The sequence below is a fragment of the Hyperolius riggenbachi genome, chromosome 2 (assembly GCF_040937935.1).
Source record: "Hyperolius riggenbachi isolate aHypRig1 chromosome 2, aHypRig1.pri, whole genome shotgun sequence".
In the NCBI taxonomy this organism is placed as follows: domain Eukaryota; kingdom Metazoa; phylum Chordata; class Amphibia; order Anura; family Hyperoliidae; genus Hyperolius; species Hyperolius riggenbachi.
Genome location: NC_090647.1, coordinates 29845356 through 29917444, shown reverse-complemented (window position 1 = coordinate 29917444; position 72089 = coordinate 29845356). Strand labels below are relative to the sequence as shown.

Sequence of the window (72089 nt, the reverse complement as noted above, 5' to 3'; positions counted from 1 at the left end):
AGCTGTAATCCTCCTGGCTGGTAGCACAGCGCTGGGGAGCGCACACAGGTGTAATTCTCCTGGCTGGTAGCGCGGCGCTGGGGAGCGCACACAGGTGTAATCCTCCTGGCTGGGGAGCGCACGCAGGTGTAATCCTCCTGGCTGGTAGTGCGGCGCTGGGGAGCGCACGCAGGTGTAATCCTCCTGGCTGGTAGTGCGGCGCTGGGGAGCGCACGCAGGTGTAATCCTCCTGGCTGGTAGTGCGGCGCTGGGGAGCGCACACAGGTGTAATCCTCCTGGCTGGTAGCGCGGCGCTGGGGAGCGCACACAGGTGTAATCCTCCTGGCTGGTAGCGCGGCGCTGGGGAGCGCACACAGGTGTAATCCTCCTGGCTGGTAGCGCGGTGCTGGGGAGCGCACACAGGTGTAATCCTCCTGGCTGGTAGCGCGGCGCTGGGGAGCGCACACAGGTGTAATCCTCCTGGCTGGTAGCGCGGCGCTGGGGAGCGCACGCAGGTGTAATCCTCCTCGCTGGTAGTGCGGCGCTGGGGAGCGCACACAGGTGTAATCCTCCTGGCTGGTAGTGCGGCGCTGGGGAGCGCACGCAGGTGTAATCCTCCTGGCTGGTAGCGCGGCGCTGGGGAGCGCACACAGGTGTAATCCTCCTGGCTGGTAGCGCGGCGCTGGGGAGCGCACACAGGTGTAATCCTCCTGGCTGGTAGTGCGGCGCTGGGGAGCGCACACAGGTGTAATCCTCCTGGCTGGTAGCGCGGCGCTGGGGAGCGCACGCAGGTGTAATCCTCCTGGCTGGTAGCGCGGCGCTGGGGAGCGCACGCAGGTGTAATCCTCCTGGCTGGTAGCGCGGCGCTGGGGAGCGCACGCAGGTGTAATCCTCCTGGCTGGTAGCGCGGCGCTGGGGAGCGCACGCAGGTGTAATCCTCCTGGCTGGTAGTGTTCCCGAGACTCGGCAATCCTCTGAGGTGCAGCGGCTAATGATGCTCTGCTTCCTCTCTACAGGATGTGCTGCAGGCCCAGGGGAGAGGCGGCACCGCGCGCCAAAGCCGGCATTATCCAGAGGCCTGGCAGGAGCCGGTGCAGTAAGTGGATTACAGAGCAGCGCACAAATCATCGCCTCTTCTATGACACAGCCGCTGCGTACGCCTAGCCTGCCTCCACGTCCATTAAACAGCAAGGATACCGCATATTGCAGCGATCCATTGCAGCCAATTTATTTAGAGGCTTTCAATTGCTTCAAGCCAATTGGTTTTAGCACTTTTTGTTTCTTACTTGTTATATTTCCTTGCTTCTGATTAGTACTGCTGTAGGGTGTATTTGTGGGCACTTGTCACCAGGGCCGGGCCGAGGCAGAGGCTGGAGAGGCTCCAGCCTCAGGGCGCAGTGTAGGAGGGGGCGCACAATTCATTCAGTTGTCATTCCCAATTGTGTTTGAAGCAGAAATAAATAGGAAAAGGGGATACATGGCAGTGACTGCAAGTCAGATAACTAGAGATTAAGGTATTAGGGAGGTTGGGGGCCCTGGGGCGCCTCTTAGTCTAGTAGCAATCAGTGTGTGACGGCTGGGGGGGAGGGATGGAGGGGCGCACTTTGGTGTCTCAGCCTTGGGTGCTGAAGGACCTTGTCCCAGCTCTGCTTGTCACTAGGGAGCAGTGTGGGACAATAATAGAGAGTACACCACTTTGGCTGTCGGGGGGAGGGAGGGAGGGCTGGTAACAAAACAAACAATAAAAATAGCTATGTATATTAAAAAAAAACAACAACAATTAAATTTCTATAAAAAGAATAAATAAACACAGGATCAGCAATCACAGCTCACCAACAGAAGTCTTTTGGTGGGCAGAAAACGGGGATCATTGACTGAGTTGTGCGACTCTGCAGCAAGCCCTTAACCACTTCGGTACCAGCACCCTCTGCCCCCTTAAGGACCAGAAGCTGCTGGTACCCTAAAACGTTGCATACCGACGAATCGCCGCAATAATCTGTCGCTCCGGCTGGACACGCTGCTCTGTCCCCGCCGCAGGCTGCTCTCTCTGCCGTCGCTATGACAGCAGAGCGCTGTGCGCCGGTCAGGAGCCGCTTTCATGGCTCCTGACCCTGTCACTCAATGTAAGCCAATGGGATTGGCTTATAGTAATGACAGGGCCAGGAGCCAATGAAAACTGCTCCTGCCCGGCTCACAGTGCTCTGCCGTCATAGAGACGGCAGGGCAGCACATTGCGGCGAGGGCAGAGCGGCGGGTAGAAAGCGGCAGGGAAGCGCGGGGAATGGGACGTACAGTTTACGTCAGGTCAGAACTGCAGCGCCACCCGTAGATTTGTACTGCGTCAGTCCGTAAGCTGCAGTGACCTAATTGGTAAAAAAATAGCCTGGTCACTAGGAGGGTAAATTTGTGGTCCTCCAGTGGTTAAAGTGAACCTGAACCGAGTTAAGTTATTCAAAAAATAAACACATGATGTACCTGCAAATCAGTGGCGGACACAGCCAGCAGTGGGCCCCTGTGCAAAATTGTAATTGTGGGTCCCCTACGACCTGCGGCGCGCGTAGCACGCCGCGGCAAAAAATAGGTGTGGATAGAACCTGCGGCAAAAAATGGGCGTGGCAATGACCGGATGAGGGCGGAGCTAACTGTAACTTAAAGCGAACCCGGGGTGAGGGTTTATTTCCTTTTAAACAATACTAGTTGCCTGGCGGCCCTGCTGATCTATTTGGCTGCAGTAATAAACCCGCAACAAGCATGCAGCTAATCTTCTCAGTTCTGACAATATTGTCAGAAACCCCTGACCTGCTGCATGCTTGTTCAGGGTCTATGGTTGAAAGAATAAGAGGCAGAGGACCAGCACGGCAGCCAGGCAACTGGTATTGCTTAAAAGGAGAGAAATATGGCAGCCTCAATATTATTCTCACCTCAGGTTCCCTTGAAAAGTGCAACGCAAAGACAGTGGGCCCAAGTTTTGGTGACTCTTTCCCCAGAAAATTCACATAATTGTGCAGGTTTTCTCAAGAAAATACACATCATGTCGGCAGATATGCCCAGAAAATACGTGCAATCATGTCGGCAGATATGCCCAGAAAATACGTGCAATCATTTCGGCAGATATGCCCAGAAAATACGTGCAATCAAGTTGGCAGATATGCCCAGAAAATACGTGCAATCATGTGTCGGCAGATATGCCCAGAAAATACGTGCAATCATGTCGGCAGATATGCCCAGAAAATACGCGCAATCAAGTCGGCAGATATGCCCAGAAAATACGTGCAATCAAGTCGGCAGATATGCCCAGAAAATACGTGCAATCAAGTCGGCAGATATGCCCAGAAAATACGTGCAATCATGTTGGCAGATATGCCCAGAAAATACGTGCAATCAAGTCGGCAGATATGCCCAGAAAATACGTGCAATCATTTCGGCAGATATGCCCAGAAAATACGTGCAATCAAGTCGGCAGATATGCCCAGAAAATACGTGCAATCACGTCGGCAGATATGCCCAGAAAATATGTGCAATCATGTCGGCAGATATGCCCAGAAAATACGTGCAATCATGTCGGCAGATATGCCCAGAAAATATGTGCAATCATGTCGGCAGATATGCCCAGAAAATACGTGCAATCATGTCGGCAGATATGCCCAGAAAATACGTGCAATCAAGTCGGCAGATATGCCTAGAAAATACGTGCAATCAAGTCGGCAGATATGCTCAGAAAATACGTGCAATCATGTCGGCAGATATGCCCAGAAAATACGTGTAATCACGTCGGCAGATATGCCCAGAAAATACGTGCAATCATGTCGGCAGATATGCCCAGAAAATACGTGCAATCATGTCGGCAGATATGCCCAGAAAATATGTGCAATCATGTCGGCAGATATGCCCAGAAAATACGTGCAATCATGTCGGCAGATATGCCCAGAAAATACGTGCAATCAAGTCGGCAGATATGCCCAGAAAATACATGCAATCAAGTCGGCAGATATGCCCAGAAAATACATGCAATCATGTCGGCAGATTTGCGCAGAAAATACATGCAATCATGTGGCAGACCTGCCCAGAACATACACCTGCTAATATAAATAAAAAAACAAAAACATTTACTCACCTGCAGCAGCCGACCTCCTGTCCCAGCCTCCATCCAGCGCGCAGCTCCCATGGGTGGTTGGGTGGATAGGTAGCCTGGTTTGGGTTGGTAGCCTGGTGGGTGGGTAGGTAGCCTGGTGGGTAGGTAGCCTGGTGGGTTGGTAACTAGCCCGGTAGGTAGGTAGGTAGCCTGGTGGGTGGGTAGGTAGGTAGCCTGGTGGGTGGGTGGGTAGGTAGGTAGCCTGGTGGGTGGGTAGCCGGGTGGGTGGGTAGGTAGCCTGGTGGGTGGGTTGGTAACTAGCCCGGTAGGTAGCCGGGTGGGTGGTTAGGTAGGTAGGTAGGAAGCCTGGTGGGTGGGTAGGTAGCCGGGTGGGTAGGTAGGAAGCCTGGTGGGTGGGTAGGTAGCCGGGTGGGTAGGTGGTTAGGTAGCCGGGTGGGTAGGTAGGTAGGAAGCCTGGTGGGTGGTTAGGTAGTCGGGTGGGTAGGTAGGTAGGAAGCCTGGTGGGTGGGTAGGTAGCCTGGTGGGTGGGTAGGTAGCCGGGTGGGTAGGTGGTTAGGTAGCCGGGTGGGTAGGTAGGTAGGAAGCCAGGTGGGTGGTTAGGTAGTCGGGTGGGTAGGTAGGTAGGAAGCCTGGTGGGTGGGTAGGTAGTCGGGTGGGTAGGTAGGTAGGAAGCCTGGTGGGTGGGTAGGTAGCCTGGTGGGTGGGTAGGTAGCCGGGTGGGTAGGTAGGTAGGAAGCCAGGTGGGTGGTTAGGTAGTCGGGTGGGTAGGTAGGTAGGAAGCCTGGTGGGTGGGTAGGTAGCCGGGTGGGTAGGTAGGTAGGAAGCCTGGTGGGTGGGTAGGTAGCCGGGTGGGTAGGTAGGTAGGAAGCCAGGTGGGTGGTTAGGTAGTCGGGTGGGTAGGTAGGTAGGAAGCCTGGTGGGTGGGTAGGTAGCCGGGTGGGTAGGTGGTTAGGTAGCCGGGTGGGTAGGCAGGTAGCCCTTTGAGTAGCTATTCAGGTGGGGGGCCCGACTCCTATCCTCCCTCCCTCCCTTCCTTCCTCACCTCAGGGGGCCCCCCTCCCGATATGCGCGGCGGGAGAGCGAGCGGCAAATACAGGAAGTCTTCAGGGCTCTCCAGGCAGACGCTAGAGGGCTCCGCCGCTTGGTCTCCAATATGTCTCCAACTCTGTCAACATATTGGAGACCAAGCGGCTGAGCCCTCTAGCGCATGCCTGGAGTGGAGACCCGGATTTGCCGCTCTCCCGCCGCGCATACCGGGAGGGGGGCCCCCCGAGGTGAGGGAGGGAGGGAGGATAGGAGTCGGGGCCCCCCGGGGGAAAAAAATAATAAAAAATATATATATATAAAAAAAAAAAATACTTATTGGGCCCCTGAAGAAAACGGAACTTCAGGGGCCCTCGTGCAGCGGCACGGCCTTCACGGCCGTATGTCCGCCACTGCTGCAAATGAATATTAATACTTACCTTGCCATCAGTTCCTCTCAGAAGTTTACCATTTTCTTCTTACAATTCCTTCCAGTTCTGACAAGATGATGTCAGAACTGAAATATGCCAATTGCTGTTGGTTATGAATCAGTTGCTGTCAGCTATAACTGAAAGAACAAGTGATGAGCAAGGTAATGTCCATGTTTACCAAGAAGCTGTTATGGGGTAACGATCATTTTCAAAATGGAGGACACAGGACAGAGAATTATATCAATCACAGTGGACAAACAGGAAGCAGGAGAGGAGAAAGATTGATGAGCAGACTGCGCAGGAGGTAAGTATGACCTGTGTATGGTTATTTTTACTTTTAATTTTCAGCTCAGGTTTGCTTGGAAATAAAATACAATTAGCAAAGAGGTAGTTATTCTGTGGAGCTCTGTACAGCCACAAATACGCATGTAAGCTCCAATTACAGATAGTTATTGTAATCACCTATAAGTGGGATGCTTAGAGGCTTTGTAGTGGACATCTAGTGACATAGGATGGCTGAGGGATCACTGGTGATTGTGTCCTGTTATTGGGGTTGATCTTATCTCTGCATAGATGTCACTGCAGCTGTGTACACTATGGTACCTCCTCTCTGGTCACCGGTCATCTGAGGATCTAACCTGGTTTGGGGCCCAGTGCACAGGGGGCATACATTGCTCCATGATCTGGGGCTATTCTCTAGCTGCCCCAAGTCCCAGTGACACTCACCCACCACCCACTGGTGGTGGGGTGCATGGAGTGGAATGACAGCATGGAGAGAGGAAAAGGAAGGTACTGTGGAATTTCAGACCTCTCTCTCTTCTAAGGAATGTATCTATCATTTTTTTATTTGTATTTTTTTTACATCGTTACAGGTTAGTTCATCTTCAAGGAAATACTTATCAGATGGAGAGATTTGTCACTTGTTATCAACATCCAAGAAAATCTCCAAAAATCAGTACAAAGATGGCAGAAAATCCTTAAAGAGACCCTGTAACATCAAAAACATCCCCTGGGGGGTACTCACCTCGGGTGGGGGAAGCCTCCGGATCCTAATGAGACTTCCCACGCCGTCCTCTGTCCCATGGGGGTCTCGCTGCAGCCCTCCGAACAGCCGGCGACAGACCCGACTGTCAGTTCAATATTTACCTTTGCTGGCTCCAGCGGGGGCGCTGTGGCGGCTTTCGGCTCCGAAACTACACGGAAATACCCGATCTCAGTTGGGTCCGCTCTACTGCGCAGGCGCCGGAAACTTGCACCTGCGCAGTAGAGCAGACCCGACGGCGATCGGGTATTTTCGCCTACTTCGGAGCCGATAGCCGTCAGAGCGCCTGCGCAGGAGCCGGGAAGGTAAATATTGACGTCATCTTTCACGGAGGGCTGCAGCGAGAGCCCTGAGGGATGTAGGACGGCGTGGGAAGCCTCATTAGGATCCGGAGGCTTCCCCCACCCAAGGTGAGTACCCCCCAGGGGATGTTTTGATGTTACAGATCCTCTTTAAAGAGAATCCATAACCAAGAATTGAACTTCATCCCAATCAGTAGCTAATACCCCCTTTTACATTTTCTCAAACGAATCATCAGGTGGTTCTGTATGGCTGATATTGTGGTGAAACCCCTCCCACAGTGTGATGTCAAGACCATGGTTCTGACATCATACTGTGGGAGCATTGTTGCATTGTGGGAAATAACAGCTGTTTACAACTGCCAAAAAAGCAAGCAGCAGTTTTGACAACTTGATAAAGAGCCCCATGGCTCGAAACAGCGGTCTGTCGTTGTTATATCACTGCTGATTTTAATCGATGTGATCAATAAAGAGATGATTATTTTCATCGTTGGTGCCTGCTCCATGTGGATTTACTGAACTAACGTCTCCAGTGGTGTGGAACGCCATAAGCTTGGGCACACGCTTCTCCCTACGTTTGATGGGTGCTGATCCAAACCTTTCCTGTGTTTACATAATTATTGTAAAAATGAAGAACTTTTTTATTACATTATTTTCACTGTAAATCCTCTTTAAAGAATGTTGTAATACTTTTCCACATTATCATTTTTTTTCCTCCTCTGGAGTTGGGGGTCTAAAGGTAGCCAATAGCCATATGTCAGGCGATGATGGGCAGATTCGATTGATTGAATCTGATTAAAGAGAGATCTGTTGGCTGCCCATACACCTCAGACTGATTTCTGATCAATTTCATACAGAAATTGATCAGAAATCGGCCTTGGGACACCGTCCGCCGCCTCGCTGCCCCAACGCTGCCCTCCTAATGTTAAATGTCTCCCTGCTGTCCGTGTCCACCGCTGGCTCTGGGCTTTGTCCTCCATCTCCACATGGTTGCCAGAGTAACACGGGCGCGGGCAGCCACGTGTGGCGTGTGTACGGGTGGAGCCAGTGGTGGGCATGAACAAGTAATCTACAGTGTATTGGGCACCGGGGAAGCACATTGAACATTGGGGGGGGGGGGGGTAGCGTCAGGGGTCTTGTTGCATTCAGTCACACGTCCCGATATTGCTCTTCGTCCTCCGCGTACCCGTCTGACCACGACAGCCCGACATCTCTCAGCACGTCTGATCGACATGCTCATCCTGAAATTGGTCGCATTGTTGATTGAGCATGCACTTGGCGGCACCAATTTTCATCTGATTCGATGATAATTATCAAATCAGATGGTCAATCGACCACCAAGTCGGCAGATGTATGGTTACCCCCTGCAGCAGCAACCCCGACTCCTCAAAACCGTTTCCTCACCTGTATTCTTTATTATTTACAATGTACCTGTGTTTACTACAGCACACCGTATTTAGTAAGCTGGCACTATAGAGGGAAGTTATTTATAGGTTATTAAGGGTTGTCATGGCATCCTGATTCATAGTTTCCGTTCCCTGCTGTTCTGCTGTCTTTATGTGTCTGTTTCTGATACCTACTTTCATTTTCCCTGTTACCCGTGGAAAGCGAGGTAGTAAATATGGAAACAGGTAGAATGTCGGCCTCCACTGTTGTGTCATTGATCCAGGGGCTAGAAACGGCCGTAGATAAAGCGGGGCCCTGGGTGAAAATGAGCATGGTGGTCCCCCACCCCCAGATAGTAGTATTCGTTGGCCTCTGCCTACCCCCCCCCCCCCCCCCAACCTCATAGCAGTAGTGGGCAAAGCAGGCGGTTTCAGCCGCATAGCACCTGAGTTGGCCGCCACTATAACACTAGTGGTATGGTACACGGCTCACGCAACAGTAATTCTGGTGCTGGTGATCGCTGGACAGAAAAAAACATATGAGAATCCAATCCTCACCTGCAGTCAGTCTAACCAGCTAAACTGCCTCTTCATAGTAAATAACCTGCATCCAGCATGTGGACGTAACCCAAAAAGTATAATTAAAATACAAATATTATTATTATTATGTTACAGTTAGCTCGGCCCACATCCTGTCATGGCCACATCCATATTTTGCCGCAGCGCACACTCCTGTTCTGCTCCGCCCCCCACCCGGTCAAACATGAGAACCCGATGTGGCCCCCAAGTCAAAAAGTTGTGTGGATAGTGACATTTCTTCATACTCTTATATTAGCATAAATTATGTATATTCAATATGGTATTTACAAAACTCCGGTCTAACTCCCCGGCTTTTTGTTTTTTTTTAATAGTTTTTAGTATTGTGATATTCAATAAATATTTTTATGACATTTGCAAGAGTTGGCATTTATTTTTTTTCTTAAAGAGAATCTGTACTGTCCGATTTGTACAATAAAAAACATACCAATCGAGTCACTGTGATCTCCTGGATCCCTTTTTGCCGTTCATGCCGCTTCCCGCCGCGATCCTGGATTTTAATCGCCAGTTTTACAAACAAAAAAACATGCCCGCTAACCGGAAAGTGATGTTTATATATATATATATATATATATATATATATATATATATATATATATATATATATATATATATATATATAATGTTACAGCATACTACAATTTTTATTACATAGTGGATTATCTGCACTCCAGTCTGGGATTCTCACAGTTTCTCAGCATGTGACAGGCAGCTCCCTCCCCCCTCAGCCTCAAGCTGAGACTGAGAGCAGAGAGTGAGGAGTAAACAAAGCACACAGAGCCTGCAGGGGGCGTGCATAACTTGTATTCATTACAACAGAGGCAGCCCATTCCTCTCTGTAATATAGTATACAGAGGCAAAGGCGCCACACTCGTCTACACAAGGACTCTGTTGCTCCTGCCTGCAATTTTTTTTTGCCTGAGGAAGCGGGCTTGGGACCCGCGAAACGCGTTGCAAATTATTTTTATTGGGAGTATTATTAAATTTACATTTTTGTATCATACTTGAATCAGTTCTTGTGTTTGTTGTTGGGTGGGTAAGCCCACCCTTACCACCCACACCTTTTATTGATTTTAATTGGTACTACTTTTACTCTATTGGCGCCTCTGTATACTATATTACAATTCGATCCACCTGGTGGATGGGTGTTGACACCTTCTTTTTTTTATCTACGGAGAGCGACTTTTTAACCTGAGCGAGGATAGGTCTAATCTCCTCGACTGCGATTGAAGTGGTTGCCTTGATTCGGCAACCCAGACTTGTGAGTATAATTCTAATTGACCATTCATTTATGTCAATTATACAACCATAATACACTATCGGGGGCTCTCTTTTCTTGTTCCATTCCTCTAAGGGTCGACAAAGCTTGACAAAGAAAAGAAGATTCGATATATTACAGAGACAGTGCAACTAGAAAAGGCTGCAGTAATCCAGACCACATTAGAACAGGTATAGGAACTTATAGGATAGAAGAACTAAGTCTGAATTTTTTTTTACAGAGTCTCTTTAAAGGGAGTCTGAAGTGAAAATGAAAAAAAAAGAAATAAAAAAATCAGATACTCACCAAAGGAGAGGGAAGGCTCTGGGTCCTGTAGAGAATTCCGGCTCCTCTCCCGGTTCCCTCGTTCTCCCCGCAGGCTCCGCCGTTCAAACCTCTTGCCACGAGAGGCTTCAGAAGTACTGTGACTGCGCAGTACAGAGCCACCTGGGCTCCCAAAGATTTCTGAAACCTCTGTTCAGAAGATTTAAACAGGGGACACAGTGCTGGAATGCAGGGACCGTGAGAGGAGAACAGGAAGGCTCTATAGGAGCCAGAGTGGGAACCTCCCCTTAACTGAGTATCTGGTTTTTTTCAGCTTCGCTTCAGATTCTCCTTAAAGAAAATCTGTAATGAGAAAAACCTCCCCTGGGGGGTACTCACCTGGGGGTGGGGGAAGTCTCCGGATCCTATTGAGGCTTCCCCCGTCCTCCTCGGTCCCACGGCGGCGGATATAAAGCTCCCCGAACAGCGGGGATATAAATATTTCCCTTCCCGGCTCCAGCGCAGGCGCAGTATTGGCTCTCCGCTCGGAGATAGGCGGAAATAGCCGATCGCTGTCGGTCCGCTCTACTGCACAGGCGCCAGTCTCCTGCGCCTGCGTAGTAAACTGGACCCGACAGAGATCGGCTATTTTCTCCTATCTCCGTGCTGAGAGCCGCAACAGCGCCCCCCGCTGGAGCCAGGAAAGGTAAATAAATGTAGCTTGTCAGGCTCGTCGAGCGAGGATTCCGGGACACTTCGGGGGAGCCAGCGCTGGACTACCTGCAGCTACAGGGATGGGGGAAGCCTCATTGGGACCCGGAGGCTTCCCCCTCCCAAGGCGAGTACCCCCCAGGGAACGTTTTTTTTTTGTTACAGGTTCTCTTTAATGGATGGCTTTCCTTTTTCTCAATCTGCTCGGTTCGAACATGAATGCTTCTGGAGGAGAATTTACATGGAACATATTTATCATTTCTACAAAAATTGGTCGATTTGAGGTACTCTCGAGTGTCCGTCTGTCTCAGGGGACTCAGAGCAAGGACAGTGGTATGGGGCCCTGGGGTCCCCGTACCATGCATGAGGTCATGTTGTGTAGCCAGCTCAGATAGCAGCAGCCTCTGTTGTTTGGTGAAGCTTTAGAAATGGCAGTTCATTCAGTGAATGCAGATTACCGCCTAATCTTCCTAATAATTCTGCTCAGAGAGATGAGACATAAGTCCGCTCCCTAATGACCAGATCCTGGACGTCTTCTGCCTGTTTTCCCTCTGTCTGGTAATAACTTGTCATCCTCTAATTATCACACAGCCCAACATCGCCGCTGAGCACATCGAAAGAGACTAATAGTCATTTTACAGCCCAACTGCAGACTCAAAATTCAACAACTGATTACTTAAAGAGGAACTGTAGTGAATGTTAAAAATCAGAATAAACATACACACGTCATACTTACCTTCCATGCAGCCTACTCATCAATGTCTTTCTCCTCTCCCGAGTCCTGTTTGTCCGCTGTGATCAATGGAATTCACCGTCTTCCATTTTAAAAATAGCCATTACCCCATAGCAGCTTCCTGGTTAGCACACTGTTAAACTGTAATATTGCCCATGTGAGCCATTGAGAAAGAAAGATGGACATTATTACCTTGCTCATCAGTTGTCCTTTCAGGTATAACTGACAGCAACAGATATACAGTGGGATGCGAAAGCTTGGGCAACCTTGTTAATCCAATAAACTTAATTTCACTTATCAAATAACACTGTGTGCAGGGCCGGGCCGAGGCAGAGACAAGGAGGGGGGAGGGGGGGCACAACTCACTCAGACATCATTCCCCTATTGTGTTTGAAGCAGAGAGAAATAAGAAAAGGGGATACATAGCAGTGACTGCAAGCCAGATAACTAGATATTAAGGTGTTGGGGAGGTTGTGGGCCCTGTGGCCCTCTTAGTCTAATAGCAATCAGTGTGTGACGGCTGGGGTGGGAGGGATGGAGGGGCGCACTTTGGTGTCTCAGCCTTGGGTGCTGGAGGACCTTGTTCCGGCTCTGACTGTGTGTGTCTCCTATCCTATACAATAAAATGCAAGTGTCTCTGCATCATCAACTGAATGGTTGTGTGTCCCTGGCTTTTTTGTACTGAGCATGTGCGCAGCCAGGGCAGTTAGGACACAGGGCCGGATCTGACAGTTTGCTGTGTGTGGTTCACAGAGGTTCTCATTGCATTGTGGGAAATAACAGCTTTTTCCAACTGCCAAGCAAGCAGCTCCCTGTGTGCATATACTTCAGACAGTGGTGGGGAACGAGCAAGCGGAACGCTTATGTGCGCACATTGCGGGGGATAGCAGCTGTGACCTAGCGCCCGCTTTTAAACGGGCGGGCCGTTTTACTAGTATGATATATTTAACTGACATTTTTTATCGTAACAACCAACGATTTATACAGGAAAATCATGACGATTAACAAGGTTGCCCAAACTTTTGCATCGTATTTCAGTTCTGACAAAAATTTCCAGAAATGAAAGGAATCATTGTAAGAAGAAAATTGTGAGCTTCTGAGAGGAACTGACTGCGAGGTAACTATGTGATATTCATTTGCAAGTACATCATGGGTTTATTTTAAATAATTCTATTTGGTTCAGGTTCACTTCAAGGATGCCTGAATTGGAAAAAAAACAAAGAAAACGTTAGATACTTACCTCAGTAGTGGGAAGCCTCTGATGGTCCAGAGACTTTTCCCGATCCTCCTGCAGCCCCACCCCTCCAGCGCAGGGTTCTCAGCACTGACCAGGGCCGGTTCTAGACTTTTCCCCGCCTGAAGCAAAACACTGTGAGCGCCTAACTACCCCCCCCCCCCCCCCCCCCAACCCCCGATGTGTGTGCAAAGTTGGACTGGGGAGGAAAGACACATCGAGCAGTGCATTGCAGGCACTACACTTACCTCCCTCTGCTTTCTCCAAGACAATATCTCCTCCCTGCTGGCCCGCAGCATGTGACCCCCAGGATGCCGGGTATGCGCTGCACCTCCTCCCATAGCATCTCCTCCCTGCTGTCCCGCAGCATCTTATCCCCAGGATGCCAGGTATGTGCTGCACCTCCTCCCATAGCATCTCCTCCCTGCTGGCCTGCAGCATCTGATCCCCAGGATGCCGGGTATGCGCTGCACCTCCTCCCATAGCATCTCCTCCCTGCTGTCCCGCAGCATCTTATCCCCAGGATGCCAGGTATGTGCTGCACCTCCTCCCATAGCATCTCCTCCCTGCTGGCCTGCAGCATCTGATCCCCAGGATGCCGGGTATGTGCTGCACCTCCTCCCATAGCATCTCCTCCCTGCTGGCCCGCAGCATCTGACCCCCAGGATGCCGGTTATGTGCTGCACCTCCTCCCATAGCATCTCCTCCCTGCTGGCCCGCAGCATCTGATCCCCAGGATGCCGGGCACGTGCTGCACCTCCTCCCATAGCATCTCCTCCCTGATGGCCCCCAGCATCTGATCCCCAGGATGCCAGGTATGTGCTGCACCTCCTCCCATAGCATCTCCTCCCTGCTGGCCCGCAGCATCTGATCCCCAGGATGCCGGGTATGTGCTGCACCTCCTCCCATAGCATCTCCTCTCTGCTGGCCCACAGCATCTGATCCCCAGGATGCCGGGTATGTGCTGCACCTCCTCCCATAGCATCTCCTCCCTGCTGGCCCGCAGCATCTGATCCCCAGTATGCCGGGTATGTGCTGCACCTCCTCCCATAGCATCTCCTCCCTGCTGGCTCACAGCATCTGATCCCCAGGATGCCTGGTATGTGCTGCACCTCCTCCCATAGCATCTCCTCCCTGCTGGCCCGCAGCATCTTATCCCCAGGATGCTGGGTATGTGCTGCATCTCCCCCCATAGCATCTCCTTCCTGCTGGCCGACAGCATCTGATCCCCAGGATGCCGGGTATGTGCTGCACCTCCTCCCATAGCATCTCCTCTCTGCTGGCCCACAGCATCTGATCCCCAGGATGCCGGGTATGTGCTGCACTTCCTTCCATAGCATCTCCTCCCTGCTGGCCTGCAGCATCTGATCCCCAGGATGCCAGATATGTGCTGCACTTCCTCCCATAGCATCTCCTCCCTGCTGGCCTGCAGCATCTGATCCCCAGGATGCTGGGTATGTGCTGCACCTCCTCCCATAGCATCTCCTCCCTGCTGGCCCACAGCATCTGATCCCCAGGATGCCGGGTATGTGCTGCACCTCCTCCCATAGCATCTCCTCCCTGCTGGCCTGCAGCATCTGATCCCCAGGATGCCGGGTATGTGCTGCACCTCCTCCCATAGCATCTCCTCCCTGCTGGCCTGCAGCATCTGATCCCCAGGATGCCAGGTATGTGCTGCACCTCCTCCCATAGCATCTCCTCCCTGCTGGCCCGCAGCATCTGATCCGGGTATGTGCCGGGTATGTGCTGCACCTCCTCCCATAGCATCTGATCCGGGTATGTGCCGGGTATGTGCTGCACCTCCTCCCATAGCATCTGATCCGGGTATGTGCCGGGTATGTGCTGCACCTCCTCCCATAGCATCTCCTCCCTGCTGGCCCGCAGCATCTGATCCCCAGGATGCCGGGTATGTGCTGCACCTCCTCCCATAGCATCTCCCCCCTGCTGGCCCGCAGCATCTGATCCCCAGGATGCCGGGTATGTGCTGCACCTCCTCTCATAGCATCTCCTCCCTGCTGGCCCGCAGCATCTGATCCCCAGGATGCCGGGTATGTGCTGCACCTCCTCCCATAGCATCTCCTCCATGCTGGCCCGCAGCATCTGATCCCCAGGATGCCGGGTATGTGCTGCACCTCCTCCCATAGCATCTCCTCCCTGCTGGCCCGCAGCATCTGATCCCCAGGATGCCGGGTATGTGCTGCACCTCCTCCCATAGCATCTCCTCCCTGCTGGCCCGCAACATCTGATCCCCAGGATGCCGGGTATGTGCTGCACCTCCTCCCATTGCATCTCCTCCCTGCTGGCCTGCAGCATCTGATCCCCAGGATGCTGGGTATGTGCTGCACCTCCTCCCATAGCATCTCCTCCCTGCTGGCCCACAGCATCTGATCCCCAGGATGCCGGGTATGTGCTGCACCTCCTCCCATAGCATCTCCTCCCTGCTGGCCCGCAGCATCTGATCCCCAGGATGCCGGGTATGTGCTGCAACTCCTCCCATAGCATCTCCTCCCTGCTAGCCTGTAGCATCTGATCCCCAGGATGCCGGGTTTGTGCTGCACCTCCTCCCATATCATCTCCTCCCTGCTGGCCCTCAGCATCTGATCCCCAGGATGCTGGGTATGTGCTGCACCTCCTCCCATATCATCTCCTCCCTGCTGGCCCACAGCATCTGATCCCCAGGATGCCGGGTATGTGCTGCACCTCCTCCCATATCATCTCCTCCCTGCTGGCCCACAGCATCTGATCCCCAGGATGCCGGGTATGTGCTGCACCTCCTCCCATAGCATCTCCTCCCTGCTGGCCCGCGGCATCTGATCCCCAGGATGCCGGGTATGTGCTGCAACTCCTCCCATAGCATCTCCTCCCTGCTAGCCTGTAGCATCTGATCCCCAGGATGCCGGGTTTGTGCTGCACCTCCTCCCATATCATCTCCTCCCTGCTGGCCCTCAGCATCTGATCCCCAGGATGCTGGGTATGTGCTGCACCTCCTCCCATATCATCTCCTCCCTGCTGGCCCACAGCATCTGATCCCCAGGATGCCGGGTATGTGCTGCACCTCCTCCCATATCATCTCCTCCCTGCTGGCCCACAGCATCTGATCCCCAGGATGCCGGGTATGTGCTGCACCTCCTCCCATAGCATCTCCTCCCTGCTGGCCCGCGGCATCTGATCCCCAGGATGCCAGGTAAATGCTGCACCTCCTCCCATAGCATCTCCTCCCTGCTGTCCCGCAGCATCTTATCCCCAGGATGCCAGGTATGTGCTGCACCTCCTCCCATAGCATCTCCTCCCTGCTGGCCCGCAGCATCTGATCCCCAGGATCCCGGTTATGTGCTGCACCTCCTCCCATAGCATTTCCTCCCTGCTGGCCCGCAGCATGTGATCCCCAGGATGCCGGGTATGTGCTGCACCTCCTCCCATAGCATCTCCTCCCTGCTGGCCCGCAGCATCTGATCCCCAGGATGCCGGGTATGTGCTGCACCTCCTCCCATAGCATCTCCTCCCTGCTGGCCCGCAGCATGTGATCCCCAGGATGCCGGGTATGTGCTGCACCTCCTCCCATAGCATCTCCTCCCTGCTGACCCGCAGCATATGATCCCCAGGATGCCGGGTATGTGCTGCACCTCCTCCCATAGCATCTCCTCCCTGCTGGCCCGCAGCATCTGATCCCAAGGATGCCGGGTATGTGCTGCACCTCCTCTCTGGCAGCCCTGCTGGCCCGCAGCATCTGATCCCCAGGATGCCGGGTATGTGCTGCACCTCCTCCCATAGCATCTCCTCCCTGCTGGCGCGCAGCATCTGATACCCAGGATGCCGGGTATGTGCTTCACCTCCTCCCATAGCATCTCCTCCCTGCAGGCCCGCAGCATCTGATCCCCAGGATGCCGGGTATGTGCTGCACCTCCTCCCATAGCATCTCCTCCCTGCTGGCCCGCAGCATCTGATCCCCAGGATGCCGGGTATGTGCTGCACCTCCTCCCATAGCATCTCCTCCCTGCTGGCCCGCAGCATTTGATCCCCAGGATGCCGGGTATGTGCTGCACCTCCTCCCATTGCATCTCCTCCCTGCTGGCCCGCAGCATTTGATCCCCAGGATGCCGGGTATGTGCTGCACCTCCTCCCCTATCATCTCCTCCCTGCTGGCCCGCAGCATCTGATCCCCAGGATGCCGGGTATGTGCTGCACCTCCTCCCATAGCATCTCCTCCCTGCTGGCCCTCAGCATCTGATCCCCAGGATTTTGGGTATGTACTGCACCGGTGCTGCATTCCTCACCTGCTCTCAGCAGAGTAGTGATGGGATCACCAGCCACACCTGAAGTCCTGCTTCCTCTCTGACTACAGTGGCGCCTCATGTGACCCGGCAGCATTGTAACAGGTCACACGAGGCACTGCTGTAGCCATGGATACAGGAGCTGGACAGGCAGCTAGAGATCCCATCGTTGCAATGCTGAGAGCAGGTGAGTTAAGCGGCGCTGCACATCTAGGGAGGGGGAGACGGTAAGTGCAAGGAGGGGGACATTTGTGGAGGGGAGCCTCTTGCCACCCTGAACCACGTGATTCACGTTGGGGAGGTGGAGGCGTGGGGGGGTGGTTAAGGTTAGGCTTGGGGGTTACGTTAAGTTTAGGTGTTGGCGAAGGGTTGAAGTTAGATTTCAGGTAGGGCATTTGTGCGGGGGGAAGGTTAGGGTTAGGTGTCAGGTAGGGCATTTGTGCGGGGGGAATGTTAGGGTTAGGTGTCAGGTAGGGCATTTGTGCGGGGGGAAGGTTAGGGTTAGGTGTCAGGTAGGGCATTTGTGCGGGGGGAAGGTTAGGGTTAGGTGTCAGGTAGGGCATTTGTGCGGGGGGAAGGTTAGGGTTAGGTGTCAGGTAGGGCATTTGTGCGGGGGGAAGGTTAGGGTAAGGTGTCAGGTAGGGCATTTGTGCGGGGGGAAGGTTAGGGTTAGGTGTCAGGTAGGTAGTTTGTGCAGAAGGGGGAAGGTTAGGTTTAGGCATCAGGTAGGTCGTTTGTCTGGGGTTGGGGTTAGGTGTCAGGGGGTTAGGGTCAGGTATAGGTAGTGGTGGGTTCTGTGTGAGAGTAGGGTTAGGTTTAGCTATAGTAAAATATTGATATGTAATACCGATATTTTACAATCCTTCTTTACGCTTTAATAGTAAAATATCTGTAAATTTACCCATATTGCACTATCGGCTTCCCTGGGCATCCAAATTTCCCCCTTATTTCATACACAAGCGGAGAGCCGTGTGGTTTTACATACACAGCGGGAGGATGGGCAGCGGCAGTGTGCACGAATAGACGGCGAGGAGTTAAGTCACGGATGATAGTACAACAAATCTCCTCTGATCTCCAGCCTGGCTATAAATAGCTGCTTGTTATGGAGGCATATAGTCCTCATTACTGAGAGAGGCAGAGACGAGATCTTCCCTTCGCTGTGTATGGAGCAGAGCAGCAGAAACCGCTTCTCACAGGTGTAGCCATTAGATGTCACTGATTGATGTTTTTCAGAGGAGATAAATAGGAGAAGGTGGACAATGTCTCTGCTGCCTTCTTTATATAGCATTGATAAATAACATGTTTACCTGTAATTAAGACATCCCCTGAAAGTAAGCCCTAGCAGGAATTCCGAGCATTCTTCAAATATAAGCCCTACCCTGAAAGTAAGCCCTAGCTGCAGTAAGGGGAAAAAGTATGGCAGCCTGTGTTATTACTGGATGGCTTAGCGGGCGGGACCATGGCTCAGTCATTGGGCCAATCACTGCATTCGCTGCTTCTTTGCCTGTGCAGTGATTGGCTCAATGACAATAGGAGAAGGTGCAGAGTATCATTGCTCTCATACTAAGGCTGGGTTCACACTATGCTGGATGCACAATGGTCCTGAGTGGATACGCTATGCCCCATCACAGATGTCCACATTCCCCACCATTGTGCAGCTGGTCCGCCGCTGCCACCATTGCCATTCGGAAGCCTCTGGGCTTGTCCAGACAACCACATGACTAAGGCCCGGTTCACATTAGCGGTGGCCCTCCGGAATCGCCGTGCCGGAGCCGCACCGCCTGCAGAACGGACGGAACGGACGCACGGCATAGCAATTAAAGCCTATGCGTCCGTTCACATGGGTCCGTTCTGCAGAACCGGAGCCGGACCGGATCCGGGCCGGATCCGGACTCCGGCCTCCGTTCCAACATGCGCTATTTTTTCATCCGGCCCCTCCGGCAGCCGTATCCGGGGCGGAGCCGGACTGCACCATCCGGCCAATACAAACAAATGGGAACCGGAGGCCGCACAACACACTGGCTGAGAAATCCGGATGTTCTACCCCACTTCCTATGCGGATTTTTGCGGCGATATTGGCTGGGGACACATGGGCAAGCATTTTGGAGTGGAGCAGCACAGCTGGATCCGGATCCGGAGATGTTGGCAGCATGTCGCAGGTGGAGGTGAGTGCTAAACAGCAGAGGGCCTGATTCCACAGGTCCCCCTTCTGCTGACCTCCCAGACCCCAACTTTTTTTTGGTGTTTTACGTAACTTCTGCCAAACGGATCCGGATCGCATCCTGATGGACACCTGATGCAACCTGACCGGATCCGGATCGGATCCGGATCAGAACCGTACGGTTCCGATCCGGATCCGGTCCGGATCCGGTCAGGTCATCCGGTCCGTTTGGCAGACAACCGCAAGTGTGAACCGGGCCTAAGCGTTTGGCTGAATGCGAAACGACTGTTGTGCCGGTCCTGCTTCACCCTGACAACCACCTCTATCCACCTGCATTCCTTCACAACCATGCACAACTGTATATGATCCAATATAGACCAGGTCATGTGACAGTTCCCGGTCTCCATCTATTTGCTTCCTTTTAGACAATGCACATTGCTTTGCTGTCCTGCTGATCCTCTGCCTCTAATACTTTCATTCACAGCCCCTGAACAAGCATACAGATCTGGTGTTACTGACTGAAGTCAGACTGGATTAGCTGCATGCTAGTTTCAGGTGTGTGATTTAGCCACTACTGCAGCCCTAGAGATCAGCAGGATGCCAGGCAACTGGTAAATATGTATGGCAGTCTCTCCATATGTCTCTCACCTTAAAGAGGAACTCCAGTGAAAATAATTTAATATAAAAAGGTGCTTAATTTTTACAATAATTATGTATACATGATTTAGTCAGAGTTTGCTCATTGTAAAATCTTTCCTCTCCCAGATTCACATTCTGACATGTATTACATGGTGACATTGTTACTGTGGGCAGATTATGTAGCTGTTCTGGCTTTAACAGACAGCTATAAACAGCCATTTCCTGTGTGTGTCATTGTTACATTGTGGCAGTTTGCCCAGAGTACCGTACGGTACCAGAGCCTCTTGTGGGAGGGGTTTCAGCACAAAATCAGTCATACAGCGCCCCCTGATGGTCTGTTTGTGAAAATCATTATATTTTTCATGTAAAAGGGGGTATCAGCTACTGATTGGGATAAAGTTCAATTCTTGGTCGGAGTTTCTCTTTAAGTTAACTTAACATTTCCAATTGATCCACCAACAACAAAATATTTGATTAACTTCCAACTCATTTGGAGCAAATCATTCCTTTAGATTGTAAGCTTGCAAGGGCAGAGTTCTCTCACCCTTTTCTGTCTTGGAATTTGTTCCACATTTCATAGCTTCCTCTCTGTTATACATTTTATTCATCATGTTACATCTGTCATTGTAATCTCCAGTTCTGTATTATGTAACAGCGTCCATATTTGATGGATATCATTGTCTGCATCATTATGTATCCCTTGTTTGTTGTTCTTACCTTGTACAGCACCATGGAATATGGTGGCGCTTTATAAATCAGTAATGATAATAATAATCATGTACAAAACCAGCAGAGTAGAAGTTTGATCAATTCTCAAACAGAATTCTGCTAATATTGAGCGGAGAAAGTTGAACACTACTACCCACAATCCATTGCCAGTAGGGAAAGGACCGGGCTGTCATCAACTCTTGTACAGGTGAAACTCCAAAAATTAGAATATCGCGCAAAAGTCCATTTACAGTGGGTTGCAAAAGTATTCGGCCCCATTGAAGTTTTCCACATTTTGTCACATTAGTGCCACAAACATGCATCAATTTTATTGGAACCCCACGTGAACGACCAATACAAAGTGGTGTACACGTGAGAAGTGGAACGAAAATCATACATGATTCCAAACATTTTTTTGCAAATAAATAACTGCAAAGTGGGGTGTGCGTAATTATTCCGCCCCCTTTGGTCTGAGTGCAGTCAGTTGCCCATAGACATTGCCTGATGAGTGCTAATGACTAAATAGAGTGCACCTGTGTGTAATTTAATGTCAGTACAAATACAGCTGCTCTGTGAGGGCCTCAGAGGTTGTCTAAGAGAATATTGGGAGCAACAACACCGTGAAGTCCAAAAAACACACAAGACAGGTCAGGGATAAAGGTATTGAGAAATTTAAAGCAGGCTTAGGCTACAAAAAGATTTCCAAAGCCTTGAACATCCCACGGAGCACTGTTCAAGCGATCATTCAGAAATGGAAGGAGTATGGCACAACTGTACACCTACCAAGACAAGGCCGTCCACCTAAACTCACAGGCCGAACAAGGAGAGCGCTGATCAGAAATGCAGTCAAGTGGCCCATAGTGACTCTGGATGAGCTGCAGAGATCTACAGCTCAGGTGGGGGAATCTGTCCATAGGACAACTATTAGTCATGCACTGTACAAAGTTGGCCTTTATGGAAGAGTGGCAAGAAGAAAGCCATTGTTAACAGAAAAGCATAAGAAGTCCCGTTTGCAGTTTGCCACAAGCCATGTGGGGGACACAGCAATCATGTGGAAGAAGGTGCTCTGGTCTGATGAGACCAAAATGGAACTTTTTGGCCAAAATGCAAAACGCTATGTGTGGCGGAAAACTAACACTGTACATCACTCTGAACACACCATCCCCACTGTCAAATATGGTGGTGGCAGCATCATGATCGGGGGGTGCATCTCTTCAGCAGGGACAGGGAAGCTGGTCAGAGTTGATGGGAAAATGGATGGAGCCAAATACAGGGCAAATTTGGAAGAAAACCTCTTGGAGACTGCAAAAGACTTGAGACTGGGGCGGAGGTTCACCTTCCAGCAGCAGGACAATGACCCCAAACATAAAGGCAGGGCAACAAAGGAATGGTTTAAAACGAAACATATCTATGTGTTAGAATGGCCCAGTCAAAGTCCAGATCTAAATCCAATCGAGAATCTGTGGCAAGATCTGAAAACTGCTGTTCACAAACGCTGTCCATCTAATCTGACTGAGCTGGAGCTGTTTTGCAAAGAAGAATGGGCAAGGATTTCAGGATGGGCAAAGCTGGTAAAGACATATCCTAAAAGACTGGCAGCTGTAATTGCAGCAAAAAGTGGTTCTAAGTATTGACTCAGGGGGCCGAATAATTACGCACACCCCACTTTGCAGTTATTTATTTTTAAAAAATGTTTGGAATCATGTATGATTTTCGTTCCACTTCTCACGTGTACACCACTTTGTATTGGTCTTTCACGTGGAATTCCAATAAAATTGATTCATGTTTGTGGCAGTAATGTGACAAAATGTGGAAAACGTCAAGGGGGCCGAACACTTCTGCAAGCCACTGTATTTCAGTAATTCAACTTTCCAGTTAAAGGTAAAGCCAATGTATGAAATAGGAATCCCTTTGCAGGTGTTTTGGATGAATTAGCTGATTAGAGTCCGACACTTTGAGCTGAGAATATTGAACCTTTTCACAATATTCGAATGAGCTGAGATTTGGATTTTGGGGCCCGCTCAGAGCCGATTTGGGGGTGCAGGAGGGGTCGCTGCATGAGGGGAAAGCTGGCCACACATCAGCGGGGGGGGGGGGGCGAGGGGGGGGACGGGACAGCCCCCCCTCCTCACCTCGGGCTCTCCCCTCTGCACTCCCACTTCTGCATCTATCTAAGTGGCAGCAGTGGCGGCGGCGGCAGCTATAAATACCACCTCCATTCACCACAGAGGTCGCCGATCTGCACATTACTTCCTGTTAAGTAATGTGAAGCCCTTGCAGGTCGGAGACCTCCGGCGGTGAATTGAGGTATTTATAGCTGCCGCCACCGCTGCTGCCACTTAAATAGATGCAGTGGCGGCTCCAGCTTCAGATTTTTGGGGGGGCTCAAAGGGGGCACGAGGGCTGGCAGGCCGGGCTTGGGGGGGGGGGGGAGCGTGGTCATGATGTCATGTGGGCGGGGCTAACTGTAATGTAGTTGTACCAGCTAACGTAGTTACATGAAAAAAAAATGAAGTAAACGCACATAATGACAGGTAGCCTTTCACCAGTAAATGCACATAGGAATCAGCTTTTCAGCAGTTAATGCACGTAATGACAGACAGCGTTTCCTCATTAAATGCACATAAGAGACAGCTTTTCACCAGTTAATGCACATAATGACAGACTGCGTTTCTGCAGTAAATGCACATAAAGGGACAGCTTTTCACCAGTTAATGCACGTAATGACAGACTGCGTTTCCTCATTAAATGCACATAAGAGACAGCTTTTCACCAGTTAATGCACATAATGACAGACTGCGTTTCTGCAGTAAATGCACATAAAGGGACAGCTTTTCACCAGTTAATGCACGTAATGACAGACTGCGTTTCCGCAGTAAATGCACATAAGAGCCTGCTTTTCACCAGTTAATGCACGTAATGACAGACAGTTTCCCCATTAAATGCACATAAGAGCCTGCTTTTCACCAGTTAATGCATGTAATGACAGACAGTTTCCGCAGTAAATGCACATAAGAGACAGCTTTTCACCAGTTAATGCATGTAATGACAGACAGTTTCCCCATTAAATGCACATAAGAGACAGCTTTTCACCAGTTAATGCATGTAATGACAGACAGTTTCCCCATTAAATGCACATAAGAGACAGCTTTTCACCAGTTAATTCACATAATGACAGACTGCGTTTCCGCAGTAAATGCACATAAGGGACAGCTTTTCACCAGTTAATGCACATAATGACAGACTGCGTTTCCGCAGTAAATGCACATAAGGGACAGCTTTTCACCAGTTAATGCACATAATGACAGACTGCGTTTCCGCAGTAAATGCACATAAGGGACAACTTTTCACCAGTTCATGCACATAATGACAGACAGCATTTCCCCAGTAAATGCACATAAGAGACAACTTTTCACCAGTAAATGCACATAATGACAGACAGACAGTGTCCCCAACATAGGTAGCCAGGTGTATAGATGTCCCCAGTATATGTAGCCAGGCGTATAGCTGTCCCCAGTATATGTAGTCAGGTTGGTGGTGGTGGGCTGGGGGCCCCAGGGCACCTCAAGCCTGACTGGTGGTGGGCTAGAGGCCTCATGCCTGCAGGGCTGGGGTCCCAGGGAAGCTCAGGCCTGGCTAGTGGTGGTGGGCTGGGGGCCCCAGGGCAGCTCAGGCCTGGCTGGTGGTGGTGGGCTGGGGGCCCCAGGGCAGCTCAGGCCTGGCTGGTGGTGGTGGGCTGGGGATCCCAGGGCAGCTCAGGCCTGGCTAGTGGTGGTGGGCTGGGTGGAAGGGCTCAGGCCTGGCTGGTGGTGGTAGGCTGGGGGCCCCCCAGGGCAGCTCAGGCCTGGCTGGTGGTGGTGGGCTGGGGGCCCCAGGTCAGCTCAGGCCTGGCTGGTGGTGGTGGGCTGGGGGTCCCATGGCAGCTCAGGCCTGGCTGGTGCCAACATCACATGTAAAAAACATCATTAAAGTTGGCTGGCTTGGCTGCCCACCCACCTTGAGTCCTCCTCCTGCTGCTGCTGAGCGGCTGTCAATGGCTGGCTGTCCTCCTCCTCGTCCTCGGACATAGTGTGCCATGTGCTGTCCGTGAGTGAGTCACTCACTAGTAGTGAGTGACGCAGTCTGGTCTGGTGTGGCTGGCGGCTGCAAAGTCCCCCGGTGCTGCCTGCTGCTGTTTAACTGCTGGCTGTCATACGAAAAGCGGCAGCAAGCCTCTCTAAAGCTGGGCGGGCGGATCAGGCAGGCGACTGAGGCGAGGCAAGCGCATTGCACACTGTGTGCGTGTAACGTGATGGACGTATTCATCGTCACGTGACACACAAATGTAACCGCTAGGAACGTTCCCGTGCGGGCCGCTCTACCATACCTCCCAACATTTGAAGATGGGAAAGAGGGACACTTAAGCCACGCCTCCTGTGCGGCCTTAAGCCACACCTCTGCTTTTGCAGGAGGGTGACAATGGGAGGAATGAGTTTGCGGAGGAGGGTGACAGTGGGTTGGAGAGGGTGACACTGGGTGGAAAGGGGGGTGCCAGTGGGTGGGGGAGGAAGGTGACAGTGGGTAGGAGGAGGGTGTTAGTGGGTAGAAGGGTGACACTGGGTGGGGAGGAGGGTACCTGTGGGTGGAAAGGAGGGTGACACTGGGTGGAGGAGAAAGGTGCCAGTGGGTAGGAGGAGGGTGTCAGTGGGAAGGAGGAGGGTGACACTGGGTGGGGAGGAGGGTACCTGTGGGTGGAAAGGAGGGTGCCACTGCGTGGGGAGGAGGGTGCCAGTGGGTAGGAGGAGGGTGTCAGTGGGTAGGAGGAGGGTGCCAGTGGGTGGGGAGGAGGGTACCTGTGGGTGGAAAGGAGGGTGCCACTAGGTGGGGAGGAGGGTGCCAGTGGGTAGGAGGAGGGTGTCAGTGGGTAGGAGGAGGGTGCCAGTGGGTGGGGAGGAGGGTACCTGTGGGTGGAAAGGAGGGTGACACTTGGTGGAGGAGAAAGGTGCCAGTGGGTAGGAGGAGGGTGTCAGTGGGAAGGAGGAGGGTGACACTGGGTGGGGAGGAGGGTACCTGTGGGTGGAAAGGAGGGTGACACTGGGTGGGGGAGAAAGGTGCCAGTGGGTAGGAGGATAGTCTCAGTGGGTAGGAGGAGGGTGCCAGTGGGTGGGGAAGAGGGTGCCAGTGGGTAGGGAGGTCGTCAGTGGAGGGGGGGAGAATGCCCGTGGGTGGGGAGGAAGGTGCCCCTGTGTGTGAGGAGATTGCCCTGGGGAGAGAAGACAGGAAGAAAATGATCGAGGCGCCAGCCGCACTAATAAGGGATGCGGGAGCCTGCTTTATTCCTCCCTCCCTTCCTCTGAATGCCCCCACCTGCTGTGAATGTCCCCTCCGTAGGCAGTGTGTGCGGAGCAGAGCGGAGCGGTAGGTCCTCTTACCGCAATCCATGCTCACCGGCAACTAGTCTCCTGCTTCCTGTGACGTCATGGTAAACAGGAAGCAAGAGACTAGTTGCCGGTGAGCATGGATTGCGGTAAAGAGGACCTACCGCTCCGCTCTGCTCCGCACACACTGCCTACGGGGGGGACAGTCATTCACAGCAGGTGGGGGCATTCATAGGAAGGGAGGAGGGAGGGAGGAATAAAGCAGGCTCCCGCATCCCTTAGAGCGGCTGGCGCCTCGATCATTTTTTGTCATCTGACAGCCAGCAGGCCAGCCCCCCTCCAATCCTCCTTCTCTTCTTCTGAAAATACGCAAGTACAGACTTGCAGTGTGGCCACGGCCAGCAGGGGGGCTTTAAGAGGGGCTAACAAGTTGCCAGCTGGGGCTGAAGCCTGGGCAAGCCCCAGTGTAGCGCCGCCACTGGATAGATGCAGGAGGGGAGCGCAGAGGGGAGAGCCCGATGTGCAAAGCTCTCCCCTTATGCTGCGACCCCTCCTGCCCCCCCCCAAAATGGTCTTGATTGGGCCCCAGGGGAGAGGGGCGCTCAAATTCTTGCAGGGGGGCCCGGGGACATCTAGTTACGCCCCTGGCTGTAAGCCATAATCATCAAAATTATAACGAATAAAGGCTCTCGCTGTGCATGTAATGAGTCTATTTCATACAATATATTAGTTTCACCTTTTAAGTTGAATTTCTGAAATACTGTAAATGGACTTTTCAACGATATTCAAACTTTTCGAGTTTCACCTCTAACCTGAGATAAACCTGAGATGGATAAAAATACCTGGGGCTTCCTCCAGCCCCCTTCAGGCTAATCAGTCGCTCATCATCCTCCTCCGCTGCCTGGATCCTACACTAGATGCCCTGTTAACTCCACAAATCTGAGTGTACTGCACACGCGCGGCCCAGCCGCGGGAGCGCGCATGGCCGGACTGCACCTGCGCCCACTAGCCCCGACTGGTGGAATTACCGGGCCGTCTAGCAGAGAATCCAAGCAGCCTGGGAAGATGGCGAGGGACTGATTAGCCTGACAGAGGCTGGAGGAAGCCCCAGGTATGTTTAATTTTTTTTATTTTTATTGTCTCAGGTTTCCTCTAGCGGCAACCTAAATGCTAGGAACTCAACATGCAGTACCCGTACCCCGGCGGGCCCGTATGCTGGAGGTACTTGAACCTGTTACAGTCAATTAATTATAGTAACTTAGGTATTCTTTTTACTTCATTTAAAGCATTCTTTATCAGTACATTTCCATGCCTTAATTTAGTAATAAAACAAACGATTTACTTTTCTTTATTTTATGTGACCATTCATCATGTCCCCAGGAGAGCATTTTATTCCAAAAACGTTATTTTATGACACTTAATTACCACTAAAATCATTATCCACTTTCTTCCATTGAAATGAATAGGAGGGTGTGTACTGTTCCACAGATGTGCATTCGCATTGCCACTTGCCGGTAATCACAGTGTGCTGTTGCATTTAATGTCTTTAAATGAAAGTCATTTTTAAATGAATTTTTTTTTATGAAAGTCATATGTGCTGTGACCTGACATGGGACATGTTTTAGTACATTGTGTCTCAAATAAACGTAATAAAAGGGCGCCTTGAAATTTGGGCGCTCAGGAAAATCGCTAGTAGAATAACAATAAATTTCCCAATATTAAAGTGTAAAGAAGGATCGTCAAATATTGGTATTACTGTAGCTAAATTTAACTCTACTCTCCCCCTGACACCTAACCCTACCCCCCCCCCCCCCCCCACCACCACCACCACCACACAAACCCCCTGCCTGAAGCCTAATCCTAACTGCCCCTCCTGGCACAAACGCCCTACCTGCACCTTTTCTGACACCTAACCTTAAAGAGACTCTGTAACAAAAATAAGTACTCACCTCGGGAGAGGGAAGCCTCAGCAGTGCCGGGACAAGGGTCTCCAGCACCCAAGGCAGGAATTCCAAAGTGCGCCCCCCCCTCCCCTGCAGCTCCATGCCCTGCACACCTGCAGCTCGGTCACAGAGACGGCTAGGGATTCCATCAGGCACTCTCCTCCGCCTGTTTAGTCCAGCTACAAATGCATGCTGAGGCAACTTGCAGGCAATGCTGGAGGGAGCTGGCACCACTGTCTCCCTCTGAACGACTTTCCCCGGGCTCTCAGAGTTCTTCTTTGCAGCCACCACTGTCCTGACCGAAGCGGCGATGTTGCAGGAAGCCGGCACCGCTGTCATCCTCTGAACCAACCTTCTCCGGGCTCCCCGACAGTTCCTGTTTGTAGCCACCACGTGTCCTACCGGAGCAGAAGCTCCGATCAGTAGTAACTGTGTCCCCGCCCACAAGCCGCGCTGCCATCAGAGAGCGGACAGGCATGGCTGTAGCATGCGCCAGCGTTTCTTAGCAACAGTAGGTAGCAGGCCGAGCAACACTGACGCTACAACCATGCCTGTCCGCTCTCTGATGGCAGCACGTCTTGTGGGCGGGCACGCACGCAGTCACTTATGATTGGAGCTTCCGCTCTGGTCAGGACACATGGCTGGAAACTGTTGGGAAGGCTGAGGGAGGTTAGTTCAGGGTGACAGGGCAAGGGGACAGGCTCTCATGCCATTGCACCCCGAGGCTGGAGCCTTTCCTGCCTCTGCCTCGGCATGGCCCTGAGCCTCAGGGTCCCAGTCAGGCTTCCCCCTCCCCTGTAGCTGCAGGCGGTCCAGCGCTGGCTCCCCCAAAGTGTCCCGGAATCCTCCCTCGATAAGCCTGACAAGCGCTGATTTATTTACCTCCCCTGGCTCCAGCGGGGGCGCAGTATTGGCTCTCCACTCGGAGATAGGTGAAAATAGCCGATCTCTGTTGGGTCCGCTCTACTGAGCAGGCGCAGGAGACTTGCGCCTGCGCAGTAGAGCGGGCCGACAGCGATCGGCTATTTCCACCTATCTCCGAGCGGAGAGCCAATACTGCATCTGCGCTAGAGCCGGGGAGGTAAATATTTACATCCCAGCTGTTCGTGGAGCTTTATCTCCACCACCAACCATGGGAACGAGGAGGACGGCGGAAGCCTCAATATTCACATTAATGACACTCCCTTGTCGGTAATCTTTGGGGGGGGGGGTCTACGCCGGGGGACTGGAGGATGACGTGGGAGATCTCATTAGGATCCAGAGACTTCCCTCTTCTTTTGTAAATATGTGACACTTGACTTTAATACACTTACACTTAATATGTACAAAAAAAATGATATATGCTGCTGACAAAAAGAAGGAAAGCCATTCTCCACAATCTATCAGTTTCTGCAGACATGATGTAGATACAACACTCAGGCCTGACAATCACTGGTTATATGAAAGATCACTATGCCGGTGGATGGAGTTGAGAGCACTGGAGCAATTGTGATTTGTTTTTCATAAAGTGCAAATGGTATTTTTCTTGTACCATCATTCTACACCCGTACACCCGGAGGATGGGCTCTTGTACAACTCTGTTTGGAGCCACGTCCAGGAAATCACTGTTTCTGCGCCCTGGCCTCCCTTTAGCCAGAGCTGCAGGGGCTGTCGATCAGGCGTCCGGGCGAGGCTGAAGAGGAGGGGCCTGCGGTCAGCCATCCCTGCGGTCCTCCTCGCTAACTTCCGCTCCCTCTCCAACAAGCTAGATGAACTGAGACTCCTCAGTGACAAGAGGGAACTCGGTCACAACACCCCAGTCTTTTGCTTTACTGAAACGTGGCTCCATGACGACATCCCTGAGAGTGCCCTCCAGCTCCCAGGTTTCAGCCTCATCCGAGCAGACCGTGACAGCACCCTCTCTGGGAAAAAGAAAGGGGGCGGCATCTGCTTCTACATCAGCTCCGTCTGGTGCCCACACTCCTCTGTACTGGCCAAGAAATGCACACCAGAACTTGAACTCCTCCTCATCAATTGCAGGCCAACCTACTCGCCCAGGGAGTTCTCCTCCTACGTCCTCGCGGGTGTGTATATCCCTCCTGATGCAGAGGTAAATGCGGACCTGCGTGATCTCAGTGATACCATCATGCAGTGGGAGACGGCCCTCCCGGACTCGCTGTTCATTATCTTGGGGGATTTTAACAAGGCAAACCTCCGCAAAGAGCTGCCTCGCTTCCATCAGCACATCACCTGCCCCACCAGGAGTGCCACCACCCTCGACCATTGCTACACGGCCCTGAAGGATGCATACAAAGCGACATCGTGGGCAGCCCTAGGCTCATCTGACCACTGCATCATCCGCCTGGTACCTACTTACTGTATAAAAGGCACCTGGAAACCTCAAAACCTGTCACTAAGTCCTCCAAAGTTTGGTCAAGTGAGGCTAAACTTCAACTTCAGGCCTGTCTTGACTGCACAGACTGGAAGGCTCTGGAATCGCCTAACCTGGACGAGTGGGCAGACAATGTAGACATTAGACATTAGCTTCTGTGAGGACTCCTGTATCCCAACAAAAACCTTCAAACTGTATCCAAATGATAAACCGTGGTTCTCAAAAAGACTACGACAACTACGTCGTAGCAAAGAAGCCGCACATAAGTCCGGCAACCAGGAGGAATACAAGAAGGCAAGAAACGACCTAAACAGAGAACTGAGGTCCGCTAAGAGGTGCTACGCGGAAAAGCTGGAACAGAACCTCTCCTCAAACGACTCATGAGCCGTGTGGAAAGGGCTGAAGGCTGCCACCAACTACAAGCCCCCCCCCCCCCTCCCTCAGCATGCCACACCGAGCTCTGAGCTTGCCGAGAGTCTCAGTTACTTCTGCTGCAGATTCGAGAGTCAGCCAGCACCTGCAGGACTCCCACAGCCACCTGCACAATCTGCCACTGTAGCCCTAGGCCCTTACTCACCCCCACCGTCAGTGAGGGAGGCGGATGTACTGAAACACTTGCTACGGCTAAATGCTAGGAAAGCCTCAGGTCCGGACGATGCCTGCCTGAAAACCTGTGCTCGTCAGCTCGCTTCCAACCTCTCTTCCATCTTTATGAGGTCCCTCCAGGAAGGCAAAGTTCCCGCGTGCTTCAAGAGGTCTGCCATTATCCCTGTCCCCAAAAAGCAGGGCATCCTCGACCTCAACAACTTCAGGCCCGTGGCACTTACATCCGTGATCATGAAAGCTTTTGAAAGCATGGTGCTACCCCTCCTTAAGCACTCTACTGAGGGACTGCTGGACCTGCACCAGTTCGCGTACAGAGCGAACAGGTCCACAAATGACGCCATCAACATCTGCTTGGAGCTCGTCTATGATCACCTGGATAGACCGGACTGCTACGCCAGGATCCTCCTACTGGACTTCATCTCAGCATTCAATACCATCAGCCCTAAAATACATCAGGACAATCTCGCTGCGCTAGGAGTCCACCCCACCCTACGCCTGTGGATCACGGACTTCCTCACCAACAGGTCCCAGGTCGTTAGGTTAGGCACCATCTCCTCACAACCTAGGATCACCAACACAGGGGCCCCACAAGGCTGCGTCCTGTCGCCGTTCCTGTTCTCTCTGTATACGAACAATTGCAAATTCACTTCGGACTCAGTAAAAGTAATCAAATTTGCCGATGACACGACCATTGTGGGTCTCATCACCAAAAAAGATGAGAAGGCGTACCGCCACCAGGTCGAAAGCATATGCAGCTGGTGCAGAGTGAACGGTTTGGTCCTAAACACAGCGAAAACGGTGGAGATGATTGTTGATTTCAAGAGGCGCGCCTCTACCCCGCCTCCAATCCACATGGATGGCATGGAAGTGGAAAGAGTCCCCAGTGTCCGCCTACTGGGCACAACTATCTCCAATGACTTGAGGTGGAACACCAACACTGCCTCAACACAGAGGAAAGCCCAACAAAGACTTTTCTTTCTCCGCCAACTGAAAAAGTTCGGTATGGCCCAAAAACTTCTGACAAACTTCTACTCAGCCACAATCGAATCCGTCCTATGCTCGTCCATCCTGGTCTGGTATGCCGGCTCCTCCGCCAGCGACAAGCTCAAACTGCAGAGGGTCATCAAATCTGCAGAGAGGATCATCGGGAGATCCCTTCCCACTCTGGACCTCCTCTACCACTCCAGGCTGTACGCCAGAGCATTAAAGATCGCCAACGACCCCTCACACCCAGGCTACCACTTCTTTAATCAGCTCCCCTCGAGCCGGAAGCTCCGGTTCCGATCCATCTACTGTACACCAGGACCTCAAGACATAAGAACAGTTTCTTTCCCTCTGCTGTCAACCTCCTGAACTCTCTCCATGGAAATGCCCATCCCCACCCCACAATACCATGACGCACTGAGGCACTCTGCACATAGACGGCGCTCCAGCTCAAGCGTACTTTTTTGGTTGTTTTTTTATTGTATTGTAACTTATGCCATTGTCTCCCTCTGCATACATGTTCTATAATGTTCTGTTTTTCTGTATAATGTTCTGTTACTACTGCATGTCCTCTATCTGTAACTACTGTATACCGTGTATTAGTACCCTGTACGTGCCAAGCCCAATTCTGGGCACAACCCAGTCGTGCTTGGCGAAATAAAGTTTCTGATTTCTAGTAGAGAAGGCCCCCGGTGTGCCTCAGGCCCGGTTCACACTGACATTATAAATTGTCTGTTTAGCTGGAATGGATCCTATGTTAAAGAGAATCTGTTACCCCCCTTCCTCCAGGAGGAGGAAGCCTCTGGACTCTAACGAGGCTGCCTCCATCCTCCTAAGCCTCAGGGATCCAGGGCTGCAGAGCCCAATCGGGTCCGCTCTACTGAGCAGCGCAAGCCACCTGTGCAGTACAGATCAGATTCGGCTATTTCCGCCTGAGCCCGATCGGAAAGCCATTGACGCGCCTGCGCAGGATCACAATAGGTAAATATTTACCTTACCGGTGTTCTGGGGCGGGACAGTAAAAAAGGGCGCACATGGCTAATGGACAAAAAGGGCGCCGCCATAGACTGCAATGCAAAATATCGGCTATTGGGCGCCCGACAGGAAAAAAGGGCGCCCGAGAAATAGCGGTTACAGGGATCGTGTTAACAAAAGTATTCGTTTACAGAATAAGGTTCATAACAAATATTGTTTACAAGTTCGTTTTGACTTTGTGTTATACTTTTTTTCCCGTTTTTAAATTTCGCTGACAGGACTGTAACAAGTAAATTTTCGATCACACTTATTTTGTCATTTAAAATGTGTTTACATAATAGCGGTTACAGGGATCGTGTTAACAAAAGTTTTCGTTTGCAGAATTTAAAATTCGTTTTCATACGGAATAATGCTTAAATATCGTTTTCAACCTTATTCTATTAGAAATACATCGCTTTTGGTATTAACTTTGTTTTTCACACTTATAATGCATCAATTATAGTTTTATTAACTTACTATTATATCTCCTTTTTCTATTTATAATATATTTAATGTGTATGGGATTTTAAGGCTATTTATTCTATTACAAATATATACATTTTTTTATTCATGTTATTTATAGTGAAGTATTTTAAGGATTAAATATTTTATTGTTTATATGTGTGGAAGGGTGTTTGTGCGGTGGGAAAGGTTAGGGTTAGGCACCACCAGGGGGGTGGTTAGGGTTAGGCACCACCAGGGGGGTGGTTAGGGTTAGGCACCACCAGGGGGGTGGTTAGGGTTAGGCACCACCAGGGGGTGGTTAGGGTTAGGCACCACCAGGGGGTGGTTAGGGTTAGGCACCACCAGGGGGGTGGTTAGGGTTAGGCACCACCAGGGGGTGGTTAGGGTTAGGCACCACCAGGGGGTGGTTAGGGTTAGGCACCACCAGGGGGGTGGTTAGGGTTAGGCACCACCAGGGGGTGGTTAGGGTTAGGCACCACCAGGGGGTGGTTAGGGTTAGGCACCACCAGGGGGGTGGTTAGGGTTAGGCACCGCCAGGGGGTGGTTAGGGTTAGGCACCACCAGGGGGGTGGTTAGGGTTAGGCACCACCAGGGGGGTGGTTAGGGTTAGGCACCACCAGGGGGGTGGTTAGGGTTAGGCACCACCAGGGGGGGTCTAGGGGTTAGGGATAGGTACAGGGAGGGTTCTGTGTGAGAGTAGGGTTAGGTATAGTTACAGTACACTATACACCACCAAGGGTGTGGTTAGGGTTAGGCACCACCAAGGGGGTGGTTAGGGTTAGGCACCACCAGGGGGTCTTAGGGTTAGGCACCACCAGGGGGTCTTAGGGTTAGGCACCTCCAGGGGGGTCTAGGGGTTAGGGATAGGTACAGGGAGGGTTCTGTGTGAGGGTAAGGTTAGCTACAGTTACAGCACAATATATGTAATATATACAATTTATTACATTATGTATATTTAAACAAAGAGGGGGTCTAGGGGTTAGGGATAGGGAGAGATCTGTGTGAGCCTACAGTTAGGTATAATTGCAGTAAAATAGCTGTAAAATCTACCATTGTATTACTATGCTTAATACAAGTGTAAATATCGTTTTTTGTTATAGACGCTATTTGGCGTTTCATTTCAGAATTCGTTTGTTGTTATAGACGGTATTTTGCCGTTTCATTTCAGTTTACTGAACCGATTCAGCACTACATTTTCGTTTACAAGCTATAATTGAAAATTAATGTCTTACATTACAACCTATAATTTCGGCTATATCCCTCGCCCATTTTTCCAGGCGCCCTTTTTTGATACACGCGTTCTGGGGGCTTCCAGCGCTGGATCACAAGGGATTATGAGGACATGGGAAGCCTCATTAGGGTCCAGAAGCTTCCCCCTCCTGAGGTTGTTACAGATTTTCTTTAATCAATTGGGATCCATTCACTGTACTCCGTTCTGTCCGTTCCGTCAAACGGAGCGCAAGTATGGAGAAACTGCGATTTTTCCGGATCGCGGGATACGTCGCATTGACCGATCGCTAACAGAGCTAAAGGCACGGATGGAAAACTGATGCCCAGTGTAAAAACTGATCCCTTTGATTCGTGCAGTGTGAACCAGCCCCTGGGGGGATAACATGATGCATCCACTTGTAGTCCGCCTGCTCAGACTCGGGTATAACATTGTGACCTGAGGCATGTGAGTCACACCTGGGTGACACGCTCACTATAAGAGGATCAGTCAGCCTGTTTAATAACACACCGCTGCCTTTCTGGAACGCACCAGAACTGCCCGGTGCATGCTGGGAGCTGTGTCCGCAGGCCGTCACCCTACACAGGGCCCGAGGCAGCCTAGGACAGGCTGAGGACTACAACTCCCACAATGCACCAGCTAATCCTACCTGAGCTTTAAATAGCCAGGCAGGTCAGGAGGAAAGCAGTGAAGACAGAGAGGAGACTGCTCAGGTAGGAACTCATCCTGCTACTATCTCTGCTGCGCTAATCACCCTCCATACGCCTATCTGCTGCTATTACCAGTCCACCTTCCGGGGAACTAGAAGTGCCAGCATGCAACCACATTACCACCTGCTGGCTTTGTGGTTCATACTTGCCGAAGGGATGCTGGGAATTGTAGTTCTGCAGTAGTCACACGCTTTATAATGCTTTTACTGCCTCTGACACAGGAGACCAGGGTTCGAATCTCAGCTCTTCCTGTTCAGTAAGCCAGCATCTATTCAGTAGGAGACCTAGGGCAAGACTCCCTAACACTGCTACTGCCTATAGAGCGTGCCCTAGTGGCTGCAGCTCTGGTGCTTTGAGTCTGTCAGGAGAAAAGTGCAATATAAATGTTCTGTGTCTGCGTCCAACATTTGTGGGGCAACTTTGTGGCTGATGTGGGAATATTTAAAAAAAAACTGAGGTGAGAGACATATGGAGGCTGATATAATTATTTATTTTTAATCAATGAACACTAGTGCTACTGATCCACTGCCTCCAATACTTTTAGTTATAGCCCCTGAACAAGCATGCAGATCAGAAGTTTCTGACAAAATTAGCTGCATGCTTGTTTCAGGTGTGTGATTCAGAAACTACTGACCAGAAAGATCAGAAGGACAGCCAGGCAATAGAGTTGGGCCGAACCTCCGATTTTAGGTTCGCGAACCGGGTTCGCGAACTTTCGCGGAACGTTCGGTTCGCGTTAAAGTTCGCGAACCGCAATAGACTTCAATGGGGATGCGAACTTTGAAAAAAAAAAATAATTATGCTGGCCACAAAAGTGATGGAAAAGATGTTTCAAGGGGTCTAACACCTGGAGGGGGACATGGCGGAGTGGGATACACGCCAAAAGTCCCCGGGAAAAATCTGGATTTGACGCATAGCAGCGTTTTAAGGGCAGAAATCACATTGAATGCTAAATGACAGGCCTAAAGTGCTTTAAAACATCTTGCATGTGTATACATCAATCAGGTAGTGTAATTAAGGTACTGCTTCACACTGACACACCAAACTCACCGTGTAACGCACCGCAAACAGCTGTTTGTACTAGTGACGGCCGTGCTGGACTGGTGCGCACCATGGCGAGAGTGCAGGTTTTTGTGGCTTTACAGCCCATATGGTCGGCCTGGCTGATGTAGCTGAATGACAGAACAGTGACTGTCCAGCTGATCAAATTTGGTCTGACCACAATGAAGCAACGACCTTATTATCTTTTGTGTGCCCCCCGAGACACTCATCTAGGCGCCGGTCATTGCTTCATTGTGATACGCAAGCCCCTTCACCACGGCAAGGTAATGATCACGAAGGGGAATGGGCGCATGTACATGCCTTTTCTTTTGTTGTTGCAGCTGCCCTCAGTGCAGCCAGAAAAATTAGGCAGTCATGTACACGCACCATAAAAATTATTACAGCGGCCGCTGCTAGCAGCGGCCTAAAAAATTCAGCAATCCGCCTGGAGTCCCGGACCCTGTTGGTGGTGGCGGAGAAGGTAGTGAAGCGGCCTGCAGGCAGACATGCTGTGTGGAGGGACTGGGAGCGACTTAGTCTTTTTGGGGCAGGCCAGGCAGCCAGTCACACGGCGTGCAGGCAGAGATGCTGTGTGTGCGGGGACTGACTTAGTCTTGGGGCGGGCAGCAGCCCTCCGGGATCCATGCCTCATTCATTTTGATAAAGGTGAGGTACTTAACACTTTTGTGACTTAGGCGACTTCTCTTCTCTGTGACAATGCCTCCAGCTGCGCTGAAGGTCCTTTCTGAGAGGACGCTTGCGGCAGGGCAGGAGAGAAGTTGGATGGCAAATTGGGACAGCTCTGGCCACAGGTCAAGCCTGCGCACCCAGTAGTTCAAGGGTTCCTCATCGCTGTTCACAGCAGTGTCTACATCCACACTTAAGGCCAGGTAGTCGGCTACCTGCCGGTCGAGGCGTTGGTGGAGGGTGGATCCGGAAGGGCTACGGCGAGGCGTTGGAATAAAGAACGTCCGCATGTCCGACATCACCATGAGATCGCTGGAGCGTCCTGTCTTTGACTGCGTGGACACGGGAGGAGGATTAGTGGCAGTGGTACCTTGCTGGCGTTGTGCCGTCACATCACCCTTAAAGGCATTGTAAAGCATAGTTGACAGCTGGTTCTGCATATGCTGCATCCTTTCCACCTTCCGGTGAGTTGGTAACAGGTCCGCCACTTTGTGCCTGTACCGAGGGTCTAGTAGTGTGGCCACCCAGTACAGCTCATTCCCCTTGAGGTTTTTTATACGGGGGTCCCTCAACAGGCAGGACAGCATAAAAGACGACATCTGCACAAAGTCGGATCCAGTACCCTCCATCTCCTCTTGCTCTTCCTCAGTGACGTCAGGTAAGTCAACCTCCTCCCCCCAGCCGCGAACAATACCACGGGAAGGTTGAGCAGCACAAGCCCCCTGCGACGCCTGCTGCGGTTGTTCTCCTGCCGCTGTCCCCTCCTCCTCCTCCTCCTCCTCCCCCAAAGAAACACCTTGCTCATCATCCTCTGAGTCTGACTCGTCTTCTGCACACGACCTCTCTTCTTCCTCCTCCTCCCCCCTCTGTGCTGCCGCAGGTGTTGAGGAAACAGCTGGGTCTGATGAAAATTGGTCCCATGCCTGTTCCTGCCGTAACGGTTCCTGGTCACGCTCATTCGCAGCTTCATCCGCCACTCTACGCACAGCACGCTCCAAGAAGTACGCGTAGGGAATTAAGTCGCTGATGGTGCCCTCACTGCGGCTCACCAGGTTGGTCACCTCCTCAAACGGCCGCATGAGCCTGCATGCATTTTTCATCAGTGTCCAGTTGTCGGGCCAGAACATCCCCATCTTCCCAGACTGTTTCGTTCTACTCCAGTTGTAGAGGTACTGGGTGACGGCTTTCTTCTGTTCTAGCAGGCGGGAGAACATGAGCAGGGTCGAGTTCCAGCGAGTGGGGCTATCGCAAATGAGGCGTCTCACCGGCATGTTGTTTTTACGCTGAATTTCTGCAAATCGTGCCATGGCTGTGTAAGAGCGCCTCAAATGCCCACAGAACTTCCTGGCCTGCTTCAGGACATCCGCTAAGCCAGGGTACTTTGCCACAAATCTTTGAACCACTAGATTCATGACATGTGCCATGCAGGGTATGTGTGTCAGCTTCCCCATATGCAAAGCGGCAAGCAGATTGCTGCCGTTGTCGCACACCACGTTGCCTATCTCCAGGTGGTGCGGGGTCAGCCACTCATCCACCTGTTTCTTAAGAGCAGCCAGGAGAGCTGCTCCAGTGTGACTCTCCGCTTTGAGACAAGCCATGTCTAAGATGGCGTGACACCGTCGTACCTGGCATGCAGCATAGGCCCTGCGGAGCTGGGGCTGTGTAGCTGGAGAGGAGAACTGCCACTCAGCCAAGGAGGAGGAGGAGGACAGCGAAGAGCATGTAGCAGGAGGAGAGGAGGTGGCAGGAGGCCTGCCTGCAAGCCGTGGAGGTGTCACAATTTGGTCCGCCGCTTTCTGCTTGCCATCGTTCACCACCAGGTTCACCCAATGGGCTGTGTAGGTAATGTAGCGGCCCTGCCCGTGCTTGGCAGACCAGCCATCCGTGGTCAGGTGTACCCTTGACCCAACGCTCTTCGCAAGAGATGACACCACTTGCCTCTCAACTTCACGGTGCAGTTGGGGTATGGCCTTTCTCGAAAAATAAGTGCGGCCTGGCATCTTCCACTGCGGTGTTCCGATGGCCACAAATTTACGGAAGGCCTCAGAGTCCACCAGCCGGTATGGTAACAGCTGGCGAGCTAACAGTTCCGCCACGCCAGCTGTCAGACGCCGGGCAAGGGGGTGACTGGCCAAAAGTGGCTTCTTCCGCTCAAACATTTCCTTCACGGACACCTGACTGCTGCTGTGGGCAGAGGAGCAGGAACCGCTCAAGGGCAGAGGCGGAGTGGAGGAGGGTGCCTGTGAAGGTGCAAAGGAGAAAGCGGCAGAAGCAGATGATGCACCTGAAGGAGGAAGAGGAGAAGGAGGGTGACTTTTCTTTTGTGTGCTGCTGCTGCTTTTGCTCAGGTGGCCATCCCATTGCTGTTTGTGCCTTTTCTCCAGGTGCCTTCGTAAGGCACTTGTCCCTACGTGAGTGTTGGCCTTTCCACGGCTCAATTTTTGTTGGCAGAGCGAACAGATGGCTTTGGTCCGATCTGAGGCACACACATTAAAAAATTTCCACACCGCTGAGCCACCCTGGGATGTGGGCACTATGGGGACCTCAGCAGCTGATGCTGAAGGGCAAGTTGGCTGGCTGTACATAGGTGGCGATACATGGTGCCGGACTCTGCCACCAGCTGTTTCTGACGAAGAGCTGCCCCAGCTTCTTTCAGCAACTTCTCTCCTCCTACTACTCTCTGACTCCCCCTCTGAACTGTCCCCCTCTTCATCTCCTCTATTGGGAACATACAGAGGATCCCTATTACCGTCATCATCGTAGTCATCCTGCCCAGCTTCGCTTGCCTCAGACAAATCCAAACTTGCACCATCAGTAGGTCCTTCATCCTCCTGACACGTTACATCCATAGTGTTGCCGCGTAACTCAGACATATTAGCTGGTGAAAATTCATCTGGCTGTAACAACAATGGCTGTGCATCAGTGATTTCAACACTAAATAATTCTTGCGAAGTGTCAAATGCAGCGGAAGTGGTGCTAGTAGTAGCGCTGGTGGCTGAGCAAGATGAGGTGTTCTGTGTCGCTAAATACTCAACCACGTCCTGACAATCTTGGGAGGTGATGGGACGTGCCTTCTTCCGAGCACTGTACTGTGGGCCAGGTCCACACGAAATTACATTTACACGACCTCGCGCAGACCTGCCGGGTGGCCTTCCTCTGCCTCTGCCACTACCTCTTCCTCTTCCTCTACCTGTTTTGTCCATATTGGGTATGCACGGAGTGGTATATCACACTGCGTGCACTCACGTAGGTAGGTGGGTTCACTTAACTGCACAGGTATGCGCACTGATGCGGTGGGTTCACTGAACAGAACAGGTATACAGTGGCGGGTTCACAGAACAGGTATGCAGTGGCAGGATCACTGAACACAATAGGTATGCAGTGCCGTGTTCACTAAACAGGTATACAGTGGCGGGTCCACTGAACAGAACAGGTATACAGTGGCGGGTTCACAGAACAGGTATACAGTGGCGGGTCCACTGAACAGAACAGGTATACAGTGGCGGGTCCACTGAACAGAACAGGTATACAGTGGCGGGTCCACTGAACAGAACAGGTATACAGTGGCGGGTTCACAGAACAGGTATACAGTGGCGGGTCCACTGAACAGAACAGGTATACAGTGGCGGGTTCACAGAACAGGTATACAGTGGCGGGTCCACTGAACTGAACAGGTATACAGTGGCGGGTTCACAGAACAGGTATGCAGTGGCGGGTCCACTGAACAGAACAGGTATACAGTGGCGGGTCCACTGAACAGAACAGGTATACAGTGGCGGGTCCACTGAACAGAACAGGTATACAGTGGCGGGTTCACAGAACAGGTATACAGTGGCGGGTCCACTGAACAGAACAGGTATACAGTGGCGGGTTCACAGAACAGGTATACAGTGGCGGGTCCACTGAACAGAACAGGTATACAGTGGCGGGTCCACTGAACAGAACAGGTATACAGTGGCGGGTCCACTGAACAGAACAGGTATACAGTGGCGGGTCCACTGAACAGAACAGGTATACAGTGGCGGGTTCACAGAACAGGTATGCAGTGGCAGGATCACTGAACACAATAGGTATGCAGTGGCGTGTTCACTAAACAGGTATACAGTGGCGGGTCCACTGAACAGAACAGGTATACAGTGGCGGGTTCACAGAACAGGTATGCAGTGGCGGGTCCACTGAACAGAACAGGTATACAGTGGCGGGTCCACTGAACAGAACAGGTATACAGTGGCGGGTCCACTGAACAGAACAGGTATACAGTGGCGGGTTCACAGAACAGGTATACAGTGGCGGGTCCACTGAACAGAACAGGTATACAGTGGCGGGTTCACAGAACAGGTATACAGTGGTGGGTCCACTGAACAGAACAGGTATACAGTGGCGGGTCCACTGAACAGAACAGGTATACAGTGGCGGGTCCACTGAACAGAACAGGTATACAGTGGCGGGTCCACTGAACAGAACAGGTATACAGTGGCGGGTTCACAGAACAGGTATGCAGTGGCAGGATCACTGAACACAATAGGTATGCAGTGGCGTGTTCACTAAACAGGTATACAGTGGCGGGTCCACTGAACAGAACAGGTATACAGTGGCGGGTTCACAGAACAGGTATGCAGTGGCGGGTCCACTGAACAGAACAGGTATACAGTGGCGGGTCCACTGAACAGAACAGGTATACAGTGGCGGGTCCACTGAACAGAACAGGTATACAGTGGCGGGTCCACTGAACAGAACAGGTATACAGTGGCGGGTTCACAGAACAGGTATGCAGTGGCAGGATCACTGAACACAATAGGTATGCAGTGGCGTGTTCACTAAACAGGTATACAGTGGCGGGTCCACTGAACAGAACAGGTATACAGTGGCGGGTCCACTGAACAGAACAGGTATACAGTGGCGGGTTCACAGAACAGGTATGCAGTGGCGGGTCCACTGAACAGAACAGGTATACAGTGGCGGGTCCACTGAACAGAACAGGTATACAGTGGCGGGTCCACTGAACAGAACAGGTATACAGTGGCGGGTTCACAGAACAGGTATACAGTGGCGGGTCCACTGAACAGAACAGGTATACAGTGGCGGGTTCACAGAACAGGTATGCAGTGGCAGGATCACTGAACACAATAGGTATGCAGTGGCGTGTTCACTAAACAGGTATACAGTGGCGGGTCCACTGAACAGAACAGGTATACAGTGGCGGGTTCACAGAACAGGTATGCAGTGGCGGGTCCACTGAACAGAACAGGTATACAGTGGCGGGTCCACTGAACAGAACAGGTATACAGTGGCGGGTCCACTGAACAGAACAGGTATACAGTGGCGGGTTCACAGAACAGGTATACAGTGGCGGGTCCACTGAACAGAACAGGTATACAGTGGCGGGTTCACAGAACAGGTATACAGTGGCGGGTCCACTGAACAGAACAGGTATACAGTGGCGGGTCCACTGAACAGAACAGGTATACAGTGGCGGGTCCACTGAACAGAACAGGTATACAGTGGCGGGTCCACTGAACAGAACAGGTATACAGTGGCGGGTTCACAGAACAGGTATGCAGTGGCAGGATCACTGAACACAATAGGTATGCAGTGGCGTGTTCACTAAACAGGTATACAGTGGCGGGTCCACTGAACAGAACAGGTATACAGTGGCGGGTTCACAGAACAGGTATGCAGTGGCGGGTCCACTGAAAAGAACAGGTATACAGTGGCGGGTCCACTGAACAGAACAGGTATACAGTGGCGGGTCCACTGAACAGAACAGGTATACAGTGGCGGGTCCACTGAACAGAACAGGTATACAGTGGCGGGTTCACAGAACAGGTATGCAGTGGCAGGATCACTGAACACAATAGGTATGCAGTGGCGTGTTCACTAAACAGGTATACAGTGGCGGGTCCACTGAACAGAACAGGTATACAGTGGCGGGTCCACTGAACAGAACAGGTATACAGTGGCGGGTTCACAGAACAGGTATGCAGTGGCGGGTCCACTGAACAGAACAGGTATACAGTGGCGGGTCCACTGAACAGAACAGGTATACAGTGGCGGGTCCACTGAACAGAACAGGTATACAGTGGCGGGTTCACAGAACAGGTATACAGTGGCGGGTCCACTGAACAGAACAGGTATACAGTGGCGGGTTCACAGAACAGGTATGCAGTGGCAGGATCACTGAACACAATAGGTATGCAGTGGCGTGTTCACTAAACAGGTATACAGTGGCGGGTCCACTGAACAGAACAGGTATACAGTGGCGGGTTCACAGAACAGGTATGCAGTGGCGGGTCCACTGAACAGAACAGGTATACAGTGGCGGGTCCACTGAACAGAACAGGTATACAGTGGCGGGTCCACTGAACAGAACAGGTATACAGTGGCGGGTTCACAGAACAGGTATACAGTGGCGGGTCCACTGAACAGAACAGGTATACAGTGGCGGGTTCACAGAACAGGTATACAGTGGCGGGTCCACTGAACAGAACAGGTATACAGTGGCGGGTCCACTGAACAGAACAGGTATACAGTGGCGGGTCCACTGAACAGAACAGGTATACAGTGGCGGGTCCACTGAACAGAACAGGTATACAGTGGCGGGTTCACAGAACAGGTATGCAGTGGCAGGATCACTGAACACAATAGGTATGCAGTGGCGTGTTCACTAAACAGGTATACAGTGGCGGGTCCACTGAACAGAACAGGTATACAGTGGCGGGTTCACAGAACAGGTATGCAGTGGCGGGTCCACTGAACAGAACAGGTATACAGTGGCGGGTCCACTGAACAGAACAGGTATACAGTGGCGGGTCCACTGAACAGAACAGGTATACAGTGGCGGGTCCACTGAACAGAACAGGTATACAGTGGCGGGTTCACAGAACAGGTATGCAGTGGCAGGATCACTGAACACAATAGGTATGCAGTGGCGTGTTCACTAAACAGGTATACAGTGGCGGGTCCACTGAACAGAACAGGTATACAGTGGCGGGTTCACAGAACAGGTATGCAGTGGCGGGTCCACTGAACAGAACAGGTATACAGTGGCGGGTCCACTGAACAGAACAGGTATACAGTGGCGGGTCCACTGAACAGAACAGGTATACAGTGGCGGGTCCACTGAACAGAACAGGTATACAGTGGCGGGTTCACAGAACAGGTATGCAGTGGCAGGATCACTGAACACAATAGGTATGCAGTGGCGTGTTCACTAAACAGGTATACAGTGGCGGGTCCACTGAACAGAACAGGTATACAGTGGCGGGTTCACAGAACAGGTATGCAGTGGCGGGTCCACTGAACAGAACAGGTATACAGTGGCGGGTCCACTGAACAGAACAGGTATACAGTGGCGGGTCCACTGAACAGAACAGGTATACAGTGGCGGGTCCACTGAACAGGACAGGTATACAGTGGCGGGTCCACTGAACAGAACAGGTATACAGTGGCAGGATCACTGAACAGGTATGGAGTGGCAGGATCACAGTACAGGTATGCAGTGGGCTGAGGGCTCACTGAACAGAACAGGTATGCAGTGGCAGGATCACTGAACAGGTATGCAGTGGCAGGATCACTGAACAGGTATGCAGTGGCAGGATCACAGTACAGGTATGCAGTGGGCTGAGGGCTCACTGAACAGAACAGGTATGCAGTGGCAGGATCACTGAACAGGTATGGAGTGGCAGGATCACAGTACAGGTATGCAGTGGGCTGAGGGCTCACTGAACAGAATAGGTATGCAGTGGCAGGATCACTGAACAGGTATGCAGTGGCAGGATCACAGTACAGGTATGCAGTGGCAGGATCACAGTACAGGTATGCAGTGGGCTGAGGGCTCACTGAACAGAACAGGTATGCAGCCAGGAAGAAGTTAAGCCTAACTAATCTTTCCCTATATGAGAGACTGCAGCAGCTCGCCCTACTCTCACTAATGCAGGCACACGAGTGGCCGTAATGGCCGCCGCTGCCTGCCTTATATAAGGGGGGGTGGGGCTCCAGGGGCTAGTGTAGCCTAATTGGCTACACTGGGCCTGCTGACTGTGATGTAGAGGGTCAAAGTTGACCCTCAGTGCATTATGGGGCGAACCGAACTTCTTCCGCAAAAGGTTCGCGTGCGGTACCCGCACGCGAACCACCTACGTTCGCGCGAACCACGTTCGCCGGCGAACCGTTCGGCCCAACTCTACCAGGCAACTGGCATTGTATAACAGGAAATAAATATGACATCCTCTGCATCCCTTTCACCTCAGGTTCCTTCGAAAAGGACTCTTTAAAGGATAACTGTAGTGACTGTGAGAAAAATATGGAGACTGCCATATTTATTTCCTTTTAAACAATATCAGTTGCCTGGCGGCCCTGCTGATTTTTTTTTTGCCTGCAGTAGTGTCTGAATCACACACCAGAAACAAGCATGCAGCTAATCTTGTCAGATCTGACAACAATGTCAGAAACACCTGATCTGATGAGCAGATGAGTTGGCTTTGAGCCGCGCTTGCTGAGCAGTTCAGCCTCTCGTCTGCTGCGCGTCCATGCAAAAAGGGCGTCGGGAAGAAAGGACGCGTGGCATAATAGCGTTTATAAAAATATTGTGTTGTATTTAATTTACAATAATGTTTTGCAAATTAAAAAACATTTAATAATGTCTATAAAATCGCAAAGTGTGAAAACGATAATCTTCCCTGTTTTGAAAGTGAAACTTATAATTACATTTGTTAAAAAACGATAATATGTATAATCGTTATAATTGTATAATATTGTGTATGACCTTCATGTATCATTTCTTCTTGTAATAAAATCTAAAAATATTGTTTATAACGATGAAAAAAAAAAAATATAAATAATAACTGTAGTAAAACATTAGTAAATATTACTAACATTTCACTACACCTAACCCTACTCTTACACATAACTACTCTTACTCTACCTATCCCTAACTCTTAGACACCCCTGGTGGTGCCTAACCCTAAAGGTGCGTACACACACTATACTTCTGCAAACGACGGGTCCGCCAGACTGGCGGACGTTCTGTCGACAGTAGCACGTGTGTATGCCCCACCACCCCCCTGGTGGTGCCTAACCCTAAGACCCCCCTGGTGCAGTGTTGCCAACTCATCCCTTTTAATTACTGACACATATGAATTATACAGGTTTTGTGGCTAGGTAGTTGCAGTTAAGGCACTGATTATGTGCAAATAGCCCAAGAACCTGTATAACTTAGATGTGTCAGTAATTAAAGGGATGAGTTGGCAACACTCCCCCTGGTGGTGCCTAACCCTAAGACCCCCCTGGTGGTGCCTAACCCTAAGACCCCCCTGGTGGTGCCTAACCCTAAGACCCCCCTAGTGGTGCCTAACCCTAAGACCCCCCTAGTGGTGCCTAACCCTAAGACCCCCCTGGTGGTGCCTAACCCTAAGAGGCCCCTGGTGGTGCCTAACCCTAAGACCTCCCTGGTGGTGCCTAACCCTAAGACCCCCCCTTAGTGATCGCTTTATTGTGTGGATAATAATGCTTTACAAATAGTGACTGTAAAAAATATATTACAACTTACTGATCGCTTTAATATGTGGAAAATAATGTTTTACAAACAGTAAGTGATAACATTTTAAACAACGGATTAGTTAAATACGATACATATGTTTAGTATATTTGTAAACGTAATTCGTCACGGGCGCATTTTGTAAACTTAAATCATCACAAGCGCCGTTTGAAAACGTTAATAAGCTCTGGGCGCCCTTTTTCCCGTTTGACGCCCAAACGTCAAATGATATTTGATATGGGAGTGAATGATGGCACCCTTTTTGTCCACTTGCCTCATGCGCCCAAATGTCCTGCTTCCGCCTGCCGCCTGCCAGTGCAATGTAAATGCAGCTGAATTATAGTGGCACCCATTACACCACACGTGTCCAGCGCTGTCACGCAGTGGTGGTATGGGGCGGCAGAGAACCGTGACATGTCTAGTCTGAGCAGGCCGCAGCCGTACTCAGATGTGACTCTATGGGGGGGGGGGGGGGGGAGGGCTGCCTCGCTAGCGCTGGTACCAAGCACTAACAAGCACCCGGACGGTGCAGGAGAGCAGCTGACAGGCGGTGGATTCACTGCCTGTCAGCTGCCCGTGTAAAAGAGGCCTGGGCTCAAATCCTGGGCCTGGCCAATGTATGCGAGTTGGCTTTTAAAATCCTACAAATCCCTAAGCAAGCTCATTTTTCTCTTGGATATATCATAATGGTACATGCTAGGCTGGCTTCAGCATGTAGCATTGTAGTGTGTTGTGTTGGTGGTATAATGGTTAGGATAGCAGCCTACCACGCGGTAGGCCTGGGTTCAATTCCTGGGCCTGGCCAATGTATGTGAGTTGGCTTTTAAAATCCTACAAATCCCTAAGCAAGCTCATTTTTCTCTTGGATATATCAAAATGGTACATGCTAGGCTGGCTTCAGCATGTAGTGTTGGTGGTGGTGTAGTGGTGAAGAGAGCTACTTACCAAGCACTCAGACCTGGGTTCAATTCCTGGCCTAGGTATGTAAGCTGGCTTTTGAAATTGTACAATTCCCTGGAAGACGAGACCCTCCTCCCTCCGGGAGGAAGGGTGAGAGAGGAAGGGAAAAAAGGACTAAGGGAACAGTCAATAGGGTCTATGGGCTACCATATAGCATAAACAAGGTTCCATTTGCGATTATTATAATTTTTCCGCCGGAATCCGGAATTCCACGGACATTCGTAAAAATCCGGCGGAATTCTCATAGCGACGGAATTTAGCTCTGGCGAAATCCATTAATTCCGGCGGAACGGAATTTGTTCGTTCCGATCATCCCTAATTGGCAGGCTCTAATAAAGTACTATTGTTGAAATATGCAGTAGTTCATGAACTCTAATTTCCACATATTGGATTAGGAGGGGACTTTCTTGCTCTCCTCTTTGCATGGCAAAACTGATTGGCTGACAGTCCAGCAAGGCATGATGGGATTTGCGGTTCCTCAGCACCACAGATGCCATAGATTTCACTAGTCCAGCATATTCATGTCCAGCAACAGATCAGCCTGCGCTATATAAAGTAACTTGTCTGTTATATCGCAGTTAATCAAATTAAAATTTTCATTATAAAAAGCCACTCTGAGAGAGCAGGACTGCATACCCCGATCGTGTGGCTGCGTAAGTGAATTAACCTCCCAGCAGATATTATATCGGACCTCATTTTCTGCAAATTAAATAATTAGCAGAGTGCTGATCTGTTCCTTTCCTTCTGAAGACATTTCTGATAAGAACTTTTCTTGTTAAGTACAAAGACTGGGTGAGAAGGTCTGAGCACTGAGGCAAGGCTGCCCTAATGGTTTAAGCTTGGCCTATGACTGGCGGAGTGTATGCTTGGTAATTGAGGGGGGGCAGGACAGGACCTCCAGGGTGTACTGGGGAAGCTCCCTCCAAATGTCCAGCCTGGGGTACTCCATGGGGTATTCAGGGCACATGGTGTCAAAGCCACGAAAACACCTCATGTAGTCAGCCACTGTACAGGTCAGTCACTGGCATTGACTAGAGAGGGAGGCTGCTGCTGGCACCTCCCTCTTTGGGCAGCTCCACCGTGTACTGTAGAGTTGCCTGGTGAGACTCCTGGCAGATCTCCTGGGTGCCTGCTGAAGTGGGCCGCAGGCACCTGCTGAGTTGGCCTGACCCCCCCCCCCCCCCCCGTATAAGGCTCTAAGCAAGGGCCTCCTGCAACTCCCTTGTTCGAAGCTCTTGTTGAAGGAACTCCCCCCAGCTTCCCCTTCAGCCGTGGGTCCAGGATCATGGCGATCCAGATGTCCTCCCTCTGCCGCATCTGGATCGTAGTATGTAAGATACCATGGGATAGAGGTGCACCACAGCAGGCACATTTGCGTCATCCACCCCCGAGACCACATCCCTGTCCCCACTTCCCCGCCGCTGTGCCCACCGCTCCCCCTTCACTGCGCTGCCACCTCTCCTGCTCACAGGGCCACCCTTTTACGGACTAAATTTGCATAGAAATTTACGGTATGCCCATAAATTTACGGACGGTTGGCAACGCTGCTAATAAGTAACCACACACTGCCACTGTCTCTGATGGCCAGTGAGGACTAACACTACCAAACGTGCAATACTAGCAGTAGCTGGATCACTGACTGGGGAATAAAATATAGATATCTAGACTATAGATTCAAAACAGGGATGAAGGGTTTTTGTTTGTTTGTTTTGTTTTTACAAAAAATTACCCTCCACCCCCAAAATAGACACAAACAAAAAAAACTGATCAGGTATCACTAATTCTACTCTACTACTATAATCAATGCACAAACTGAAACTACAGTTAGTTCACTTCACTATAAAGAACTCAGTGAGTGAACAACACTAAACTAAAGGCTCGCACACACGCTCAACAAAACTGCCTGATTCTGTCGTCTGACTTACATAGTTACATAGTTATTTTGGTTGAAAAAAGACATACGTCCATCGAGTTCAACCAGTACAAAGTACAACTCCAGCCTGCTCCCTCACATATCCCTGTTGATCCAGAGGAAGGCGAAAAAACCCCCACAAGGCATGGTCCAATTAGCCCCAAAAGGGAAAAATTCCTTCCTGACTCCAGATGGCAATCAGATAAAATCTCTGGATCAACATCATTAGGCATAACCTAGTAATTGTAGCCATGGATGTCTTTCAACGCAAGGAAAGCATCTAAGCCCCAGTTAAATGCAGGTATAGAGTTTGCCATAACGACTTCCTGTGGCAATGCATTCCACATCTTAATCACTCTTACTGTGAAGAACCCTTTCCTAAATAAATGGCTAAAAGTTTTTCCTCCATGCGCAGCTCATGTCCTCTAGTCCTTTGAGAAGGCCTAGGGACAAAAAGCTCATCCGTCAAGCTATTATATTGCCCTCTGATGTATTTATACATGTTAATTAGATCTCCTCTAAGGCGTCTTTTCTCTAGACTAAATAAACCCAGTTTATCTAACCTTTCTTGGTAAGCGAGACCTTCCATCCCACGTATCAATTTTGTAGCTCGTCTCTGCACCTGCTCTAAAACTGCAATATCTTTTTTGTAAGGTGGTGCCCAGAACTGAATTCCATATTCCAGATGTGACCTTACTAGAGAGTAATACTATGCTAGCATCTCGAGTTTTTATTTCCCTTTTAATGCATCCCAAAATTTTGTTAGCTTTAGCTGCAGCGGCTTGGCATTGAGTACGATTATTTAACTTGTTGTCGATGAGTACTCCTAAGTCCTTCTCCAAGTTTGATGTTCCCAACTGTATCCCATTTATTTTGTATGGTGCTAGACCATTGGTAGGACCAAAATGCATGACTTTACATTTGTCAACATTGAATTTCATCTGCCATGTATGTGCCCATATAGCCATCCTATCCAGATCCTGTTGCAATATGACACTATCTTCCTGAGAGTTGATGATTCTGCACAATTTTGTATCATCTGCAAAAATAGCAACATTGCTCACTACTGCATCTACTAGGTCATTAATAAATAAATTGAAGAGCACTGGACCCAGTACAGACCCCTGTGAGACCCCACTGCTAACAGTCTCCCATTTTGAGTATGATCCATTGACCACAACTCTTTGTTTTCTGTCCATTAGCCAGTTCCCTATCCATGCACACAGACTCTTCCCCAGTCCTTGCATCCCCAACTTTTGCACCAGACTTCTGTGGGGAACAGTGGCGAAGGCCTTTGCAAAGTCCAAATATATCACATCTACAGCATTCCCAATATCCATATTAGCATTCACTACCTCATAAAAGCTGAGCATGTTAGTCAAACAGGACCTGTCTTTAGTAAACCCATGTTGATGCTGAGAAATAAGATTATTTTCTACTATGAAGTCATGTATAGTATCTCTTAGTAACCCCTCAAATAGTTTGCATGCAACTGATGTTAAGCTTACAGGTCTATAATTTCCTGGATCAGATTTTTTGCCCTTCTTAAATAATGGGAAAACGTGGGCTGTACGCCAATCCACTGGGACTGTGCTAGTTGCAAGAGAGTCACAAAAGATAAGATAAAGGGGCTTAGCTATAACTGAACTTAATTCTCTTAGGACCCGAGGATGCATGCCATCCGGGCCAGGTGCCTTGTCTATTTTTAATTTATTTAGTCTTGCCTTTACTTCTTCCTGCGTTAAGTATTTAATATTACAGTTAGAAGATTGAGACTCTTCTGCCTCTGTAATTTGCAACAGTGCTGTTTCCTTTGTGAAGACAGAAGCAAAGAAAGCATTTAATAACTCTGCCTTACCTTGGTCATCCAACATTGAGTTCCCACCCTCATCCTTTAGGATTCCTATACAGTCAACCTTTCTTTTTTTAGAGTTGATGTACTTGCAAAACTTTTTTTGGGTTAGATTTGATATCCCTAGCGATTTGATTTTCAGCTTCGATCTTTGCCAGCCTAATTTTTTTTTTACAATTTTTATTGCACTCCTTATAATTGCTTAGTGCAGCCTCGGTCCCCTCCTGTTTTAGGACCTTATAGGCATTCTTTTTCCTCTTCATTTTATCCCTAACCTTTCTATTCATCCATAGCGACCTTTTTTTATTCCTAGACATTTTGTTTCCATATGGGATATACATAATACTACAATATTGATTGAGAATAAGTTTAAAATCTTGCCATTTCCCTTCAGTGTCCTTCCCTTGAAGTACATTATCCCAGTTCACCAAACTTAGTGCCTGCCTAATTTGATTGAACTTTGCTTTTCTAAAATTCATAGTTTTAGTGGTCCCGCTGCCCCATGGCCTATCAGTCACCAGATCAAACGTTATCATGTTGTGATCACTATTTCCCAAATGTTCTTGAACCTGCACATTTGATACATTATCTGGTCTATTAGAAATGATCAGATCCAGTAACGCATGCCCCCTAGTTGGTTCAGTTACCATTTGAGTCAAGTAATTGTCCTGTAGTGCTGCCAGAAATCTGCTGCTTTTACCAGAATGGGCAGCCTCAATACCCCAGTCAATGTCTGGAAAGTTGAAGTCGCCCATAACTATGACCTCATTTTTACTTGCAGTTTTTTCAATCTGCTGTAGTAATCGCAGTTCTGCAGCTTCATTAATAAGAGGTGGTCTGTAGCATACCCCAATAAGCAATTGGCAACTTTTATTTCCACCATGAATATTTACCCAAACGGACTCCACATCTTCGCAATCTTCCTCAATCTCATCGTTGAGGACAGCTGTAAAAGAATTCTTAACAAAGAGACAAACCCCTCCACCTTTTTTCCCTGTTCTATCCCTCCTAAACACATTGTATCCTTTTAAATTAGCTATCCAGTCATGGCTTTCATCCATCCATGTCTCGGTTATTCCCACAATGTCATAGCCTTTGTCATTCAGAATGAACTCTAGTTCGTCTATTTTATTTGCAAAGCTCCGAGCATTGGTTACCATGCACTTAATATTTTTACCAACACATTTACCAATTTTGTTTACACGAAATGGGCTACTTGAAGTTTTACCAACCTCCTTAATCTTTACACTGTCCCCACCCCCCTCTCCACCCTCCATAATGTTAGGTTCCCACTGTCTTTTTACCTTATCTTGTGTACATATTGAGAGAGAAACTCCGACCAAGAATTGAACTTTATCCCAATCAGTAGCTGATACCCCCTTTTACATGATAAATCTATTCCTTTTCACAAACAGACCATCAGGGGGCGCTGTATGACTGATATTGTGGTGAAACCCCTCACACAAGAAACTCTGAGGACCGTGGTACTCCTGGCAATTTCCTGTCTGTGAACCTTGCTGCATTGTGGGAAATAGCTGTTTACAGCTGTTTCCAACTGCCAAAAAGCAAGCAGCATCTCCTTCCACTGACATCGGCCTGCCAGCAGTAAAAACTTAGCCATGTGATAAATGTCAGAATGTAAATCAGGGAGAGGAAAGATTTTACAATGGGCAAACACTGACTAAATCATTTGTACATAATTATTGTAAAAATGAAGCACTTTTTTATTACATTATTTTCACTTGAGTTCCTCTTTAAGTCTGTCTTAGAATGTTGGACGATAATCAGGCATGTGGACGTGTAAAAACTACTTGACGAGCGACTGATAAGAGGCGTTGCGCCCGATCCAACTGTCGGATCTACGTTGGCCTATGGTTGTCTGATATTGTGCAGATTGGCCGTGTGTACAAGATGTTGGAACGACTGTTAAACGACTTGTACTTATTTTCAATGTGTAGTCCATCGTTCTGCTATCATGCGCAGTATGTAAATCAGTTGGTCGTTTATCCGTCCGGACGTGTGGACATACAGGTCATGAGGTATGTCAGGTCGTGTGTGCGGTCGCGTGCGTGTTGTGCACGAGTTGGACGTGTGTACTTAGCTTAGCTCTGTGTAATAGATTAGAGACTGAGACTGTCACTTGACTGTCACTCACTACAGGCAGCACAATCTGACTCTGATTGTGTCACACTACTGCCGCTGCTGGCTATATACTGGCTATATACTATAGTACTAACAGTCTAAAGGTGGCCACACACCATACAATTTTTAAAAAAATATCTTTTCAATTCAAGAATTGCAATTATTTTTTTATGATTGATTGTGACATTTTCAAAAATCTGACCAATGTACCACACACGTATGTTAAATTTTCCCCCAATTATGATAAAAATGATTGAAAACTCAGAAAAAAATGCTTGGGTCTGTACATCAAGTAATCGACAATCTACCACACACCATTCAATTTTCATACAAAATTGATCAGAAAAATCCAACACTCCCGATCTCCATTTATTGAATAAAAACAGGAAACATGATTTCTCGAGCAAATGAAAAAGAAGCTTTATATGGGGAGGGGAGGGCAGAAGCTCACCTCTTCTGATTGGTTGGTAGGACCTCGGCCAGGGGCTCTGTGATTGGCCCAACAACATCATTTCCTTGGTTACGAGTTCATTAGAAATCACAACTCCTATCATAATTCTAAAATTACGAGTCAAATCCGAATGCATTCGAAATTGGCCATTCGTGATCTCGGCCGATCACAAATGACAATTTCAACCTCAAATGCAGATTTCGCTCGAAAATACGACCGATTCGTAATTACGAGGTCGTGATGAGCATCCCTGGTTGCAACAAAGTACCATTGACATTATATATTTGTGCGTTTTGCCACTTTGACTGGTGCACATGTGACCTTTGTGTCTCTTGCAGGCTGTACAGCAGGTGGCGATGGCTTTGGTGAAGAGCGGCTGGCTCTGGAGGCAAAGTAAGTGGATTCCCCTTAAAATAAACACACACACGTCATACTTACCTCTGGTGTAGCCTACTCCTCAATCCCTTTCTCCTCTCCCGCATCCTGTTTATCCACTGTGATCACTGGAATTCTCCATCCTCCATTTTAAAAATGGTGATGACCCCGTAACAGCTTCTGGGTCAGCATTCCGTCAACCAGTAATATGGCTTGAGCCATAGGGAAACATGGACATTAGCTTGCACATCATTTCTACTTTTAGTTATACCTGACAGCAAATAATATAGTGGAAAAGGGCTGGTGGCTGGATAGTGTAATGTTTAAGGACTCTGCCTCTAACATGGGAGACCTGGATTCAAATCTGGGCTCTTCCTATTTCATAAAGCCAGCACCTATTCAGTAAGGAGTTCTTTGGGCAAGACTCCCTAACACTGCCTACTGAGTGCGCTCTTGTGGCTGCCTTGCAAGTGCTTTGAGTCCGACAGGAGAAAAGCGCTATACAAAAAAAGGAATTATTATTATAAGGCTTTTGGAGAGACAAATATGACTAGATCTAGTCGGAACTGGATGGAATTGTTGTTAGAAGAAAATGGCTAGCTTCTTAGAGGAACTGATGCTGAGGCAAGTATGTAATGTTAACTTGCAGGTATATCATGTGTTTATTTTAAATTATTTTCTTGTTCAGGTTCACATTAAGGCTGGATTCACACTTGTCTATGAGCTTTTTGAGTGTTTTTCTGTATGAGTTTTTGTTAGTTTTCTGCATCTGAAAAATGCATTCAAGTGTGATCTAGCCTGTTGATTAACATTGGTTCTTTACTTTCCTATGCAGCGAACACACAGCTAAACAGACAAGTGTGTATCCAGCCTAAAGCAAACATGAGTTAAAATGGATCTGAACTCTTGCACAGGACAGAAGGAAAACAGAGAAATGCACCCTGTATGTATTTAGAGAGCCTGTCTAATTCCCCCTCATCTGTGACTAATCACAAGCTGTAATTTGATCTCTTCCCTGTGTCAGCTGACTGCCACGGCAGAGCAGCTAATATGTAAACATAGGATATTAACAATATGCCTGCTTCCATGAATGATGGAAGTAGACACACTGCCGATTTATTGCAGGATTTGTATCAGCTGTAACAAAGAAATGTTTTTCTTTAAAGGTTATTATTCTGTTGCTTATCTTTTACTGCCGAGAGGAAGTTCTGAGTTCAGGTCCGCTTTAATAATATTGAGCACTATGGAAGAGTGAAATTGCCCAAACCAGTTTTCTTCTCCTGTAAAGGTGGCCACTAATGATACAATTTGCCGAACGATTGTTTACGAATGATTCTTCATATGAGCGGTCGTAAATGATCATTTGGGACCATTAAGGGACAAAAATGTACTAACCAATCTGATTAGATTGACGGGATCGAACTGAAATTCGGATCATTAATCTGATTGGGTTGGTTAGGAGATTTTTGTCTGTTAGTGGTCCCAAATTATCATTTACGATCGCTCATACAAAGAATCGTTTGTAATCGATTGTTTGGCAAATTGTACCGCTAGTGGACACCTTGAGATAAAATCGGTATATCTGGTCATGTGACGGTGTGACTTTGCGCTCCCCGCAGGCTCGGTGTTGCGCCGCTGGAAGAAGAACTGGTTTGACCTGTGGATGGACGGCGGTCTGGTCTATTATGCAGATGACAGTCGGCAGCACATGGAGGAACGCATCCCCCTGAAATACAACTGCTTGAACGCCCGATCGGGCCAGGAGTGCGGAGGTGAGCTCTCTGATACGCTGCGGGGGGTTCATGAAAGTGTCTGAAGTGTCCAATCAGAACAGCTCCCCAGGATCTCATGTATATAAACATGTGCTCTGTCAGCCAGTGCTCACACTCTCTCTATTTAGCCTCCTGGGGACCGGCAGGCTATCCCCGCTTATGGAGAAAGCGTGACCAAGAATTGAACTTCATCCCAATCAGTAGCTGATATCCCCTTTCCCGTGAGAGATCTTTTCCTTTTCACAAACTGATCATCAGGGAGCTTTATGGCTGATATTGTGGTGAACCCCTCCCACAGGAAACTGTGTTGACCATGGTCCTGGCAGTTTCCTGTCTGTCAACCTTGTTGCATTGTGGAAATAAGCAAGCAGCAGCTACTTTCAGTGACATCACCTGCCAGCAGTAAAAATGTCACCATGTGATAAATGTCAGAATGTAAATCAGGGAGAGGAAAGATTTTACAATGGGCAAACACTGACTAAATTATTTATACATAATTATTGTAAAAATGAAGCACTTTTTTTATTACATTATTTTCACTGGAGTTCCTCTTAAAGGACCAGAGCATTTTTACATGGAAGGGGAGGGGAGGGGGTTTCCCTAGTATAGATAGGTGTCCTCCATATAGCCAGCAGCCATTACTCACCTCCCAGCGATGAGCAGCTCTAGCCCCTTCCGCTCTGGCCGGCATCCCCACTCGCATTGGCGCTAAGTTTCAGATCCTGGATGACGTCATCAAGCCGGGACCAGACACTCAAGGCAGAGTGAGCAGAGATCCCGGGGCCAGAGCGGAGGGGAGCGATGATTGCCGGGGGAGCGTCAGGAAGGTGAGTCCCGGTCCTCTTCTTTCCCTACTACCACAGCTGCTTTCAGTGATCACTACAATTGGCCGGTGAAAAATTGGGTCTTCAGTTATCCCTGCTTGCACACAAGAGTGCTTTTCCAGAATGGACAGGGGAGGGGCTATGTGCTGACATCCTCACACTCTGTTCGGCTTAGCCATTATATAAGGGGGTGTGTCTGAGACCTGACCTGCAGAAAGCATCATTTTCCACACTTAGGGCTGGTGCACACCAAAACCCGCTAGCAGATCCGCAAAACGCTAGCAGATTTTTAAACTCTTTTTTTTATTTTTATGAGGCGTTTTGCTAGCGTTTTGCGGATTGCTGCTGCGGTTTTCAGTATAGTAGATTTCATATATTGTTACAGTAAAGCTGTTACTGAACAGCTTCTGTAACAAAAACGCCTGCAAAACCGCTCTGAAGTGCCGTTTTTCAGAGCGGTTTGCGTTTTTCCTATACTTAACATTGAGGCAGAAACGCACCCGCAATCCAAAAAATGCCTCACCCAGGCATTTTTCGTTTCTGCAAAACGCCTGCCGCTCTGGTGTGCACCACCCCATTGAGATACATTGACCAAGCAGATCCGCAGCCGCAAGCGGATCTGAAAACGCCCAAAAAGCCGCTCGGTGTGCACCAGCCCTTAGAAAGAGGGAGGTGGCAGGGAGAAACAGTCTGTCTGTTGGCAGACAAACTAATTTTGTGAAGTGGAACATTCATTTTTTTTATATATATGTTTATAATTTTCTTTTTTCATGTATCCACTGACTGTACAGACCTTCAGCCACCAGAGGGCAGTAATCGGGACTCATTACTGGTGGTGGAGCTCAGAGATCGCGCCAGACTTCTGCTGTGTGCGGAAAGTGAGGATGATGCAGTGTGAGTAACAGAGACACATGTAATATTCATGTACAACAGCTTACATTCCATGTGCAGCCCCCTCCTCCATGTGTATCATCCATGTACAGCAGCCCCTCCCATTCCATGTGCAGCCCCCTCTCCCATGTGTATCATCCATGTACCGCAGCCCCTCCCATTCCATGTGCAGCCCCCTCTTCCATGTGTAGCATCCATGTACCGCAGCCCCTCCCATTCCATGTGCAGCCCCCTCTTCCATGTGTAGCATCCATATACAGAAGCCCCTCCCATTCCATGTGCAGCCCCCTCTTCCATGTGAAGCATCCATGTACCGCAGCCCCTCCCATTCCATGTGCAGCCCCCTCTTCCATGTGTAGCATCCATATACAGAAGCCCCTCCCATTCCATGTGCAGCCCCCTCTCCCATGTGTATCATCCATGTACAGCAGCCCCTCCCATTCCATGTGCAGTCCCCTCTATTACATGTATCATCCATGTACAGCAGCCCCTCCCATTCCATGTGCAGCCCCCTCTTCCATGTGTATCATCCATGTACAGCAGCCCCTCCCATTCCATGTGCAGCCCCCTCTCCCATGTGTAACATCCATGTACAGCACCTCCCAGCCATCCATTCTCGCCCTCTGTGTGCAGAAAGTGAGGATGATGCAGTGTGAGTAATGGAGACACATGTAATATTCATGTACAGCAGCTCCCCTTACTTTCCATGTGCAGCCCCCTCTCCCATGTGTATCATCCATGTACTGCAGCCCCCTCCCATTCCATGTGCAGCCTCCTCTCCCATGTGTATCATCCATGTACCGTAGCCCCCTCCCATTCCAGGTGCAGATCCTTCTCCCATGTGTATCATCCATGTACAGCAGCACCCCTCCCATTCCATGTGCAGCCTCCTCTCCCATGTGTATCATCCATGTACAGTAGCCCCCTCCCATTCCAGGTGCAGATCCCTCTCCCATGTGTATCATCCATGTACAGTAGCCCCTCCCATTACATGTCCAGCCCCCTCTTCCATGTGTAACATTCCTATACTGCAGCCCCTCCCATTCCAAGTGCAGCCCCCTCTCCCATGTGTATCATCCATGTACTGCAGCCCCCTCCCATTTCATGTGCAGCCCCCTCTCCCATGTGTATCATCCATGTACAGCAGCCCCTCCCATTCCATGTGCAGCCCCCTCTCCCATGTGTAACATCCATGTACAGCAGCCCCAGCTATCCATTCTTGCCCTCTGTGTGCAGCCTTCCATCCATGTTCAGCACTGTTCACACAATTTTAGCGTCCTGACCCCCAGCAGACCAGGGAATTCTCTGCAGAAGGACACTGCCGTGTTCTGCCACTTTCCATGTCTGCTGATGCCGCTATATGTCTATTGTAGAGATAAGTATATCTCCTTCTGCTGGACGATAGCTGCCATTATTAGCAGCAAAGCCCCCATTAGTCAGCAGACAGTAAATTGGGGCAGAGAGGATTATGGGTAGATCCGGCCAGTTGGCCGTAGTGCAGATTACAGAGAATCTCCATTCCTGGCACAAGACTTTGTGATATAACTTCACCTCGGCCCGACCTGCGTGACCTCTCGCCCTGCTGCCCCAACCTTTATGTAACCGGACTTCTGTTCCCGGATCCCAGGCCAGCCAATGTACATAACACAAAACATTCCTCTAAATATGCCCATTAACGGTACAATATTTTTCACAAGCCTCTGTTTACTGATTGATGGAGACTTAAGCTTCAGGAATTAAATCTCAGCTGTTGTGAAACCTTCCTTCTTTCACCTAAGGAACAGTGCAAATATCAGGCACCTCATTCCTCCAGAAGATCTTCCAACCCTAGTTCATGCCTTTATCACATCACGGTTGGACTACTGCAATGTTCTCTATGCTGGCCTCCCCAAACAAAGACCTACACCGCCTGCAGCCAGTACAGAATGCTGCTGCAACACTGTTAACTACCCAAACCCACCATTGCCACCAACCCTTCGCTCACTCCACTGATAAAATGGAGAAATCTGTTTAAGCTTGGCTTATTGACAATAAAATCCTTGCACAATATAGGCCATGGGTACCCGAAGGACTTGTTTAACCTGCATCACACCTCCACAATCTTAGTTCTAAAGAACAGGGCCGGGCCGAGGCATAGGCTGGAGAGGCTCCAGCCTCAGGGCGCAGTGTAGGAGGGGGCGCACAATTCATTCAGCTGTCATTCCTAATTGTGTTTGAAACAGAAAGAAATAAGAAAAGGGGATATATAGCAGTGACTGCAAGCCAGATAACTAGATATTAAGGTGTTGGGGAGGTTGTGAGCCCTGTGGCACCTAATAGCAATCAGTGTGTGATGGCTGGGGTGGGAGGGATGGGGAGGGGCCTCTTAGTCTAATAGCAATCAGTGTGTGACGGCTGGGGTGGGAGGGATGGAGGGGCGCACTTTGGTGTCTCAGCCTTGGGTGCTGGAGGACCTTGTCCCGCCTCTGCTAAAGAATCTAATAACTTGGTCACCCTCAGAGTCCACCTCAAAACCTTTGGAGACAGAGTCTTTCATGCTGCCCCTACACTTTGTAACTCCCTGCCAGACCCTATCAGGACATCTCCATCCCATTCCCTGAAACCTTTAAAGGAAGCAAAAATAAACAAATGAAATAAACAATTGTATCTATCTTCCTTCTCCTAAAAATGACTTTTTAAGATATTCCACAGTTTTATTTTAGGTTTAAAGGACTTCCGAGGCCAAAACGAAGAAAATTACACTTTACCTTTTTCTTAGCAGAATCCACGGAGGACGCCCTGCACGTCCTCCGCTCCGTTCCGCCGTCAGTGTAGGCCTTTCCGTTCCCCCAGGGCTTGCCCCGACCTCACCGAACGGGTCGCATCGATTCCACCCCTAAGATGGCCGCCCCCTTGATCCGCGGCTGCGCAGTACGCTTTGCCGCGATTGCGCAGCCTTTAGCCCGCCTCCCGCCGCGTATGGGTCCTGGCATCCTCCTGAAGCGTGCGGCGGGAGGCGGGCTAAAGGCTGCGCAGTCGCAATCGCGGCAAAGCGTACTGCGCAGCCGCGGATCAAGGCGGCGGCCATCTTAGGGGTGTCATTGATGCGACCCGTTCGGTGGGATCGGGGCAAGCCCTGGGGGAACAGAAAGGCCTACACTGCCGGCGGAACAGAGCGGAGGACGCGCAGGGCGTCCTCCGTGGATTCTGCTAAGAAGAAGGTAAAGTGTAATTTTCTTCGTTTTGGCCTCGGAAGTCCTTTAAATATACTTTTTAAAGGATACCCGAGGTGACATGTGACATGATGAGACAGACATGGGTATGTACAGTGCCTAGCACACAGATAACTGTGCTTTGTTCCTTTTTTTCTTTCTCTGTCTGAAAGAGTTAAATATCAGTTATGTAAGTGGCTGACTCAGACAGGAAGTGACTACAGTGTGACCCTCACTGTAGGATCATAATGGTACAATTTTTTCACCAAATGCGATCTTTCGATGTGATGTTTATGATTGAATTGTATAGAAAATTCGCTGTTTATTAAGGCAATCGATAAGGAACGATTTTTCGGTCGATTACTAAATTTGAAGAAAGAATCATTCAGTAAATGTGAACAATTGATGATTGCCTTAAGATTAGTTACGATCATTCAAATCGCATCGAAAGAACGCATTTCGTGTCCCACAGCTAGCCCTTTGACTTTTCTGCAGGCCGAGCTGTTTTGTGTTGTCTGTAGTTCTGCTCTGAGTCTGTGCGCTGATAGTTGTGTCTCTTTCACAGAGCCTGGAAGATCGCCATTCAGGACTCCAGAGCCCAGCCGGTAAGATCCAAGACCTAAACTGGGGAGGGGGGGCCTTCAGAACCACTTGTCATTGTCAGGCAATCCCAGTTCATCCCATTCGCTCAGATGTTGGAGAAGTCTTCAGACAAGCACTTAGGGCTCGAGCACACTAGGGTCGTTTTCGGGCCTTCTTTCAAGTGCAGGCGATTTTGAAAATGGCCCACAAAATGCTTGTGCAATAAATCTCTATGAGAAGGTCTATATCAGCGCGGTTCGTGTGCTGTGCGCTCCACAAAACGGTGTCTGTACCATTTTTTTGGGGGGCGTTTTTACTGTAATGCAAGGTATAGGAACAGCACTACACGCTCACAAAAAAACGCCGGGAATCACTTGAAAAAAATCACTCACAAAAACGCTCTTCGCTTGCGATTTATAAGAACATAGCCTAAATGATTGCCTACATGATAGTATCAGTTAGCTAGACTGTTGGCTGCAGTGCCTGTAATAATAAGATGCCCGGGAGTCACTCATTAGGTCTGGAGAAGTCACCATGTGGTAGCGATGAAATGTCTACAATGAGGAAGGCGTCCAGCTGAAACTCCCTTATTTTTCCTTTGGATGTTGAAATATAAGTATTTATGTCTGCAGCTGCTCTATCCAGTTGTTCCTGTCACACGCAGGGTTAAGACTTTCATCCTATACCTGTCCAGACGATATATTATAAGATATTAATATATTCATCAATAACTGGCAGCAGCCATCTGTTCCCATGTCAGTGTTAGTTATGGTTTATGGGATCCCTGCTATGCATGCCGCAATACACCTGCAAAGTCTGCCAAAACGAATGTGTATCCTGCCCCCTGCTGGTGGCATAGCATAGTCATCTCTGTGTACACATACTTTTTAATGGTGTTTATTAATAATCCAAACATTTGTATAGCGCTTTTCTCCTGTCGGACTCAAAGCGCTCAAGAGCTGCAACCACTGGGACGCGCTCAAGAGGCCACCCTGCAGTGTTAGGGAGTCTTGCCTTGAACTCCTTACTGGATAGGTACTTGACCTAGCCAGGATTTGAACCCTGGTCGCCCATGTCAAAGGCAGAGCCCTTAACCAGTACACTATTAAGCCCCTATTATTATTATTTAGTATTTATATAGCACCAACTTCTTCCGCAGCGCTGTACAGAGTATATTGTCTTGTCACTAACTGTCCCTCAGAGGAGCTCACAATGTAATCCCACCATAGTCATATGTCTATATAATGTAGTGCATGTATCGTAGTCTAGGCCAATTTTTAGGGGGAAGCCAATTCACTTATCTGTATGTTTTTGGGATGTTGGAGGAAACCAGAGTGCACGGAGGAACCCCACACAGACACGGGGAGAACATAAAAACTCCTTGCCGATAGTACCCTGGCTGGGATTCAAACCGAGGACCCAGCGCTGCAAGGCAAGAGCGCTAACCACCGCCACCAAACTGCCCCATTATTCTATGTGTTTACCATGCATAGTTAAAGAGGAACTGCAGTGAAAATAATGTAATAAATACATTATTTTTTTTACATTATTCATTTATTTATTTATTTATTTGTCAGAGTCTGCCCATTGTAAAATCTTTCCTCTCCCTGATTTACATTCTTAAATTTATCTTTAGGCCTGTCAGGTGCAGCTCTGTGGACTATTTGTTTACTGAGAGTTCCGAAACCAGTACAAAATACATCTGGTCTCCCAGAATTCTCTGGGAGAACCCTGTATAGCTAGACAGCCTAGGCTGTGACATCACTGGGAGGGCGGAGCTACATACCCAATATACAGCAATATGTAGATATAGGAAGTGTTTCTAATGCTGAAATTAGGAAATAATGTAAAAGTGAGTATCCTAAATAATTTTCTGCATAAATTGGGAAGCAGTATCTTTTACAGAGAAGGTGTCCGGTTACCAGCACCGAGGGCTGGAGGGAAATTGCTGTAAATGAGATATTTGGACTTTATGATTGATGCATAGTTAGCTGGAAGCACTGAGCTCAGTAAGCAGCTAAAACTGCCTAGGATAGATTATAGGTTTGCTTGAATAAGGGAACATTTGAACCTTGCCAGGGTTGGAGAGTGTTGGTGATTCACGGAGGGCATTCCGGAAGAGAAGAGTGGCTTGTGAGAAATCCTGGAAGTGGGAGGATGTAGGGTAGCTGAGAGAATGGCAGAGCATGTGGGATGGTATTTGTAGCTAAATGCAGTGATGTATGGAGCAGAAAGTTTGACAAGAACTTTGTTGGGGCGAATTTGAAGCTTAACCTAAACCCTGTGTTTGATTGGGCAACCAATGGAGGGGCTGATAGAGAGGAGCAGCATTTGAGGAGGGAGAAGAGGATGAGTTGAGCAGCAAAGTTGCAGATGAACTGGGGAGGCGTCAGCTGACTCATTGGTAGACCACAGCGGAGAGTGTTGCAATAGTCTAGTCGGGATATGATGAGGGCAGCGCTAGCATGTCAGTTATGTCCTCTGTCAGGGAGCAATTAGCAAAGGATCCAAGAGATGTTTTTTGGTTGGAGATGACATTAAGTGGATCCTGTAGTGAGGATGGAAACTGGTTTAATACTGACCTAAGTAGAGGGCAGGCTCTGGATAACATAAAGTGTAACTAGTACTCACTCTGTCTAGGATTTGGGTATCTTGCACTAACAAGAAATATTGGAAGCTAAAAGAGCTCATAAGCTCGCCAAAACCATAGCTGTAGATGGAGAAAAGAAGAGGTCCTATGACTGAGCCCTGTGGTACGCCAACAGGGAAAGGATAATGGGTGGAGACAGTTTTAGAAGAGTGCAACACTGGAAGTCCTCCCACTAAGATATGAAGAGAAACCACGAGAATGCACAGCTCTGGGTTCCTTGACAGGAGACGATCTGGAGTGGTAAAGGATGGTCGACAGTTTCAAAGACTGAAAGTCATATTTTCTTAGGCCATCTAAATGGCTAGAAATGGCCCTGATTGGATAGTGTGTGCCTTGGATTACACAGTCCTCAGATAAATGGGAGGAGCCTGGGCCAGCTTAACCCCTCCTTCATCCGCATTGGTACACTTAAAGAGTACCTACATTATTTAAAACTAATAAATTGCCAAGATACTATATACAAAATCACCCCAGAGTCTGTATTCCACATATGGTCTTGAAATCCCTGTGTGAAGTTGGGCCAGGGTGATTTTTCTTCTTTCCAAACATTGAGTGCAAAGGAGACTGGGAGATTGATGTCATAACTCCACCCTCCCCCCCCCCCCCCTTCCTCATGTCCTGCTCTCATCGCACACCATTGTGAAAAGAGATGTGATCTAATCCAGGCAGGCAGACAGACATTTGAAATAAGAATTATAGCAAACAGTCATGATGAGACAGGCTTCAGCAGTTCTCCTGTCTCTTCTCTCTGTGAAAAGAGATGTAATCTGATCCAGGCAAGCAGAGAGCAGGGTAGGGAGGAACCGGGGAGGGCATAAGGCTGGAGAGGAGGACACATGCTGATGGAATAGTGGGAAGCAGGTGTTCATACCAGCTTGGGAACTCTGCATAGACTGTCATATCGCTATTAGTAACTATACAATACAATAATACAATAACATTTCTATAGCGCTTTTATCCAATAGGACTCAAAGCGCTTAGGCTCTCTCAGATTCAGTAATTGGTAGTAGGATGAAGTATTCACACAACAAAAGTTATATTTCTGCAAATGCCAAACTGAACAGGTGGGTTTTCAGTCTAGATTTAACTGCAGTCTGTTCTGTCCTCCTAGGTCTACGTCTACAACCCCTATGATGACTATTACCATGCGGTTCCCCCCAACGCCCACCAATCGGTCTACGTGAACCCCGGCTACTGCGGCCACGGCTATGGTAGGTGGGAGAATGTGTACTGCAGGATTAGTATTACAGAAACAGGAAGATCTGACTTGGGCACGTCCTTACCATCACTTCTGCCAGACACCGTACAGTCATGCAAAATATCAGATAGCAGAAGAGCAGGATCATTCACCAGGCAACGTAGGCGGGTGCCTGGGGCCCAGTGGGTGGCAAGGGGCACACCTGCCACCTTCTCTGGCCTCTCTCCACTTCAGCTTACCAAAAGTGAGTGCAAAATCTACTACTTTCCCCAGGACCCTGTTACACCTTAATCCATCTCTGGTTTAGATATCTAATCTCAGACATGCTCTATTTACCTTATACTGATATGAAGGGGGGCTAGGGGGCAAGGGTAGAAAATCTGGAGAATACACGTTAAATAAAAAAAATTAACAGCTTTGCAAATGTTTATATATTGCACCTAAATAGCCAAATGCTGCAGACTAAACTCAAGAATTTGTGTCTTCGCTAATGTTGGGTTATGCTGCCCCCTTCTGGTCACAGCATGATATGCACCTCAGCAGCTGGAAATGATCTGCAGTCATTTTTAGTGCATCCTGAAAACATTTAGACCCCTTCTTCACCAAACTTACATTGGACTCCTTGCTGTGTAATACTCCGTTTGTATGTTGCTTGATGAAGCGGGATTGTGCCCGTGAAACGCGTTGCCAGTTGTCTATAGGAGTATATGTGAATAAATTATTGTTTCCAGAATCAGCAAGTATTGTGTCTGCTTCAAGTACCTGGTCCACCACCGCCTACTGAACATTTTAAAGTTTTTAGACTTTTTTACCCTATTGGCACCTCTGTACATTCCTACTATTCTTCACCTTTAGGTACATTGCTGCCTCGTGCCATATTTTCTTAATTATCCCACAATGATAAACTGAAGAGAGGAATTTTTGGAAGTTTTTTTTTATAAAAAACAGAAAAGTAAACCCCATGATGATGGCAGTAATCTGAGATAACTTTGGTGAAGCGTGATTCTTTCGGCATCCACGGCGTTTACAATCTGCAAAAATCGCATCCTGCTCTGCCTTCAGCACCTTGCATCAGAACTGAATGAACTGATCTGTACCGATTGGACAGATGTGAAAGGATGCTATTGACTAGCCTGCTGATCTGTGGAACATTTTCTATACGAGCAGAAGCTACAGCCAGTAATTTGCTGATCGTTGGCGATCAACAAAGCGCTGTTCCTAATGTATCCCTATGGGATCATTCTCACTGCAGCATTTGTGATTTACATAAATGGTCTCCCTTTACCGGCTGCCAGCTCGTTCACCGGCTCTGCTGTGAAGATACGGGAGAGCGGTGTCCCTAGTAGTGGCATGTATACAGGAAGTGACATCACGGCTTACTTCCTGTATAGGCGCCGTTACTAGGGGCATCGCTGTCCTGTCTCTTCACTGCCTGCAGGTTACCCCTGATCTGAGGTCTAACGTGTGCATTGCTGCTGCATCGGGCAGTGCAGCAAAGGGGATCCAGACTCTGTGGAGGAGGGGGCCGCCCAAAGCAGAGGATGTAAATGAGCAGCGGGGGCGGGAGGGCAAGCGAACTGGAAGGCTGGTGGGTGACATGGTGGAACTTCCTGTTATTGGCTGGCGGTACCCATTGGAAAAGGCCGCCTGAACCACATGGTTCAGGATGCATCATACAAGGTCCACCCCTTACTGTAGCAATGTACTGCATTGACCAACAACAAGCTAACGGCTGCTGCAAGACTGATAATCCTTCAGAGGATCTGCTGACATCTGACGAAACATCAAGCTGTACACAGACTACCAAACTTCCTCCAATGAAGAATTGCGAAGGCCACTGTGCTAAGGGAAACCTCCAAAGCTGTAGAAGTGTTCTCGGTCTTCTCCCATCTGTTCCTCATGAAATTAAATCTCTACGTTCTGCTGGCAAAGGATACGGCTGCTTCATGAAGCGCCACTATTCATATTTGCCTGTGTTTAACCCATTGGCAGCTTCAATAGAGTTGTTTGAGATAAGTGCACTGCTTTTGATCTCAGGCAGCTGAACTCGTGCTGTAAATTCTTGGAATGCTTTGATGTCTCTCTGCTAGCAGAGGATATAGAAACTGAAAGCAGAACTGTTATTGTCTCACACTGCCCCCTAGTGCCAAGTGGCCATAAATACGCATTACAGCAGTACTAATTAGTAGCAATGAAATGTAACAAATAAGAAATACAGTAAATTGGCCTGGAGCACTTGCAAGCCTCTAGATAAATTGCCTGCTAAAGGGTTAATAAGTGATGTAGCATATTTTATAGCATGCACGTTTATACAAGAATGCCCACGTCTTGTTGTTTTGCCCCCGCAGGTCCCGGGATGATGCAGATAATGGTGAGGGACGAGCGAGACACGTTTGGAGAACAGTTGGCGTTGGGCCTGCTAGCTGGAGCCATCACCTCTTCCGCTCTCAGCTCCCTCATTTGGCTGCCATGTTGGTTCTAGTTCTAGAAGAGTCTCTAGTTGACGTCAGAGAAGCAGAATGGGTTGTGCTGGGGCAATGAGGCCCATCCTATATGGGATAATTTACAGTTACCATTTACATTCTAAGTAAATTTGAGTGTTTTGTGCTCTATTTCAATTACAAATATAGCGGGTATGACGCCTACAACAAACGCCACAATTTTTCTAATTAAAATTGGGTATAAGATACACATGCAGATTTGCCCATGGAAACACAAGGGTGTCTGTCACGGCACAGTCGACAACCACTCATCTGCCAGTGCCAGTCTGTATGGAGGGGAACATGGGGGGACATGGCTATACTGGGGGGTGTTTATTGGTGGACTTGTTAATACCAGGGGGAGGATGGCAATACTGAAGGCCAAATTTGTTGGACCCAGTAATACCAGGGGGATTTGGAAATACTGTATGTGTGTGTTTGTGAGTGTGAGTGTGTAAAATACCTGGTAGACCTGTTGATGCCAGGGGCAATACTGGAGGCAATACTTGCTAGACCTAGTAATACCAGGGGTAGATGGAAATACTGGAGGCCCAATACTTGGTGGACCTGGTAATACCCCGGGGCAGATGGCAATACTAGAGGCAATACTTGCTAGCCCTAGTAGACCTAGTAATACCAGGAAATACTGGGGGCCCAATACTTGGTCTACCTGGTAATACCAGGGGCAGATGGTAATACTGAAGGTAATACTTGGTGGACCCAGTAGTACCAGGGGGAGATGGAAATACTGTGGTGGGGTCAATACCTGATAGACCTGTTAATACCAGGGGCAACACTGGAAGCATTACTTGCTAGACCTATTAATACCAGGGGCAGATGGCAATAATAAGGAGGACCCAATACTTTGGTGGACCTGGTAATGCCAAGTGTAGATGACAATACTAGAGGCAATACTTGCTAGACCTACTAATACTAGGAGTAGATGGAAATACTGGGGGCCCAGTACTTGGTGGACCTTTTAATACTAACAATACTGGAGGCAAAACTTGGTGGACCCGGTATTACCTGGGGCAGATGGCATTACTGGGAGCAATATTTGGGGCATGAGGCAATAGAGGTGAAGGCATGGAAATACTGAAGGAACTAGGAGCAATAATGGGGGAACGTAACATGAAGGGCAGTGCTTGAGGAATTGGAATACTGGGAACAATGCTGGGGTTGGCATAGGGAATTACTTGTAGGGGTAAATGGCAAATTGGCAATACTTATTGTTGGGTGACGGCAATATTTATTTGGGCACTTTGCTGGTCCTGGATTACACTGCCCCCTACCTTTCACAGTGTAATATGCATTATTAGTGCATTCAGATACTTGGTGGTGGAAGAGTCGTACTTACAGAGATGTTAGGAATTAAAATCGTGAGAAGTTTGGGAATCAACATATACGGGACCTTAGTATGAGTAATATTAGCTGTGCCCAGCATCTTGCAGAGTCATATACATACCACATGCCTCATAATGATAGTTACACCATTATTATTTGTTAAATCATCGATCATCCAAAAGGCAATCTAGGCAGATGCCTGGGGCCTTGTGGGTGTCAAGGGGCCATCACCTCCTCTTATTCCTCCCCTACCTCAGCAAAATGACTATCAAAAGAAGCCAATGCTACTCTCTTGCCTTGGGGCCCTGGGGGGGGCCTCTATTCACTTGGGTGGAGACCTGGGTATTCTCTAACCTGTTCAGGAGCTCCAAGGGAACTCCCATTACTATTGAAATCAGGAACAAAGGGGGCTGCCCAATGCCGCTTCAGGGGGCAGGAGAGGGGGCAAAACCTGCGGATCATGGGGCCACATGTTCATTTTAACCTAGGGCCCCCTTGTGGCCAGAGCCAGCCCATACAGGCAGATAGTGTGGTCACTGCTAACGCTGGCCAAACAGAAATTTCTTAAAATGATCATTTTGAAAACTCTAAATCGAAAGCCTTTCTTTTTTTTTTTAATTCAAGTTAAAATTCCATTCGGATTTCCCTTTTCTATTTTAAATTTTCACAATCGGGAGTGGCAGAAATTTCTGATCAGTTTTTTGCAAGATTGTGTGGTGTGTGGTAGACTGACAATTTCATAATGTAGAGACGCAAGTTTTTTTTATCATATTTTTTTTTTCATAACACAGAACACGTGTGTGTGGTACATTGGTCAGATTCTTCAAATATTACAGTCAATAAAAAAAAAAAAATGAAGATATTGAAAAGTATTTTTTACTTCTTGTCTATCAGGGAGCGCGTCATTGAGCGGGGGGCGGAGCCACGCATATCACCTCGTTGGCGCACTCTGCTGGCTAATATATATACTGGGGAATGGTGTGGTGCGATCATTCTGCTCTGGGCTCTTTTGCAGCAGGATAATCACACCGCACCGTGTGTAAAAGCCACCTTGGACTGCCGCCGCCGTCTTTAGACATTTTGGAGTTCTTGCCTTCATACGCTGCAGACTAAAGACATTTGTCAGTAACATTTCATTTGACTTCCGCAAACGTCTTCAGGCATTTGTAGATGTTCACTTCCATATGTCGCAGCCATCGAGAGGCGTATATTCGGAAGTAGTTTTACGTATCGTCTTTAGACGTTTGCAATGTTTGGAGGTGAATGCGTACGCCGCGACTCCTACACACATAAGCAGTTAACGGCTTCCACAACGCAACTGCTGTTATTTGCAGAAAATGAACCTCCTACAACAGTCTCCATTGTTTTTTTTATTATGCTTAGAGGTTTTATTTAAAGTGAACCCGAGGTAAAAATAAACTGACGAGATAAACAATTGTATTTATCCTCCTACTCCTAAAAATGATAATTTTTTAGTTATCCCGTGATTTTATTTTATGTTTAAAAATTTACAAAGTAGAATAAATGTTTTGTTCTCTCTGCTCAGTGACAGCCTAATAAGTGTCCCAGAGTTAAAATACACAAACTATCGACATCTCTCCCCTGTCCTTATAAGTTGTATTCTGCCATGAAAACTTTTAAGGCTGTCATTTGCTTATCAGAGATGTGTACTATATACCCGACAAGACAGGAGCTGTCACTTCCATGACTAGAAACAAGTAAAACAGCCTGATTATTAATGTTTTGTACTGTACATACACGTTTATCTCATCATGTCACCTTGGGTACACTTTGAGTCACAGATGCTGCTAGTTTTGCGATCTGTACATCTTTGTTGTGATTTGTTATGTATGTAGACTTTTAGAGCATATGGAATTTTGTGGCATCATTTTGGGTGGTTGTTTTGTGGGATAAATGAGGAAAGCTCTTTTTATAGTGTTTCTAGATTTTCTGCTGCTGAATAAAGTATAAACACACTCCATGGCTGTGTGAGAGTCTCTTGTCTAATTACTGATGACATTCTAATTCTCTGGAAAACAAACGTTTGCTTAGAAGTATTTGCAGTAATTCTGAAATGTAGTACTTCCTTGTCACCAGCAGAGGGTGTGAGTTATGGATGAGTCTGGGGCCAGCATCACTTTCACAGGAAAACTACAGGCACTGCTAACACCATACAAAAGATCAGGGCAGGTGGATGGCAGTGCAGTATGAAATGAGGGAGGAGTTTGGGGCAAGCACGGTGGTGCAGTGGTCAGCGCTCTCGCCTTGCAGTGCTGGGTCCCTGGTTTGAATCCCAGCCAAGTCAATATCTGCAAGGCGTTTGTATGTTCTCCCGGTGTTTGTGTGGGTTTCCTCTGGACATTCCAGTTTCCTCCCACATCCCAAACACATACAGATAAGTTAATTGGCTTCCCCTAAATTGGCCCTAGACGGCAATAAATACCACAGGATATAGACATAGGACTATGGTAGGGATTAGATTGTGAGCTCCTCTGAGGGACAGTTAGCGACAAGGCAATATACTCTGTACAGCGCTGCGGAAGATGTTGGCGCTATATAAATACTAATAATAATGATAAAAAGCAGACAGTATTGTAGTGTGTTAAACCAGGCACAAGGTTAGGGCAAGCAGAAGACAAGAAGAATCAATAATCAGGAAGGGGGGGGGGGGGGCAGTTGGCAGAACCATAGATTTA

At 49.2% G+C, this 72089-nt stretch overlaps 1 protein-coding gene across 2 annotated transcripts; it reads left to right on the top strand.

Annotated features, from left to right (window-relative positions):
• Positions 1 to 35352: 35352 nt before the first annotated feature.
• On the top strand, positions 35353 to 71378 carry PLEKHB1 (pleckstrin homology domain containing B1). 2 transcript variants are annotated; one of them, XM_068266589.1, is made up of 7 exons: positions 35353 to 35509; positions 54425 to 54479; positions 56081 to 56233; positions 57849 to 57951; positions 61705 to 61744; positions 65483 to 65582; positions 67918 to 71378. In XM_068266589.1, the coding sequence occupies exons 2-7, from the start codon at positions 54443 to 54445 to the stop codon at positions 68049 to 68051; spliced, it is 567 nt and encodes a 188-aa protein (XP_068122690.1). In that variant the 5' UTR covers positions 35353 to 35509; positions 54425 to 54442; the 3' UTR covers positions 68052 to 71378. The 2 variants fall into 2 exon arrangements, with proteins under 2 accessions (XP_068122690.1, XP_068122691.1); XM_068266590.1 differs by lacking the exon at positions 35353 to 35509 and adding an exon at positions 53510 to 53532.
• The last annotated feature ends 711 nt before the right edge of the window (positions 71379 to 72089 follow it).

Coding starts and splice junctions, on each gene's coding strand:
- PLEKHB1 (XM_068266589.1), top strand. CDS start 54,443: ATGGCTTTGGTGAAGAGCGGCTGGCTCTGGAGGCAAA. Junction 57,952..61,704: donor GAAAGTGAGGATGATGCAGT/GTGAGTAACAGA, acceptor TCTCTTTCACAG/AGCCTGGAAGATCGCCATTC. Junction 61,745..65,482: donor AGGACTCCAGAGCCCAGCCG/GTAAGATCCAAG, acceptor CTGTCCTCCTAG/GTCTACGTCTACAACCCCTA.